Raw genomic sequence first — 71,933 nt, forward strand, 5'->3', positions numbered from 1 at the left:
TTACTGTCCCACTTGTACTGACTTATCTTCTGTGGCGGTCAGCAATATAAATCAATAGTGAGAAGAAGACACATGTCAGTCTTCAGAACTATACATGAGATCACTTTCTCCACAGTTTCCTTGACAAGCACGTGGCTTCTGTAAATACAACTGTGTTCCTACTGAAATCTCATAACCGCTGTCACACAACCCTGCTGTTGGTTCTGCTTCGGGTTTGCGCCACAAACCAACAGCACCACGGTTCTGTTGGAGCCGGATCAAGACCCACCTGTCAAGCGGTGGTTTGGATGACACTAAATGGATGTTCACTAAATGCCTTTAATGCAAGCGACCCAAACGGCTCACACTAGAGTTCCTTTAACGGGTCGTACTTGAACGTGTCAAAAGCTAAACCTGAATAGATCTGATAAAGAAAACGTTGGTTCAGTGAATTTGATGCCGGATTCAAATTCAACGTCCAGATTGAATGTCAAACCACTCTTCATGTGACATGTTGCACAGAACATTGCATTTCTTAACAGGGCATTTTGACTCTTTGGGTCAAGGGGCACACAGAAGAATCTGTTTGCTTCATACTGAAATCCCATCATGCCTACTACTAAGACATCAAACAGCTTTGCAAATGGGGTTTTAGCCTCAGCTTTCCTCCCTCTAACTCCCTTTATGTGTGCGTATAAATATCTTTACCTTTCCCTCTCTGCCCCCCGTCCACCATCTGAATTTATGGCCATGCTGCTGAGGCTCAGGCTCCGTTATGTGCCTGCAGAGAGACGGCAGGGCCGTGCGCGCTGGATCTCTTCCGCCACTCTTCTCGCCAGACAGGACGGATATCTTTCCTATGGGACGCCATAAATCTGTACTTTTATTTCTAAGATGGCTGTGAAAGAGCCCAGAGCAGGAGACGAGCGCTGGTATTGCTTATTTCTCTCCTCGCTCTGTCGCTCTCTCTTAATGTTCACTCTCATCTGAAAGATTTTCCGAGCGCGAAGGTGATGCGGCCGTTAAGCACTTCGCCTCTCTCCGAGCGGACCTGTCGGGATGCCTCCTGAGGTCACTCCGAGTGCAAATGCGGACCGCCTGGAAGTGTTTATCTAATAATGACCAACTGACTGGCTGCACATGTGAGCCTGTCCAGGCCGAAACGGCGTCCATTCTGAAAGAGAGGCCGACCGAACATCTGGGGGGATGATTAGTGGAGAGGTTCTGTTATTATGACGTTAAACATAACCCGCCTCGCTCGCGGTGCTGTTTCATTTCAACAACCTGAAGTGGCTTTCTTGTAGTGTCGGCTTACCAATACATCAGCCCGATACTGACGTTGTAATCGTAATTAACATTTTATCAACAAATTAACATTTCAACTGACGTGATTGCTTTAACCTCTGTCAAGTTTTTTTTTTTTTTTTTAAAGGCTAGTTCTATAAAGAACTTTGTGCTCTCGTAAACAATTTAATCATAAACACATTGGTTTTATAGATATAAGCGGTCATGACGAGACAAAAAAAGTCACATCCACAAAGACTGGGTCCGTGTTTCAAGTCGGGTTGGTTGCTGACAGTCCGCCTGAACCGCGAGTCACCTACACCCCCAGCATTTCAGCGCTTATATACAAAGTGACGATTCAACTGGTCTACAGGGCTAAGAAGTGAAACTAAATTGTTAAATGGCTTTCAAAGATTCCACTTTAACTGCTTTGAGAGATTCCACTTTAACTGCTTTGAGAGATTCCACTTTAACTGCTTTCAGAGATTCCACTTTAACTGCTTTCAGAGATTCCACTTTAACTGCCTCCAGTGCTTGTGTGTCAACTGACGTTTCAGTTGCTTTCTGGGCTTAGGCATCGACTGACATTGTAATTGCTCGCGTCCTTTATACTTGTGCTAAAAGTTCAACTGTTTTCAGCTCTTGCTCTTCAGTTGTTGACTTTCAGCACAAACTGACAACTCAACCGCCTTGAACTTTAAGGTCAAACCTCAACTCCTTTTAACGCTTACACTTAATTGACACTAAGACAGTGAAGCGCGAGTGTTGGGTAGATAAGAAAGACCTGTGATGCCTTCCTATTTCTAGATTTAGAGTTGATTGATTTCTCTCTTATTTGAGTATATTGTTTTCTTACATTTATTCAACTTCTTTATAGTGTTTACACCTTCAGTTTTCTGCATAGGCATGCACCACAGAAGCAATTGAGCTTGTTCTAGTTGTCTGAATGTCTTGTCTGGATGAAGAATGCACACATTTGTTTCTGTTGTCTTGGTTTCTTTGTTAGAGTAACATGGTCTAAATGGTGTTTCAGACAGGAAGAACAGAACAAAAGCTTGGGGCTAGCACTGAATGCCTCCATGTTTTGGCATGAAAATGTCACCACAAAGGCCTTTTGAACATCAGCACAAATTATTGTCAAAAATATTGTTAGTCCTATGGTCTTCAAAACCTGAAAGCGTCACAGTGTAGTTTTCTTAAATGGCTATAGGTTACTTAAGACATATCTGTTTCACCACTTTGTCAAGTTTTGCAGTACGGCGGCAGAGATGGCTTCAATTTTCATTCTGACTGACCTTTGATCCAGTTTCTGGTCTCCTCGCTGTCATTCCTCGAGCCATTCTGCGCTGGTTTATGGTCGCTGTGTGAGTATTTGCAGAAGCAAACTTAAATCAGTTCCCACAGAGTTTTCTAAACAAAGCAGATAGGCCACTCACGGGAAGGTTTGTCCCTGTCTTATAAGATTGATTGGATTTAAAGGGTTATGAATTGCTAATATTTAAAAACTCTTCATCACAGCCAAACTCTGCCGTGTCACTAAACTTTCACCATTTAAGTCTAAATTGCATGATGAAAATCCAAGCTTGCTCTTGAAGTCGACACTCAGCTGGTCTTCCATAGTTTGCTTGAAGTGCAACTTCCTGTTTGACTTTTTGGCTGTGATGGGGAGCAAAAGTAAGTCCTCTTAATGCAGCACTGCATACGCTCACATTCCTCACACCTGCAGCAGCATACTTACTAATCGGCACTCAATGTGAACGGCAAGTAAATACCACTTCTAAGTCCTGCTGTGCACTTTTTAGCTTCCGTACGCGCTTCTTTGTTTATGGGCCTGTTTTACTGTCTGAATAAATCCCACAATCCCCCACAAAGATTAGAGAACAAGAGCAGTGTTGCATCATGGCGGCGACCTGTACGGTCTTGCCCGTCCTTGGCAGTGAATCCTTATTATTGCTAATAACAGGGTGGAAGCTGTCGGGCGGTTGTAGGTCTGATGTCATCCCTGAAGCAGATGAGTCAAAGAAACAAACATTACATGCAAGTCAGACGGCCAGATGGTGGGAGGTGCAGAGGTGATGATGGCAGCTTAACATCATCGGTGATTTGATGCCATTAAAGGTGCTTCGCAGAGCAGTTTGGCATTATGAAACCGTTACTGCACTAGATCTGGTGTAGTTAGAATAGAAGTCACATGTTCATGGACTCTGCTTTCTCTTGAAAACGGTATCTGCTTGAGGGCAGATAATAAATAATAAAAACATCTTATTAGATTAGTATGTGTTAAGTAATGAACAGAATTACTGTTACAAGTAACAGAGAAGATGGTGCATTTAAATGTTTAGAAGTCCAGGCCCCGAGTATACCGGCCCCTTGAGCTTTGAAAAGAGCGTAGTCGCTGAAAGCGTGTGAAGTTTTAGTCATAGGTTTAAGCTCTGTAAACAGCTGAGTCGTCATGTAGCACCCTAAACGAAGAGATGTGCCGTGTAAACAGTCAGTTGGTTTGTACCGTAAGCAGTGACAGCAGAAGAAAAGGTAATAAAATGTTAATCTTGATTAAAAGAAAATGCGGATCTATTGGGAAACTAACATCTCGGAACATTAGTTGAGTTTAAACCTTGGAGGCAGTTGAATGTGATCGCTCAAACTAGTGAACTGAAAGCAGTTAAACTGTTACTTGTTTCCGTTGAAAACTACTCCGACTTGCATTCACCCCCAGATAAATTCAAAATGCTTTTTACTTTATTATCTCATTACTTTATGGAACAGCTGCTGTCAGACTGGCAGTACGTTTGATGAATTACAGTCCGTCTTACTCCTGACGACCTGTGCTGAAAATACCAGAGTTTAATAGTTGTGTGCAGGTAACGCTCTCCCCATCCCCCCAACCCCAGTGTGAATTGACATGTTTGTGATTGTGTGTGTGTGTGTGTGTGTGTGTGTGTGTGTGTGTGTGTGTGTGTGTGTGTGTGTGTGTGTGTGTGTGTGTGTGTGTGTGTGTGTGTGTGTGTGTGTGTGTGTGTGTGTGTCACAAGCTGAGCCAGATGAGCTCATCTCAGAGAAGGGTCCAAACGTCTCAGCTCTACAGTCGGTCGGGCGTCGTCTCGACACACCTGTGCGGCCCTTTTTTGGCCCGTTTACGTGGTTTCGACGAATGTTACGATGTGAAAAGCCTGGTCTGTGACGGTGTGACAGCCTGGCTTACATTTACAGAAGTTTGGAAGAAATGCACTGAGATCCGTGCTTTTCTGAGAATCTCTTCACGGGGGGGAATGGCGTTCTCAGGCTTCCCTGTCTGCGACCACTTCCATGCAGTAGACCTGCTTTGTGTGGACGCCCCACATGCTCGGCGGTGACAGCTTTCTGCCCTGTGTGCTGCAGAAAGATAACACGCCGCTCACTGTTTTATTTTTTCTCTCCGAGCAGCGTCTGTAAAGCGACGCTCGGCTCGGCGCCCGTGCCAAGCCCCCCTCGGCACAACGATAAGCACGTCATCGTCACATTGATGCATAGGTGACGAGTGCCTTTGTCTTGGCGTTCGCTCACAGCGTAATCGCACTAAAACAAACGCACACCGTGACTTGCAGTATGAGTTTGTGTGTGCTTTGAGACGCTTCTGATGAGAGCGTAAAAAGGAGAATCGTGGGACTGTCAATAAATCAACCTCACCGGCTCCCCTTGGGCCTCTGTTCAACTGCTCGAGGAAGAACCGCTGCGTTGAGCGCAATGATGGCATTACACCCAAGTGGACATAAAGCGTTCGCCATCTCTCATGACTGTTTACATGCTCTCTCCGTCTTTCTCTTCCCTAACTTTGTCTCACCATTGCTCTGTTTGTCCCTCCCCCCTCTCAGTCTCTGCATGCTGTTCCTTTTATTTTGTCCCCGCTGAGAGACGACTGGAATGTCTCATCTGGCTGAGAGGGTCATTTTAACTTTCTGCTCTTCCCCTGCTCACTTTTCTTTTCTTTTTTTTCTTTTTTTCTTTCCACTCCCATCCACCCTTGCCTGTGCGCTCTCTTCTCTCCCCTCCTCTTCTGACGCTATGCACCGGTTTCTTTGGCATCCCGCTTGTGTGCGCGAGCCAAAAGCAAGGCAGCGCTCTCCCCGGGACACTCCTAACCGTCTCTTTCTCTCTCTCACTCGCACACACAAATACTCCTCTTCTCTGTGCTTGCGAGGCTCATTCTGAAGCACGCAGGGACCCTTTGCTCCAATCTGTAGCGAAGGGATGGGGCCTAATTTGCTTGCCTCGGCTAATGAGCTTAGCCCGTGCTGAGCAGCTTTCAGCCCCAGGTTGTGGTAGTGGGCACTTGGTTAGCCCTTAGCGCGGCTAGTTAGAGGAACCGGAGCGGTGGGGGGGTGGAGTGGATCTCAGAAGAGCTGCAGCCACAGCTTCACCACTCCTCCGTTTGCCTGCCAGGACCACCTTTACTTGCACCGACACTGCGGCTGGGACCTCTCTCTCTCTCTCTCTCTCTCTCTCTCTCTCTCTCTCTCTCTCTCTCTCTCTCTCTCTCTCTCTCTCTCTCTCTCTCTCTCTCTCTCTCTCTCTGTGTGTCTCTCTGCTCTTTCCCTCCCTCCCTCCCTCCTATGCCTCTATCTCTAACTCTACCTGACTCCCCTCTGTCTCTCCCTCTCTATCTGTCCCGGAACACTGACAAACTGCTTTTGTAGCTGCATCACCTCTTAGGCAGCTGACCCTCTCCCTCTCCCTCACTCTCTCTCCCTCTCTCTCTTTCTATCTCTTTTCCTTCTTTTTTTGGTCTTTCCCTCTCCCCTGACTTTGTTGCCAACATGTATCGGAACCCGTGGATCTCGAATTACCTGACTCATGTCAAGTTTTGCAGCCAAGGTAAGAGCAGAGACTCGGGGCTCTGCAGCTTCGGTGCATGTGCGAGCTCAGGCTGAGCGCTCGGGACAGGGTTACTCCGGTTGCGTAGCTGGGAATCTGTGCTCTGAAGTTGGCAGGCAACAAACTGCAGACTCCCTTCCTCTCTGCTCACTGTCCTGCCTTCTAGCCAGCTGTCCTTTGCACTGCAGCTGTAGCCTCCAAGGACACTACGTAGCAGAGATAAGGGACTCCGGGGGCTGTTCTAGAGAAGAAGCTATTTCTAGGCTTCACAGCCAATTGGACTCATGCGTGCATGATTGTATTATTAGGTTTTACCACTGTGGCTGGATAACAAACCAGATTTACATTCTGAATCTTTTATCAACCTATATTTATTCTCATCACTATTATAAAATACATGAATTGTCTGAATGCCAAATAACTAAACCTCCAATGATATCTAACCAGCCAGTCAGCCCAAAGTCAAAGGACCAAGTGTCATCGGCATTTTAAATGGCAACATTTATCATTTGATGGATTTCAATGAAAGTACATTTATTTTTTTCCTTTTGGCATAGTTTAACTTTGGTGATCTTTGACTTTCAAATTTGGGCGGTTGACCAGCAGCAAGCCATCTTGACCGAGCGCTGACCTTCTGAGGGAACAGAGGGTCCAAAACGCTGAACTTATTGTAGCTTATTAGCCGTGTTGCTCCGTCCACTTCTAATTAACCTACTCTGAGTACAAACCGCTGTGCAGTTTAAGACAGGAATGAGAGAATAATTTGCAGAACCGATGTGTCGCTTGAATAAATTGTAGATTGACGTTAGCTAGCGAGTTGTTAACGAGCTTTTAGCAGTTAGAAAGCTAGCTAGTTTGCAGCAATCCTGGTTAGAGAACAGCTCGGTGCAGAGAATATCAAAAGGTTGGAAAGCTATAGGTTCTGACGAGCGTTAGCATGTTCTATGCTAGCATATTTATAGCTAGCAGTTCGCCAACTACAGTATACTGTCACTTAGGCTGTCCACTAACTAATTTTGTTGGCTAATTGATTAATTGATTTAGTCGACAGATCTGTAAAACTGAGTTTCTCGCCATCTTGGTTTTTGGCCGTCACCATAATAATTTTGTGCGATCATGAAGGGAAGTGACTGTTTGACTATTCATGAAAAAAACACTATTTGACAAATGAAATCGACTGAGACCAAAAATGTACCAGTTGGTCGACTAATGGACTTCGAGTGGGCAGCCCTAGCAGATACTACGACACCAAGCTTCTACGACCACATATTTTGTGAAAACGTGCAGATTAATTTTGCTGTGCCATTTTGTGTTGTGACTGGGCATCAACACAGAAGTCCTGTCAGACTGTAATCAGAACAAACATGAGTCGGCATAAGACGGGAAGTATCATGTTTATATGTTGTGTTTACATTTGACCATTTAGGTACTTTATCACATTATCCAGCCCCATTGTACAATAGTCACGGTGCCTCTCATCCCCACCATTCTCTGTAATATTTTCGGAGGGAGAACAGAGTGCTGAGATCTGGCCTCCAAACCGTCTGGGAATCCACAGCAGGTGGTCCACAGTTTGAAGCCTTCAAACGTGAGACCGAGCTGCTTGTGTGGCCAACTCATTGTTATTAGCGTTAAAGACATAATTGGCTTATCGGCACATCCCTTTGTTAAACCTACCGTTTGCAGCCACAGCCTCACCTAATTTCTGATTCTCCATCTGTTTTTTGTTTTTTTTAATGCCTTACTTCTTAAGCCTCCCTCAGTGAGGCTTTAGCTCAACACGGTGAAGGCAGAGTAGGTGGGCAACTGTTGGGGATGAGGTGGGGGGGGGGGTAACGTTTCTCTTTACAATCAGCACTTGAAATGATGAAGGCACTTGCAAATGACAAGGTAGTACAAAATGTAAACCATACTTTGGTGTTTCATCTTTAGTCTTCATTAAACTTGTATGTACCAAAACACTGACAATGAGGAAGATCTTGGGTAGATAACAGTTATTTGATTGTTAAGACTGAAACATGCAGGCACACTCGTGCCCATGCAGTGTGATGTAATGCAGACAGTTTTAAAGTGTGACACATTTCCTTCAGGGCTCGCTGTAATCCCAGGAATCCAAGTTAATCTCGCCTCTCTACTTGGACACATGCTCAGCCCCCCCGATGCCTCTTTGGTTACCACACTGGGTGTGTTTTGTGTGGATGATGGAGTGAGCATTGCTGTTTGATTGACATCCACGGTACGGTGTGAAACAGTCTTTTTTTTGACATTCTTACACCTTTTGATACCTTCACATAAACCTCTCCACACCTCAGAGCCTGACTGACACTCAGTGAATCATGAAACCTTTTTTATCCCCCATGCTTTATCAGTGTCACGCTGCTTTTTACGGCCTCATCAACAGGCACGGGGCGCTGTGCGGAGGAATTCCTGCTGCGCTTCCTCCCGGCTACAGCGGCCCATAGTGTTTCTGTAGATTACAGCCGGCATCAAAGGCCCTGCCACATGTGTGATCATTGTGGAGGTTTTTTTTGTTGTCTGCGTCTGGAATGACGAATGCTTTGAGGCTCTTGGGGGGGGGGGGGGGGGGGGGGGGGGGTATGAGGGCAGGGAACTCTATATGTTCGACGTGACAATAGCCCCGGAGGGACAAATTCTTTTCTTATTTTCACACTAGCAGTTCATTAACCGTCACTGTGGCATCTGGTTTTGGTTCACACTGTAACTTGAAGGGATATTCTGGTGTTTGTCAACCAACGTTTTTTACCTTTATCACTATCGGTCAACATTGTGCCAACACCTGCCTTATAGAGAGCTGGGAAACGCGCTCATTTTGGTCGGGGCAAAGAGTGTGAGCCTCCTGCAGGGTTTTAACAGAAATCATTTCAAACATGCACCTTAAGTCAGAGCAGAAGTAAACAGAGAGAGTAATCCCATGAGAAGTCCTGTAGTAGCAAACAATTCATCCGCAACTGGATACTTCATTTATGATGTGTGGGAACTTCATCATTTTATTTTTGTAACTTGGATTACAAGAATCATATCATTATATTTGCTACTACGTCACTTGAGAGGGCGAATCAAATGACACCATGATTAATGATCATAATGGCCAAAAATATGAAAAATCCTTTTTGTACTTGAACCAGACTGACAGCTTCAAAACTTTGCACTAATCTGCCAGAATCAGCACGACTTCTGCTTTCCAGTGATTTTATATAAGATGTCAATATAAGATGAATGTCCATAAATCTTATTTCTAAATCTTTAGAAATAATACAAAAAGTATGCTCCTTGTATAACTAAGATCTTGCTTTGTAATCATCTTAAAATGGTATCATCTGTATCAAAAGTGACCCATTTTGTTGTTTTCTGTACGTCCATGGTTACAGTGCAAAACGTGACAGCTAGGACGATTAAATAGTTTACCGAAATGTAAAGAGATATGAACTTCATCAACCTAACCATTTTCAAAAGAAAACACAAATTGCTCAGTTAACCATGATCATCATTCAAGGCTTGCGAGGAATGAGTCGTGTTTTCACCAGCCCCCCCCCCCCCCCCAGCTGAAACAATACCGGACCCTCCCCAAACACAAACACAAGGCACACCGCCCTCTCCAAATAATCCGTCGTTCTTCTCAAATGATGTTTTGCTTAAGTAGGAGGGATTTAAGGCATCAACCCAAACATCCTTAATGAGGACCAACAGATCTGGAGAGGTTAGGGGCTTTCTGGGTGGAGCGGTGGGAGAGTCAGGCGGCCCTGAGGTGAACTCGGAGGGGATGGAAGTGGGACCACATGTTTGTCCCGAATTTACGGGGCTCTGGCTACTCCGAGGTCCGAGGGCAGCCAAAACCACACGTTTTGAGGTCTGAAGTCAATAACTGAAGCAGACATTCCTTTAAGGGATGTTCTGCAGAACTCGAATCACTCACAAGGATTTTGTGTTTATGATGTCTAAAAACCAACTAATGCCCCTTTTTTGTAACAAGGCTCTTTTTCTCTCGAGGCAGGTGGACTTTGGGACATTATTCCAATAGACAACAGACTTTCAGGGGATTTGGACAATATGGTTCTCACCGTCTCTTCCTGCTGTCCCCCATCTGTATTCACGTCGGGTATGAAAGTGGCGCCCAGTGACATTGATGCGTCTCGGCCCCTCCTGGCATCGTCCCAGCGGCACTGCAACCTTGACGTGTGATCAGACTTTCCAGCGCCTGTCTCTGCCTCAGTGTCTCAAGTCACCTCTCTATCCACATAGGCCGATACTACACAGTTCACTTATTATTTGATGTATTCAGTCAGGCAGGCATCACTCGTTTTCTCCGCGGAAGTCCACTTAATGTGTTTTTTTGCCCTTGGCCTTGTTCACCTTGCAACGTGTTTGTGCTCATTAAAAGCTAAAACCGGAGGTTCTGCTGTTCCGAATTGAAATGAATGAGCATTGTGACGTTACTAAATGCTGCACTCTTCTCTTCTGTCCACAGGACTCGGGAGTGAGACCCCCATTAAACTCAGCAACCCCAGATTGCTGCAGAAAAGAGCTTTGAGGTAAGATATGCTAAAATGTGTTGTTATCCAGTCTCATCGGGATTTCATTTAATTTTTGTGTTGGATCACCTTGTTTAAGACCAAGTGAATAAAAACCTTGGTCCGTGTAAGATGTTTGATATCAATAATCACGTTAAAGCATTGACTCTCTGATCCCCAAAACCCGCCAGCGGGATTGAAAAGCATGTTGTCTTTAAACAATCGCCAAAACTACACCGTTAATCGTAGCCAGAAGCTGTAAAAATCATCATCTTTCAGACAGTCCTCGAACACATCATGTGTGACGAACGCTTCCGGCAAGAACAAGCAGCCAAAAAGAAGCTTTAAAATTGTGATCTTCCATCAAAAACATTTAATTCTACATGTCTCATTTTGCATACTGTAAAAAAAAAACCACAAAACTCCGGTACACTACCAGGTCTACACCATTTACAAAAGAGTTTCCTTTACGGCAGCGAGGAGGACATCAGGCCCGGTGGCACCGTGTGTGTGTGTGTGTGTGTGTGTGTGTGTGTGTGTGTGTGTGTGTGTGTGTGTGTGTGTGTGCGTGTGCGTGTGCGCGTGCGCGTGTGTGCGAGTCCCTGGGAAACATTGTGCCTGTAGGAATGAGATGTTGGGAGATTTCAGTCATGGAAACAGATGCTGTTATGATAGAAAATGATCTGTAATGTCTTTGTTTACCAGTGTGTTCACAACTCTGTGGTCCCTGGAACGGACAGAACCGCAAAGTCATGTTTTCCCCAATTCTTGGCGGTTTCCTCACATAAGCAATCCACTGCCGGTTCTGTTACAGCTGCATTGTGACTTTGCGGTTTTGAATCCTATCCATAAATGACTTGAGTGTGTTTCTGAGACATTTGCAGTGTATATGTGTGAATTCAATATTTGTGGATTTTGTGACTTGATGAAATGTACAGGTTGAAATCTAAATTGTATTTAGATGATTGGGTTTGCATTTTTGTAGCTTTATCCATAACCCATTGTCTGATCGACTAGATTCTTGAACCTCATTCAAACAGGCCCTGCTTTCATCAACATGTTTTTTTTTAATGATTTGGACGTACTGTTCTGATCCAATTCAGATTCCTGCAGTTGAGCCCCTCACAACTGCTTCCACTGTCGGTCTATAAACAAACCCCGCAGTTCCCCACAGCTCAGCCCTGTTTCAATAACACGTTTGTATTTTTCCTGCACCCCTCAGCTTCCAGAAAGAATTCTCCCTCGACGAAAAAGACGACCCGACTAAAAGCACCAAGGATATAGATGTTAGTCTCTTGGTCAATCTCCCCAAAGGTGAGTAAGGATTTTTATTGTTTCTGCCTGTTTGAACATTGCCCTCACAATATCAACTTTCCCAGGGTTTTTGAAAATCACTGTTGTGCAACAGCAGCCTCTTTGCCAGGTGGAGTCAGGACAAGATTTGTCTCGAACCAGTTTTTCTACAAGTACAGTCCTCACATATTGTACAACATAAAACGCTGCACTTGACTGGCCCCATTTACTCCCAATGAAGAGAGATGGTCCAAGTGTAAGTGTGTTAAGTCCTCCTCAATGGTGAAATATTAGTTTGATGAGCTGTCATCCTGATTTTGGCAATAAAAAAGAGTCTTTGGATGTGAAATTGTAAAGTAGACCGCATGCTATGGATCAGATGAAAAACGGCAGTCAGTCGTGAAACTTCTATAGTTTTTAACTTTTAAAGGAAGACTTCAGATAATAGGGGTTTGGTTCCAAAAGCTGGTTTTGTTTTGGCATTATTAATACCAGAATTCACTAATCTCATATTCTCCAATGAAACTTGCTTTTTTCTTAATATCAAAGACAAATGTACAAAACATTCAGGTAACATCGCCAACTTCTCGTTGTTAGCCGGTTTAGATAACATACATCACTGGATTAGCAGTAGCTTTTTACCATTAATGCCATAAGTAACTTGACCCCAGGTCACAATGGAACTCTGTCTGGTAAAATCCCTACAATTGGTTTTGTCGACTCTGTAAATGATTTCATCAATTATTTACATGAAAATATTAAGTACAGCCACTTAAAGCTTTTCAAGTTAATAGTTGTGGATCATGACCTCTTTTAATAAGCATTACAAATGTTATTTTCTGCTGCTCATATTCTGTTCCGATTCATTGAGTGGGTTTCCACTCAAAATTGTGTTTCTGACAAGAAAAAACTAAATCAAGAAAAGCTGTCTTTGTGTTTTAGTTACTGTTTGGATACCTTTTTCTTAAAACTTTTTGAAAGTAAGTAAATAACAGACAACATAGCTTCTATTAGGAACATTGCAAACAAAACGTCTGCAGTCCAAATGTAACCAGTAAATACCCGTAGCTGTCTTCAGGAACAGTTTGGTTTGGATGGCACTGCTAAGACGGATGTTTTCCTTTTTATTGAGCCATAACAGTATTGTGTTTCTTTATTCTCTCTTTAGTCTCTGAATTGAGGAAACGATTTGAAGGCATTACCACGAGCACAAGTGACTGGGAAATGAACAGGTGAGAAGCTGGTGATGAGTGTATAAAATGGCTGCTAGAGTTTCTGATAATGACAATGTTGTGGGGATAATTACACGTCTCAGGGTGACTACTGCTTCCTCTCTCTCTCTGTGTGTGTGTGTGTGTGTGTGTGTGTGTGTGTGTGTGTGTGTGTGTGTGTGTGTGTGTGTGTGTGTGTGTGTGTGTGTGTGTGTGTGTGTGTGTGTGTGCGTGCGTGCGTGCGTGCGTGTGCGTGTGCGCGTGTGCAGAAAGGAACGTATAGCTCGGCGGATGGAGGGCATAGAGGGTGAGGTGCATCCGTCTCTGCTGCCGAGTTTGGTGGCCAACCGGCTTCTGGAGGAGGACACGCCACGATACACACGGGCCTCTGATCCCTGTGAGCCCTTTGGTGGTGAGACAGGTGCAGCACCTTGACTCTTTTGTTTGTGCTTCTATGGGGATAGCTGACTCGTGTTCTCTTCGTGCCTCCTAGTTACAGTCCAGCGGTATGGCATAGAGGGATTTGAATGCCCAGAAATGCAGCTGGCGGCTCCGGAGCGACAGTCCAGAGCTCCCTGCAGACCTGACCCTCAGTCCTCCATCCACACGGAGCCTGTCTACACTTCGGCCTCCACCACCGGTGCCCCTGAGCTCGAGTCCAAGGCTGAACGCATCGCCCGCTACAAGGCGGAGCGGCGTAGGCAGCTGGCCGAGCGCTACGGGATCTCTTTAGATCAGGAGCCGGACTCGGACCAACCCCCGCGCCACACCCGCGCCCGGAAGGATTCGGAAGGCTCAGAGAGGCGAATCCGAGGGGAGTCGGTGGGGGAGGACGGGCGGGACATCGCCCTGAGCTCTTACACCGGCACCTCCGCCACCAGCCCGAGGGCGGGACGCTCGGCACCACAGCACGGCCACCCCGACCCGGGTCACGGGATGGGTCGGACCAGGGTGGACTCCTTTACGGAGAGGGAGAGGCTGATGAACCTGGAGAATCAACGCAGAGCTGCTCCGCCCGAGCCTCCGTCCTCTTCCTCATACATGGACGTGACATCGTTGTCGTCGGCTGCCAGGGTTCCTGCCAAGGACTTCTCTGTCACAGGGATGCCACCCAGTTCACCCAAGCTGAGCCGGCACCTTTCCCTCTCCTCACCTAAGCACGGGGTGTCTCCTGGGGACCTATTCATCGAGCAGCAGGCCCACAACATCCTCAGCAGACAGGGGTGAGTGGTCTGATCACGTTTTACCCTTATCGTCTTTGATCCCTGTTTATGTCTAAAGTAGGTTATTGTGCTTGTTTCACAATTTATGAACCAGAGTAGATATTATTCTGTGAATTGGCCTATGCTCTGTGTTTGATATCTCATTAGCAGACCGTTCCCCCCTCTAGGGTCCAGAACCCAGTTCCCCTTCAAATCCACATACACAGGGTTCAATGTTTTCCATGTGGGCCAGAACTCTGCGGTACCTTTCTCTTTAATAGATAGGCGCTGTGACTTTCCCTCCTCTCCATCTCTGTCTCTGTCCCTCTTAGCCACACATGTCCAACGTCGTCTTGTGGTTTCATTCCGGGTCAGGCAACCTGAGCTTGTTCTGGAACAATCTTTGAGACCCAGAGCTGGCCTTGTAAAATATACCAGGCAGACATACAAAATATTTGTTGGTGTTGTGTTTTTATTCCAGACATTTCAAGTGTATCTGTTGAGAAAAGCCAATTAATTCCCAAAGAAACTCTCATTGGCCAACATGTTGCTGTTTTGTTAGGAAGAGCCATTTCTGAGGTTGTTCAGATAAAGTAAGCCTCTGGCTCTGTGGCTGATCCCACTTTCTTAAAGATAACGGACTCTCTTTTACCAGTTCACCAATGCTGATAAAAGCACCAGCTGCTTCCTTAAAGGAAAGTTCCAGTTTATCACAACTTGAGATGAACGAATGGTTACCATCAGCTGTTAATAACCATTGACGTTGACTGATTTTTGTGGTTCAACTTGTTGCACTGTGCTGTATTTGTAGTAGCTGTGCTTGCACCAAGGCTGGATTACCAAGCGGGCAAGCTGCCCTGAGCCCCGAGACCCTCAGGGGCCCCCGAGGGCTCAAGATTGTATTCATGGTAACTTGATTGCCTGCATTTGTTTGGTGATATACCAGACTCAAGGGGGCCCACAGTTCAGGGACGCACAGGGGCCCATAGTTACATTTGGGCCCCTGTTACACACTAGTTGGCCTACCCCAGCCCTGACACACACAGTTTCCTGTGGACTGGAATTACCCATTAATTGTTCTAGCCGATTCTGATAAGCAGCTCCAGTGCTCACTAAATCAGACGGGGGTTTATTCTTCTAGCGTTGGCTTTTCCCAACAGAAAAGCACTCTATCAGCACTTTATCATCTGATTTTAAAGACCTCAGTGTTCCTTTTCCTAGAGGTCAGTCTTTAAAAGTACTCGTGTTTTAATCTGCAGCAGATGGATTCATTGCTGCTGCAGAGTGTTGTGATAGTGTACTGATAGTACAGATAGCATCAGCACACTCCTCATCTGTGATGTAAGAACCAGCTGGCCCAGCCCAGGTCTCGACCAGGTTTGACCTTTCAGTTTGTGTTGCTAACGAAGAGATGAAGATGATTCTACACCCGACCATACGCGGTCATTCCCTATCCCATCGCTTCCTCTCGCTGCTCCTAAATCCCTCTCTCAGGTTTCAACACTGTGTGTGTGTGTGTGTGTGTGTGTGTGTGTGTGTGTGTGTGTGTGTGTGTGTGTGCGCGTGTGCGATGCAGGGAGGGTGTTGAGTTACTGGGCGACACAGTGTGACTCCACGGTCAGAACTGTGACCCACAGCTGGGCTTGATCAAGACCAGGGAGGCCTGACGGGAGAGAAGCACATAGGAGAGCGTCTCCTCTACCCTTTCCCAGGGAATCTGTGGGTCAAAATGAATGGTTACATTTTAGGACTTGGTAGTAAAATGTTATGAACAAAGGTCATCCTTTTTTTCTTTTTTTAACCCCTTGGAGACTGTCTGTTTTACTGGGCACAGTTAAACTGCTGTTTTAAGATGCTGTCAATCATCAATGTTGCCCATTTCTCCTGGGGGTGTCTTAAGGGCCCCTTTCATACCTTTCATATCTCGTTTGGTCGGGACTTTTCAGTTTGGTTTGAACCAAAATTACGGGTGTGAAACCTCCAACTGAACACTGTCCGGGCCTGACAGCCGAACTTTGGGCCGACAAAAAGAGGTGGTCTCGGTCCAGATCGAACCCAACCACGATTCGGTTCATTTGTAGTGGAAAAGTATTTTTTGGATTGCTCAGAGTTCTGGCAGGCTGTCTCCAGAGTCTGGAACAAAACTAAATGAGCTGCCGTAAGACACGGGGAGAGGAAACTGAATAGATAATAGACATTCAAGCCAACGAGTTTATAAAGAGTGAGTTTAAAAAAAAAAAACGAGAGAGAGAGAGAGAGAGAGAGAGAGAGAGAGAGAGAAACTGTAGCATTAAATCCAGGACGTTGCAGTCACAGTATTTGGACTGCTTCTTAACCATTTGTCCTGATGGTGCACCAGGTGAGCAGAGCTGGTACTCGGTGCGCTCTGAGACATATTGCCACACAGACCCGTGGCAGTAATGGTAAGTAGAACACGACTCTACCTGACCTCATTAGACTGGGTATAATTTGTGAGATTACCAACTCGGGTTCAGGTCTCAGTTCCTCAGAACCAAGCGGACCCTCGGAAGCCTCTGCAATAGGCATCTTTCTACTCTTATTTAATTACACTCCCATCAGACCCAGAATCTTGTTCTGATTCTCCTGTTTTTCTGCTTAAATTCCGGTCCTAGTAGTATTAAAAGGAAACGTTTAGTTTCCTCTGAATAGCTGCTTCACTTACACACTCCTTCTCTCCTGATACAGTGATGCATTGATAACATGGATTTTTCCACATAACATAAATGCAGTCTGTGGCCAAATCTGATATAATATAAGCAAAGTGTGTTTTTCTTTCCTGGTCATTTAACAAACATTAAACAGGAGATTTATTGGTCATATTATATGGCGTGTGATGCCTTACCCAAAACCACAATACCAATGAAACGTCTCACTGGGGAGTTGGACTTGTATTCTTAGCAGGATCCTGCTGGTGTCCAAACCCATTCTCACTCTGGTTACGCTCAACGGGAAATCAGTGGTGTGTGTAATGTGGTGGCGTGTCTGTATATGTGCACACTCCAAGAAAAAACAAAAGGCTGACTACTGAACCGAGACTTTTACCCACCCACTCATTCGCTTGTCTCCCACCGGGTTTCCATTTGGAACAGTGCGAGGGCGAAACTGAGCACTGATTGGTTCCTCCAGACTGATGCTGAGGGCGACACCCATTCCCTCATCAACTGGCCCTCGAGGTACTCCCAGGCCGGTCGTGTCTCACCCCAATATCACCTGCCATGTTGCCGTGTTCCCATTCTGCTGGACTTACCAAAACCCATCAACCCTTGCTGTGCGAGCAGCGCTTCTTAAACCGTAGGTCAGCACAGAACCCAGCACCGTTTCCTACAGGACCATACCCTTCCTTTTCTCTTCTCGTAGGGTTAAATCTCATTGACTCAGTGTGGGTCCTGGGCTGATCAGAAGACACTAATGTTTAAGAACCTCTGCTTTGAGCGCCGTCATCCCCATTGCCACAAACTCCTGATCCCTCTGCTTCGGAACATAACTTCATCTCCCGTGCACATGTTGCTGTGTTCAGTTTAATCCTCAAGTGACAACAAATGTATAATCAACATATTAATGAAGGATAAAACGCTGGGTAGTGTTTGTTGCAGTGTTGTTATTTTCCTGGAGTGATACTGACCGCTCATCTGTTTGGGGGCTGTGTTTACAGCTAGCATCTTCCACTCACTTCTCTTCTCTTATCAAGAATCAGGCGAGGTAGGTGCTGTGTCAAATAGGGCTGGGTATCATTTAAAATGTCTGAGCAGTTAAGATGCTACAATATACTTCATTTTATCATCACATACATGTATACATGAAATTCATCCACTGCGTTTAACCCATAAGCATCAGGAGCAGTAGCATGGCAAACTCTTAAAGAACGACCCGCTCTAACATCTGAGTCATTTCAATCAGAGCTGTAACATTTATTGTCGCCTTTAAATCATAACTTCAGATCTTGCATATTCCCACTCCATCACATTTGGAAGTTTTCCTCCCCATCCAATCCAGTGATGGTGGTCTGTGCTGTACCCGTGGATGTACAAATATGAATTGATAATGGCTATTTCAGCATCCCCAGTGGGAACTGTTGTCCCAAAACTAAGAACATGATTTTCTCAAATAGAAGTAATGAAAAGAATAACAACAAGAGTTTATGTACAGACGTTTACCCTGTGTTGAAAACCTTTGGCTATACAGACCCAAAATTGTGCTAGGAGATACATAATACAAGTCACATGCACATTTATGGCATTACTAAGTAGCCCAACCTATTCTGAAACTATTAATATAGGGCATGGCCAACCACTCATGCTTTATTTAACACTGGTGGAAAAAAGGGAACAAAAATCTAGATTCACATCGCTAATCGACAATAGAAACAATCAATACCTTACTTTTTAGGAATAGGAACATTTTCTTTAAATCTACCCAAACACAACTTCTCAGTGCATCAACATTTATTGTTGCTAGAAAATTCTGCTAAATAAAGCACCCGAAATAGTTTGAACTTAACTTGATTTTAAGATTAAGATTTATTTGAGCAAACGGAAGTAAATCTGACCGAGCTTTGAATGTACATTTTTGGTAACTGATTCTATGGACACGTTGTGGTTAGGTACCCAGCCCTAATACTAGACCAGAGAAAGAGTCGGCTCCTCCCTTCATGCTGACGGGTGTAAACGCAGAGAATTACAAACATTAGAGTAGGAGTTCTGTTTGTTTGCTCCTTCTCTCAGACCAAGTCCTCTTTATGCCTTTAAGAGGCATATGCTGTGTCTCAACATGAAGTACAAATGTTAACCGGCCCTTTGTTTCCCTGAAGAATCCGAGTTAGGGAGAGACTTGCCAGGGAGGAGGGCCGCCAGAAGAGCCCAGAGCTGGGAAAAGTTACAGAAGCGCCAGTGTACCGCAGAGCCCAGACCCAACCCTCTACACACCACCACGCAGATCCACCTGGGCCCCATCACGTCTACCCCCATCCCCAGCATCACCCCCAGGCTCAGCTCACCCGACCTGGGCCGCCGGGAGGTCAAGAAGTTGGCGGTTACCCCAGTTACCTGTCCATGGCATCCGGTCCCACGTCCGGTTCTGGGCAGCAAGAGCCACTGGAAGATGATACTGAGGAGTCGGAGGACGTCAAGACAGAGGGCCTCCTGAGGAGCAGGAAGGCAGTGCTGCCCTCAGAGATCCGCCGCAGGGAGAGGAGCACTGAGGACCCACGGAGAGGAAGGGGGGAAGAGGAGCAAGGGATGACCAGGGCGCTGAGTCTGGCAAGGGAGGCAGAGGTGGAGGAACCGGTAAGAGGAAGACACAGAAGCAGAGCCAGGTGGGACGAAACGGAGCATACTTCCAGAGGCCTGCAAGCGTCAGAGAGCAGGGCCAGAGAGCGGGAGAATGCCATCTATATCCACAAAGGGGTGGCCGCCACCCACATCCAGCCCAGAGAGGCGCATGCAGGCGCAGGCCCGAGCCGCTCGGTGTCAGATGCTGGGGATCCACGAGGGTTCAGTCAGAGGAACCCGCAGCAGCACGCCCGCGACCCCCGAGAGGTCAGAGAGGGTGACCAGGACAGCCGGGTGTCTGTGGCCCAGCTCCGGCACTCCTACATGGAGAGCACCACCACCCCTCCGACCGGCCGCAGGAACGAGCTGTAGGTGGCAAAGTAAAACGCTGCACCGCCGCTACTCCCTGGCCGGCTTCTGTAGAACTCCCACTGATGCTTGTTAACCAACGTCGCCCGGCTGCTGAATGACTAACAGGCAACTAAGGCTGGTGTGAAGTCAACATCAAAGCGTAGCGTTCTAATCTGTAGAAATGGCATTCATGCATTAATCGCCTAACACTAAGCTTCCTATGATGAATGTTTTCTTTTGTGTTCTTTTTGGCTGTTTGACTTGTTAGGTTACTGACCAATGGGCCAATGAATGTGTGCATGCGTTAACCGCTAATAAATCTGCATGGTCTTGCATCGCATATTTAGAAACCAGGGGTGTGGCTGAATATTCTAGCCTCTGCTTTTGAAAAGCTACCAGTCCCTCTCTATCGCTCCCTCACCATCCTGTATTTTTCTCTTTCCTTTTGGTACTCTTATCTGTCGGTCCCTGTCCTCGGGTGGCCCCTACAGCGAGGTTGCGAGGGACGTGGTTCTCGCGGGCAACGGGGCCCCGTGGAGAGGGGAGAGGGACAGGGGGCGCAGGCCCCGGCAGTATGTCTATCCCGGGGAGAGTAGAAAGACCTCAGAGAGGTTTAGGACGCAGCCCATCACTTCTGCCGAGCGCCAGGAGACCGATAGGTACTGCTCTGGACTGCTGCATGGCTGAGAGTGAAGAATGCTGGGAAATATCCCTAACATCATGCATGTCAAAGGAATCCGAACATAATGCTGATTTGTATGCACAGACATGTTGATTCCTATCAGGTTTTGGTCATTGAGTACATGCAGTTTACAATACGTGTGTACAATAAGTCATTTATAGTATGTAGTAAGTCAATAATCAGATTAATACCATGAGCTGGATCAACATGTACACACTCCCGTTCTCTTTGATTTCACTCTAACAACATAAGCAAGCGGGGAAGCTTAAAGGCCAAAGGTCCCTCTGATTGGACCTTGGCAGTGGTCGTCACATGTGACCGTACCAAGGAAGCATGAATTGGCCTTTTGTTGGTAATCGCTCCCTGAGGCTGTGGAACCAAGCAGACTTCAGTAATGCCGTCTAATTCTCCCATTCTTAGTCTGCTTTACTTGTTCCCCTTTTTTCATTTCTTCTCCCAACACTCGCCGTCCCAACCAGGACGACTCTCTTTCTCTCTGTCCCGTCTCTAACCACTCACCACCCGTTCATATTACTGACTTGCGCATCGTTGCATGGAAACGACTACTTTTTGCTGATTGTCTTTTTCTTTGTGCACTTTTTTCAAAGGTCCTGTGCGAGTTCAGATCTTGCTCCCTCTGAAGGTAAGACTTTTTTTTGCCCCCCCCCCATAACTTGTCTGAGCTAAGATTTGATGGTTTTTAAAATAGAATGTGATTTTCCGAACACATCTGTAGCAGTAAGAGGAAATATAATGTACTCATTTACACGTCAGAATGCATGCATGCATGTTTGTTGTGATGTACGTGGTTATGGAGGTTTTATTGCTCCCAACTTATTAAAAAAAAAAAAATGCATGATACAGTAAAACCCGTGAGCTACTGTAGCCTCTGTACATATACGTGTTGGTGAGGTAATTGGTTAAGCGTGGCAAGCTTTAGTGGAATTACCATCATGGCTGTACGTGTTTGACCAATTAGATTACCTGGCAGGACTAGCGGTGTCATGGTTTAATTTTGACTTTTGAGGGGATGCAACCAAAATCAAACATTTACACTGTATTCAGGGTTCTTCAGTGGGTTACAATGCCAACAAAAACTACCTCCACAGTTCTCTGAGTAAATTGAATTCCATCGATCTTTTGTCTTTGGATGGGCTCAGTTGATGAGATCATGGTGATGCAAGAAAGCATCTAATCAAGTTTCAGTTGGGTTGCTTTCCGTTTCAGTTGTAATCGGCTCTGAGTCATACTTGCAGTGGTTTCCGTGTGGGACTGGCACTGTTATCTGTCATAACAATATCTAGTCCACGTATACAGCTGCCAATGAAAACTACATGATTATCTGGGGCTTCACACTTACCGCCGGCGGCCACGAATGAATAAAATGTAATTTTCCAAAGGCTTTATGTCAAAGCTTCAAGAGTAGACACGAGGGCGGAGGCCAAATAACTCAAATCTCTCTTGTTTTTTAGTTTTTTTTTAACAAGCTCAACATCTAGAAGTGGGGTTTATTGAGTCGTTACTGTTGCTCACAGTAGCAGAACAGCTCAGCAGAAACCAGCTCATCTGCTTCCTATAAGCACACACTCAGCTGGGACGCTTTTTTCTCCGTGGAGAATCACAGGCAGCAGAACTCTGCTCTGCGGCGTCAGTCAAAGGGAATAGTTGTGTGGTGATGTCGTGTCATATGTCTTGCTGTGTGTGTGTGTGTGTGTGTGTGTGTGTGTGTGTGTGTGTGTGTGTGTGTGTGTGTGTGTGTGTGTGTGTGTGTGTGCGCGTGCGCGTGCGCGTGCGCGCACAGCCTTGCTTCTCACACCTGTCCAGCTCTGCAAAGTCTCCTCAATGACACCATCACAGGTTTATCTTTGCTCCCAGCTTTAAACCCAGATAACGCTGTAGCTGAGTAGCAATGAAGGTGAACATTATAACTTGTTATTATATCACTTGGAATAATTTGACGTAGCCTATTTTTACACTTGTATTGTCTTATAAAAGTCAAGAATAACACAGAGACGTGTATTAAAAAGACTGACGGCCGTCTACAGGGCCGTTTTGTTGCTTTCGTCGCTCGTCGTGTGAACATAGCATAAGAGTGATACATCTGTTAGATGACAGCATAATCTGCGAGGTATTATCGATTTGAAAATGTTTTTTAAATATCATGATCATTTTAAATGAATGAATTTGAAAAACTATTCACTGAGAATCCCTGATCTAGGCCTTAAATGTGACGCGATTCATTTTCCACCATTTTTAAGTTTCTTGAAAATCAGGTTTTATTCATAAAAACGTAAAAAATGCTGCATGTGGCATGCCCTTTGTTACTGGTGCTATGCCTGGCAAGTTTTCCGTTCTGACACAGTATAGATTACAATGATGATGGTGGTAGATTTACCACTTACAATTCCAAGTCATATTTCATAAAATGGCTCCTTGTTTTTGGTCAGATGTAGACTAAAGCAGGCGTTTCATTTCTAGCTGCTAGGTAGCTTATCAGGCTAATGTTAGCTCTGAGAATTAAAAATGCCGTCTTTATAATGTTACAAACCTGGAGAAGGTTTTTCAGTGTTCTACTGTTCGCTACATGCTGCAGTGTAACCGAAGTTTGTAATGTCTTTATGTCCTCTCTCTCTCTCCGTAGCTGATGAAGAGAAGCTAGATGAGCGAGCCAAGCTGAGCGTAGCGGCCAAGCGCTCTCTCTTCAGGGTGAGCTTCAACTATCGCCCGTTTGTCCTCTGATTTCTACGGATTACACGCTGGTTCCAGACACCAGAGAAATGAGCTTCCAATCCAACATTGACATGTTTCTTTTATCTTCCATCCTCCCTTTACTGTGGGGATTTAGAGAAGAACACCTGGAAATAAGATTTGGTTTCAGCACAGGCGTTCCACCGAGAACAAGCATTTTAGTGGCGCACGTTTCGCTCCATATCTGCAAAATAGATATCATTTTAATGTACTCAATCTGTCTTTAATGACTGCTTATTTGATGTCCTTCAGTAGCCAATTCACTTTCACAGCAAACACTCCCTTGTCAAAGAGTCTGAAGCCAATGTTTCTTTTCTCTTCGATTGAATGAACTCTTCTCCCAGATCATCCTGCTCGACTTTAGGTTTGGTGAAATATTCCAGTGATTTAGAATGAGTTTTTGCGTTTACTCCCAACGTTTCCATTCAGGAGTTGGAGAAGAGCATTGATGGCGGAGCTTCCAAACAGCGGTCCAGGAACGCAGCGGTGGACAGGAGACTAAGGCGGACACAAGACCGGTCCAGAACTCAGCCAATCACCACTGAGGAAGTAGTCATAGCCGCCACGTGAGTCTTAACGAGTTACTTTGCTTAATGCTAAATCAAAGGAATTGTTTGACATGTTTGGAATGTCAGGATTTTGTTTAATAAATAACTGCAAAATGTAGAAAAATTCAAGAGCAACAGCTCTTGAATGAGCATACTGCAGCGCGGTGGCCTTAAGCTAGCTAGTGGGCCACGCTAACATGCGCGGATTACAACAAGCATGAAGAGAGTGACCTCGTTCTCTGCACAGGTAGTCATTACTCCGATGTACCTTTACATAGCAAAGACATATTAATGCTCTGAATATCGAATAGAGAACCTTTAATAATGCTCCCATTGCTCTGGACTCATTTTGTAACTTAACACAGCACAAACAGTCCCTATGAAACTGGTCAACAATGGGTCTACGAGGGTCACTGATTCTGGGTAGAATTGTGTACATTTTGTAATGTAATATTCCAGTGCAGTGAGTCAACTCTGATATCTCTATGAAACCCAAACTATCCGCACGGCAAGACTTGACCCGGGGGAAGTGAGGCGGTATGTTGTTTCTGTATTTGGGTGAACCTGCTTCTTCAAGCTCTTCGATGCAGCAAGATTTTTTTGATCTAGACGCGATTCAAACTTTCTTTTGAAACTCGCGACAATGAAATTGTGGTTTAAAGCCTCCGACCATCTTTCTGAACCTCAACATGCTTTATAGTCCTCTACCTCAGCTTGAATGAACATCCGTTAGTTGCAAGTCATCTGGTTCCTCCTGTTTCATTTGTGTTTTCTCTGTCACCTCACTCTCTCTCACGCTCTCTCTCTGTATGTGTGTGTGTGTGTGTGACTTTGTCCCCTTAGCGTCCCCACTCACGTGCCACACACAGTGACCGTTCACAATGCTGTAGCACGCGTCCCTAGCCCCACCCTAGTTTTCAGCACCGTCCCGCCGTACAGGTACATGGCACGGATGTGAACGCCAACCCACAGTGTGCGACTAACACGATGACTGAACAGTGCTTACACACCAAGTGTTCTTTTTCAGAGTGGCGTTCATCACACAGAATGGGAATGATGTGTTCTGACGCGGAATGTTTATTTGAGCTTTGGTGCCCTCTTGTGTGATGGGAGGAAACTACATGGTTTCCTTATTATAATATTATAATACTAAAAAGACTAGATTTTATTTTAATAGTTGTGTTTGTGGTGGGCATGACTCACTATGCGTGTGTAAAAAACACCTTTTTAAAAAATGTTTAGCTTTGTTTATTGGATGTCATTGTCATCGGATGCATACGGCTCCACACCGCTGCCTGCCATGTAGCATGCCACCAGCTAGCTTGCATGAGCTCCTTCCATGCTCACCAGAAGTGTCCCCTTTCTACTTCCTCTTTGTCTCTCTGGTGTCACCCTGCCCTCAGCCTGCAGGCGTCATCGCAGCAGAGCGCCGCCGCCGCCCGGCAGCAGAGGGCCGCCGCCCGGGAGCAGAGCGCCGCCGCCCGGCAGCAGAGCGCCGCCGCCCGGGAGCAGAGCGCAGCCGCCGCCCGGGAGCAGAGCGCAGCCGGCGCCCGGGAGCAGAGCGCTGCCACCCAGGAGAAGAGCGCAGCCGCCCGGGAGCAGGCGCGGAAGGCCCAGCAGATGCAGGATACCCAGGAGGTCCAGGTCTCTAAGCCGGTGTCCACAGTGGAGGGAAAGGACCAGGGTCAGGGTCAGGACGAGCCCGACCTCAGCACCCTCAGCTTGGCGGAAAAGATGGCGCTGTTTAACCGGCTGGCTCAGCCTCCCATCAGGGTCACCCGCACCAGAGGGGACACGCGCCAGCGCAGGGCCAACGCCCGCTACCAGACGCAGCCCATCACGCTGGGAGATATGGAGCAGGTGGGCGAGCAGCAGGATCATTCAGTCATATCTGCCCATATTTCACTGGAAGTCTGCATTTAAACTAAAGTCATTCTAACTCTTTACCTTTTTTATTCTAATGAGAACATTTTCATGTTTCCTTAGATTGTAAGGTTTGAGAAAACAGAGGTGTTCTTTCAACACATGACCATATTTTTTTGTTGGCTGTAAAGTGTCATTTGTATGTTACACACTTACAAATATGTTGTTTTAAAGGAATAGCTTGACATTTGTTTAATCCGTACACAAACTGTCTGAAGTCTTGTTGTCAGTGTGAGAATGTCAGGCAACCAGCAGAGAGTTGAGGAGGCAGCTGCAACCCAAGAGAAATCATTTCTTCCTCTTAACTCCCCGTAAAACCACTGTTTTTGTCAGCATTGTTATGCATTTAACAAAGTTTTTTATTTAGTTAGCAAGAAAGTGAGTTTTAACCAGCGAGGATGCTGGTTAAAAAATAGTGCATGAATTTCATTTATTTAGCTCAAAATCACATATTTCCTTAGAGGGCTTCACAGTCTGTACAACACATGAACTCTTCAGCATGTGCGTGTTTCTGCTCCAGGAGCCTTCAGACATAGACGTGGGGGGAGAACAGGAGCTGTTCGACAGCCTCGTAGAGCCTCTACAAGTAAGCTCCCTCTGAACCGTCGCCACGCCGAGGCTGACTCAGCTTCCCAGAAATGGCCGCGCATGTCACCCCGTGTGGCGCGTCCCGTATCCGCGTTGTGTGATGTCACTGTGAACGTGCAGCGCGTTGCCCGGCTTCTGAGTGAGTTGTGACTCAGCGATGCTCGAGGGCTTGTTAAAGATGCCTCCGTGGTGGAAGAGAGGAGAAGGAGAGCACTTTGACTCTCGCTCACCACCGCATGGGCCGCTATCTTTCATCTGCAAGCTACAGATACATACAAGCTGGAGGAAATTGATTAAGAAAAAAGATTAAGAAGTTTGAAGGTCTCTCTTTTGCAAGGTTTTTGTCCGAGGTTTCGATGGATATTTACTGCTGCTTGTCATTCATTACTCAGCAGAAATGTCAGGTTGGTTCACTAACTTCTGGATTTGGAAAGTGTGTATTCTCGCTCCGGCTGGCATGGCTTTGTGATGCAGATTGCCCTTTGATGCTCAGGAAGTGCCGAGAGTCAGACAGGCGGTGATCAGTCAGCGTGATTCTCTTGACTCTTGCGTGTGTCCAGTTTTCCCGACATGTTTCTAAGCCTCGTTTACGAACACTTCTGTCTCTCTAACTCTTTATTCCTCCCCGTCACACAGCTTCAGAACGGTCCGGGCTCTCGGTTCGGACACCTCCCCGCCTCACCGCCGTCCTCCCCTCTGAGAGGAGGCACCGTCTCCACGGACCACGCCGGAGACATCCACATAACCAGAGCGCCGCCGCCGGCAGCGGGGCCCCGGGTTGATCCCCTCCCCCCCAGCTCTGAGGGCCTCTCTCGGAGGTCCCGGGACTCAGCGGACCAGCAGAGGTGCCAAATGTTGCCGCGGGGAGAAAACGGAGCTGATCTGGGAGGAGGGAAGAGGAAGCTGTCCTCTCCGGAGAAGGCGGTCAAGCAGGCTGCTCTGCCCCAGCCCCAGACTAGAAGAGAGAAGAGGAGGGAGGAGGAGGATGAGGCGATGGAGGAAGGGGGGGAGGAGGAGGAGGAGTGGCTGGCCAGAGGGTGGGGAGACAGAGCCGTGCAGAGCTCAGAGAGTCACATGCTCCAGGAGAGGCAGGCGGCGCTCGCACACTACGCAGACAGCCAGAGGAGCCGGGCCGTCAGCGGAGGTGAGAACAGCAGGACCACTTCTCTCTTTATCATTTCACTTTTTTCTCTCTTGTACTTATGTGAACTTTGAATGAAATAAATGACATTATTCATTATTTATATTGAGCTTTTACACAGCTTATTCAATATCCTGTTTTGCAAAGAAGTTAGAACCATATCCGCGGCTTTGATGCTGAAGAAAACAACACTGGCCAAATGGGTTTTTTCTGTGTACAAATGAAGGTTGCTTTAATAAGTGGCTTTTGGTTATTAGTGTTCTTTAACAGAAACAAATAAAAAGGAAAACAAAGTGATGCTAAATAGTTTAAGGAAGTTAAAGAGACAACTCTGACTAAAATGAATGCAACTGTCAATTTTAGACTGTATGCTAAATCTAAGCATGCTAACACGTAAATGGCGAACATGGTGCACTTCCTGCGACTGCAAATGTGTTTCATTCAGATTGCGGTTTGCAGGCTTCCTCTATGTCCGAGCAGCAGCTCGTCGCCTGTGTCTGCATTGGTGTACAGGTTAGACGGAGCCCAGGGATCAGCGTGGGTTATTTGATTACAGCGCTGGCAGGGCGGTTTAAAGCTGAGAAGACGTTTAAAGCTTTGCTCCCACGCTGCTTTGTGCCGCTGAGTCCGCGCTGTGAGAGCCGTGACTGTACTTTTCATGCAAAAGCCTGTAGTAGTAAAACTTTATTAAATATTGCTATTTAGTGAGGTGTTTCCTAGATAGGGCTGCACGAGTATTCACTTTATCGAGATTGCAACACGGCGTACTGCAATTTTCAAATGGCAGGATGAGCAATATTTATTTTATTATAATTTTACCATTTTAAATGAAGCGTTGTGGTGCTGCAGAAGTGCCCTGATCTACACTTATCTACAGATCCCCACAATAAACACACCATTTGTATGTTTTTAATGAAAATTACAAAAATGAGGAGGGAGTTTGATACATGGATGAACTTGCAGAATGTATTTTGAATCCTGTAGCACACCTTTTTTTCCTCGCGTAAGTCCTTCTTAAGCAGAAAAATGATGCCATTTAAAATCAAATCCGCCGTGTGAACATTTATGTAGTTGCTGTCAAGTTATTGATTTTGCTCTCGCCGTTGTGTGTGTGTGTGTGTGTGTGTGTGTGTGTGTGTGTGTGTGTGTGTGTGTGTGTGTGTGTGCGCGCTTGTTGTGCTCACAGAGCTGCCAGAGTACACAGTGGTCACATCCAGGCTAGGATCCGGCTCTCCCGGCGGCAGCGGTGGTCAGCCTCCAGCAGCGGACGCTCACACGGACGGCCCGCTCCAGCCTGAGGAGGCAGAGGAGCTGAGCGCCATGATGATGGCCAGACAGATGTCCATCAGAGAGAGGTGAGTCATTCCATAATCTTGCTTTACTCCATGTTTGACCACGTGCAGGTACTGTTAAACTTTTCATTCAAGCTTATTTCTGTTTACGTCTTCTTAACCTAAAATATAATCCCCTTTGGGTCAGTAAATAGAGTCAGCAAGGGGATAATGGAAAGAGAAGAGTCCTTTCCTTTTTTTGTTTTAAATGTTTGCTGCTAGTACAACAACACCACCACATTGGATATGGAAGTGATATTCATGGACATTCATGCTGAAGCTCTTCAATGCCACTAAACGTAACGCATGAATCTAATTTAATAAGATAAAGATATATCGTCATTACAGTGAAGAGTTTGCTGGCAATCCTGGCAAGCTGTTTGTTTCATAACAATGATGTAACATCACAAACCAGGCTTCTTATTACAATGCGGTCAGGTCGATAGAGGAGCGATGGTCAGTTCGGTATATTCTGTTTCTGACCTTAATGGACACCGTAGTTTTTAACAACATTACAGGAGGAACAGTTTGACACTATTTTCACCGCGCTTGAAATTTGAAATGCTCATCATGTACATTTGAACTGAACCTCAGTACTCAGGATGACGTGAGTCTAGTTATGTCACGCTGTGTCAGCTGTGTTAACAGCGGCCACGCTCTGAATTGATTGATGACATAATGGAAGTGAACTGGTGTTCCGGTCCACCGGCTCTCTCACTCACTCACTCACTCACTCACTCACTCACTCACTCACTCACTCACTCACTCACTCACTCACTCACTCACTCACTCACTCACTCACTCTCTCACACACACACACCTTGGGTCGTCTTTGAGTCCCTCCTCTTTTCAAAAGGATTTTTCACTGAAGGCAGGATCCGTATCCCAGATGCAGCTGGCGACAGCTAGTCAGAGTTAACTTTCATCCTGTTTTTGGCGTTGTCGTGGAGCCCCTCTGGGCAGAACAGGACGTCCCCCGTTCTGGGTCACAGAGGGCCTGTTGTTAGAGGCCTGACCCCTCCATTATGGCTCCAGTCTGCTCCCCACTCAGAGATGACAGCTCCATAATTGAACCTCTGTTCTTCTCTCACTATACCTCACTTTGTGTTCCATGTGCTTTATACGGAGTCCCAGTTTTTTTTTTTTACAAGTCATTCATGAAGAATGTTCATATATATATATATATATATATATATATATGTATGTATGTATGTATGTATGTATGTATGTATGTATGTATGTATGTATGTATGTATGTATGTATGTATGTATGTATGTATGTATGTATATATATATATATATATATATATATATATATATATATATATATATATATATATATATATATATATATATATATATATATATATATGTATGTGTATATATATGTATATGTATGTGTATATATATGTATATGTATGTGTATATATATGTATGTGTATGTGTATATATATGTATGTGTATATATATGTATATGTATGTGTATATATATGTATATGTATGTGTATATATATATATATATGTATATATATATATATATATGTGTATACATATATATATATATATATATATATATATATATATGTATGTATATATATATATATATATATACATATATATACGTATATATATATGTGATGGTATGATGGTATGGATTGATTACTCCACAGATTTGTATTTTTATTATTATGTATCTCTCATTGGCTAAATATGTGTAGAAGTCCAATGCAAGCGAGTGATCTTAAAGGAATAGTTTGACATTTTTGGGGAAATTTGCAGAGAGTTGGAGGAGTTGGATGTGTGAGTCTCTGCTGGTCGCATGGCTGAACACTCACTGAACATTAGCAGTGCTGTGAGAAGACCTCCGGTCAATTGTCAGAGGTTTTAATAGTAATTTGGCAAATTTAAAAGTTAATTAAATAATTTTTTTTATTTTATCTTGGTAATTGGTTTTCATTTATGACCGACAAGTTCAATGCAAATAACATTTTTAAGAGCGAAAAGGACAAAAAGGAATAAGTTAATGAAAGAAACACACATACAATAACTAATAAATAAATAACAAATGTAAGTGCTTTAAGATATCTCTTAACCATAAATAAAGTATGATTTATTTTAAGTCAATATAGATATTTTTTTCAATATATTTTTGAACCGTATTGTATTTTTTCCCCTCCTTCATCAGAGTGGCCTTGTTGAAGAAGAGCGGCGAGGACGACTGGAGGAGCAGGATCAACAGGAAGCAGGACGCGGTGCAGGCGGCTGCCGGCGAACAACACGCTCAGCTCTGGGAGGCGGAGCAGAGCTTCAAGAAGAAGGTAACCACCTGAACCTGCTCACTCGGACGGGCGGCGTCCGCTCGTGTCTGTCGCGTCTCGTTTGTCCACGGTGCTCCATCCATGTTTAAAGGGTGTGCGGTGTGCTGTTTGAGCTACGCGCTACATGTCAGGAGCATCCAAACTGTGGTTCAAATTCCAATCGCAACACATGAAAACTTCCAGGGGACTTTGATTTAACTCACGGGGTTGCGTTTGCTGTAGAGTCTAGGAGATGTTTTTGATCGTCTTCTGCTGACATGTACCTCTAGAGTCATGAGGACGTCAGAGTAGAGACGTGGTGTTACTTATTCTCCAAACAGAGAGGTTGTGTATTGTCCATGTCTTGTGTCCTTTCATCACTTTGTCTCTTTCCTCTGTTCTGTCTCACACACAGCCGTTGCATGTTTGTTTGTGCTTGGACTGTATCAAGAGTCAGCATGTGTCTGCATGTGTCCGTCATGGCAGTAGAGCAGATTATTTCATGGTGCATGCCGGAAGTGTATGGCTGCCGATATAATGAAATCATCTAATTACATTGAAATGTATTTTTTACTTTGTGCATGCATGATGCATGGTGAATAAATAAGAAAAATAGGAAACGCTTTATATTAAGGTCCCTATAATTAACGTTTAGTTAATAAGTATTAAGGACATTATGAAATGCTTATTAACATTTTGTTTATAAGACTATTAATGTTAACAATGGCAACATAAACATGTGTGCTGTTAGATTATAAGAGATTTATAAGCACTTATAACAAACTTGTACACAGTTTGTAGACTGCTTAAGAACGTTAATATCAGCCTATAATGGGTATATTAACTAAATATAATGTGTTAATAATGCTTTTATAAACTATTATCAGAAACTCATATTGTTGTTAAACCCTTACTAGGCTCTTTTGTTTTATAAATATTAATATATACTTTATTATGCACTTATAAACAGTTATCTGAGCAGCTTTTAGCAGCTACCGGATCCAAAGCAAGAACTTCAACTAAACGTTATTTAGTTGAGGTTGTGTATTGTCTGCGTATTTGAGAATGTCCATTATTCATGTAACTTAATTTACAGTAAAACATCTCTGTCACTGGCGTTTCATTTAAATTATAATTCTAGAAGGTTTTAACCGCTCATTAAAAACAAATAAAACTAAATTGGATTTTAAAATTTGACTTTCGTCATAAATTATTTGTACACACAAGGATAATGAAATTAAAATTTGTTAAAATAATGTTATTTCATGATTTGCAGCCATAGACCTCCCTACAGAGCAGTTTAATTTGTCTCTAGATCATCTTGTGTATTTGTTACAGTTGTTCTATCACAGTACATTCAAATTCATTTGAAGGCCTAATTTTGCCCAAATTACACACATTGAGATATTTTTACTCAAAATTCATGACTTTGTGTAGACTTTAAAAAACAGCTGACAGTAATGACTCTGTATTTCAACCTTTCCTTCTTCTCTTTGTCTCTGTTTGCATGTCCTTTATTAATTAAAGAAATAAACCTCGTTTCATCCTCTGCATGTTGAGTGCGTGTCTCTGTGTTGGCATCCTCTTGTTTGTTTTTGAAGGGAGGGTTGAGGCGGGACGCCACCTCTCTGTTTAGACGCATTGAAACCGTCACCGTCCGCTCCAGCCTCTGCTTTTCTTTCCAGCTGCTTATCAGGGTTTGTTCAGCTTGGCTGCACATATTCAGATTTTGTATGTAGCTCCTTAACCCTCTGAAACCCGAGCAGTTTTGTGGCGTTTTTCTGCTCCCGTCACATTTTACTGCAATATAAAAGTCCTGCACCTCTACGGAAACCGTACAGTCATGGCTAGAAGTAGAGGGAATTCAAAAGTATCTTAGATGCAGTACAACAGTTATAATGCCATAAATTATAAAATATTAAAAACCCAAGTTGAAATCACTGGAATCTATACATCCATCATTTTTCCAAGTGTCCACAAATGTTACCAATGTTGGAAAGAAAAAAATGGAGGCTCTACATGTTGTTTATATATTGAACGAGTTACAACTTCTACTCACTACCTCTCCCCTCTGCTCCGTGTTCAGAAGCTGCCAGTTGAGTTGAATTTCACAGAATTTTTGTCACATAATTGTTTCTCAGGCAAATCAATCAAGATGAGAGGCGCAGAATTTAGTCTTTTGTCCAGAATGTTTGTTAAAGCAAATGGTTTGTTTGGGGCCAGGTTTTAAATGGGACATGTAGAATACAATGTTTTTTTTGGGGGGTTTTTGGAATCAAGCGTCACACATGATGTGTTCAACTACTGTCGGAAAGATGAAAATCTGATGATGATGGCGTTTTTTACAGCTTCTGGCTGTGATAAACTGTGTTGGATTGGCGATTGTTTAAAGAAAACATTCTTTTCAATCCCGCCGGCGGGTTTTGAGGTTCAGAGGGCAGTTCTTAAAGTCCAAGAGGTGTTTCAAAGGACTGTTAGGGAGTCGGTCGCGTGATTCTCCGGGACAACAGAGTCCTTTCAGCAAACATGTCCCTCCCTTGTCTCCTGTGGCCGCTTGTTTGTAGGACGACGAAGCGCTGATGATGATGATGATCGATGATTTCGCCGTGTCCGACGAACTATGGGTAAGGCCCCTGTGTGAGCCCCAAATCTCTCACACACACACACACACACACACACACACACTGCGGTGGTATTTATCAAGTGCACTTCAATTGGGTTAGTGATCAAAACTCAACTGTATCTCCTGGCTGCTAACACACTCTCTTGATAAATCCACCCTGAGTGTAACACACATCAGCTGTGTGTGTGTGTGTGTGTGTGTGTGTGTGTGTGTGTGTGTGTGTGTGTGTGTGTGTGTGTGTGTGTGTGTGTGTGTGTGTGTGTGTGTGTGTGTGCGCGCGCACACATGTGGTGGTGTTGGTAGTGGTGCTGTGTTTGGGTGTTTCCCTTAAAATCATGGTGACGGTGTTCTCCGATTCATCACACCTTCTGCTCGTTGGGTGTCAGAATTATGTCAAAGATGTCTCTCACACACTGTGGACATGCAGTCTGTGTCTAAAGTGGACTTGTCTCTAATCGTCATAACTTTTCCAGAGATAATTTGTTGCTAATGTGAGCTGTGTATGACGGCCAGAGTAGGACTGTAATCCTTTCCCCGTTCCAAACCCTCAAAAGGCCAGACCTGTTGGCTGCATGCCAGCTGCTCAGGGCTGAAGCTGACACTCGGGTCGTGTCCTCCTAGTAATCCTGTGAATGCAGGCGTTTAATGACGCAAAGAAGAGTTGATTTTCCTATAACTCAAATATTATGCATGAGGGATTTTTTGTGTGCGTTTGTTGTCTTATGGTAATATCACACAATACACAAACCTCTATCTATCTATATCTATATCTATATCTATCTATCTATCCATCTATCTATCTATCTATCTATATATATATATATATATATATATATATACACACACACACACACACACACACACACACACACACACACACACACACACACACACACACCAGCCCACATGTGTAAAGACAATGTATAATAATAATCATAATAATAATTATACAAACGTAAAATAGCAAACAAATATATGAATGTATTTAAAAAAAGCAAATAGATAAGATAACACAAAGGCCATAGCACAAATAAAATGCAATATAATTATCAAATTCCAGTTTCCTTAGTTGGCGTCTATAATGTTTGTAGTTGTCTTTTGTTTTTAATATGTCATATATTCTGTATAAGGTATAATTGATATAGATATTACTTATGGAAAATGTGCATTTCAATATGTATCCAACATTTCAAAAGGCACATCACGTTGCAGACTTATTAGTCATATTTGAGATGGCATGATGGATTTTTTTTTAAGGCTGATTATCATGTTCAAGCAGACTCAATTTCTCAAGAGGAAAAAATACAAACATTTAAGCTGGTCTAATCAATACTTTATATGAACAATGGATCAAATGACGTGATGTATTACGTGACAGATGTGTTTTCAACCAGCGCTACGGTTTCCCTCTGATAGACCAACTATGCTGGACTGAAACAACAGCGACTAGCTGGTGATCATAGTGGAGCATTTAGCAGCTTAGAACTGTTTTTAATAATTCAATTTAATAAGTTTAAAGTAAAAGGAATCTTGTATTGTCTACCATAATTACACACCCGGCATATGGAGTATAACGAAACCATTAAGAGGGGCATTACAGTTTAGATTAAATGTAACTAAACAGTGACATGAATGAAAAAAGTGTGATTTGTGTTCTTGTATTTTGTTCAGTGAGTTGGTATTGCATTGTCATACATTTTAGGGACTTGTGGGAAATGAGATTGAGGTATCTTGACTTTTAGTTCCTAGCCTGGGTAAAGCTCCAAGAACACTGCATCCCAGAATGCATTGCCCATCTCTTTCTAACCCCACACCGCTTGCTTATTACACGGTGCTCCTGTTATAAATGTGTGGTCTCCGAGCTCAAGCCGAGACAACTCTGATGTCATCACTGTGACATCACCGGAGGTTTTTAGAATCTTTGGAACGCCCCTTTGTAAATGCTGCGTCCTCTCTCCATGGCTGTGTCTCTATAGGAGACTTTCTGTCCTCCTCCCGAGCCTCCTCCCCGCTCTCCGTCCCCCGATGAGTCGGCCAGCCAGGTAGGAAGCCGCATCAGCTCTTGCTGCACGCAATGCTCGCCCTCCGCTTTGCTTCCCCTAACTAAGCCCTGACTACGCGTCTTCCCTGAAACAGAGAGTGAGGCTTTGCAGAAAAGGTCTTCAGCCATAAGTGTGTGGTCTTTTTTTTTTTTTTTTTTTTTTTGCTCCCTCAGCTGCAACTGTACATTATGCTCACAGTCCTTTCACAGCCACCCTGCTCCTCCACACCTCTAACACATCCCCTTCCCGAAGCTTTGGCACTTTTGCCCGCGGAGTCAGCATGGTGGCCACAGGTGGCGTCCGGCGCTTGTGCAGAGCTTGGACATTTTCTACTATCTCTTCATCCTCCATTCTCTAAACCCCTCATCCTTTACTTTCCTCATCCCCCACGCCTCTGCTTTGTGAAGACCATCAGATCTCCCAGACCCACGCGGGTGGACGAGAGACACCCCTGGAGAAGGAAGGTGACCCCTGTCAATGCCGTGTGAAGTGCTCTCGCAACATAAATCAGTGTTTAGACCAAATGGGTTAAGTTGTAATCAACCACTAAAGGACGCTGACTGCTATTGTTCTTTGTCTTCACTTTGTTCACTAACATTTCTTTTATTTGAACTTTGACAAGTGACACAAAAACATTTCTAAAGAAGACGGGGATTAAGGTGCTTCCTGTGTATTAATCTCCCCCAATGGTGTCCTCGGTGTCCTCGGCTGCTGTCTGTCTGTGAATGTGGCCTGCTGTTAAAGGAATTCATCCACATTCAAACACTTTATCACAACAAACCAATGGCAACGTGAGATGGTTCCATTGTTGGTGTATTATATATTTTTTTTACGGTGATAGCCATGGCCGTAATGTCTTCAGGTCGTCCGTCCGTCTGTCCCTCGGTCCGTCCATTGTGAACGGGATATTTCTTTCAATTTGGTGGACCTGATTAAATTTTGGTGGTCAACAGTCAAGACCTCACAAAATATGCTTTTAGGCCATAACGCAAGAATTCATATTCTAATTATGACAAAGGGACGACATTTTGGATGGACGTGGATGTAAACTGCAGCATGACTGGTTGGCTGAGACACGCGACCAAAAGGCGGTCATTCTAGTTTCCTTTCGCTGTAGCGTAGCGTAGCAACATACTTCCAAGGATGTACTCCTTCTGTCCAAGTCCCAAGTGCCCCAGTCATTCCAGGAAGAATCTAACACAAAGCACTGTTGTGGATACCGACTCCCAAAATGCTTCCCGGAATGCATGGGACACCACAAACTGAAGCGTCAGTACCCTGAGGTGGATTAGTCCTTTAACTTTCGGTCCATCGGGAGTCTTTTTATTGTAACTGACGGTGTCTTCTCTCCCTTCTCAGAGACTAGCTGAGGCGGAGATGGAGTGCCAGGGGATCGAGGCTCAGATGTCCATCCAGGAGAGGAAACGGCTGATCGTAGCCCAAGAGGAGGCCTGGAAGACGAAAGGCCACGGAGCCGCCAACGACTCCACCCAGTTCACTGTGGCCGCACGCATGGTGAAGAAAGGTAAGAGGGGAAACTGAACACACACACATCCTCTACGGTCCTTCTCCGTCTCTCTCAGGGGCGTATGCACACATGCCCGTCTGCACTCGGAGAGTGTCGTCGGCAGTTCAGAGTCTGCTTTCTGCCCCTGCAAAGACCCCGTCCCAGTTATCAGCGGGGGGGAGTAAACGCTGTCCATGAAAAATGAACCCGACTCTGTATAGACCATATCATAGTCAACGTTAATATTCCAAGCACAAGCAGGAAGTAGACAGGAAGTAACAGGCTGTGTTTTAGTCATTCACCTCTAGTCGATTTTGACAAATTGTCGTTCAAACAATCCAAAAAGTTGCAAACATAAAGTCGAGAGAAACAAACTTTTAAAAAAAACTAGCAACTTCAGTCCACATATGACATTATACCATCATGCAACAGTGGTCAACTGGCACGCTGACCGATTAGCCCGCTAGCTCAGCTAGCCCCATCAGTCACGTGTCCCTCAACTTGCAGGTCGTAGCGGTCCTCTTACATCACGACGCAGCGCCTCGTAATGTTCAGTAAATGAAAGCTCCTACATTTAATAATGATTAGAATACAGGGGTCCATCCCACCGATGTTTAGCTGTGTTTACTCCTCTACGTTAGTCAGCACTGAGCAGTGCTAGCGTCTTCAAGTACGACCTGTTCTTTGGTGTACATCGAACCAATGTTCTAGTGACATCGCAATCTTTGTCTCGTAAAATCAAACCACCACAAATATCAGATTTTCTTTTACAAACTGTACTTGTACCAGGTAACCATATCATCGGATGTTCATACTTGTCTGTCTTCATACAACAGGGTTGGCTTCCCCGTCAGCCCTCCAGTCTCCTCTGTCCTCCAAACCCAAGACCAGCAGCCTTGCCATCTCCAAACCTCAAGAAGGTCAGTTTGACTCCAAACACACCGTGCAAAACCAACTGTCCACTCAGTTAAGTAGCTGAAGTGTTGACTTGAACTTAGATGGACATATTCTGAGCTGACAAATGCACAGTGTTAAAAATGATTCTGGGTCGCATCTTATTTGTCTTTGCTTCTCTTTCACAAGACATGGAGGAGATGTCTGATATCAAAGGTCTATTCCTTTTTTATTTTTTTATTTCGATGTTGCACCGAATGCAATGTTCATCATCATCATCATCACCAGAACCACAAAAAATCACCACTTCTATTAGGTTATCAAAGCCTAATAGGACATGGACCATTGGATAATGTTACCATCCACATGCATGAGTGCAGAAAGGGTTCATATTCAGTGGCTGTTTGTTGTTGTTAAAATGCTTGTGACGGCCAATAAATGTGTTCAGATAACGTCATAGTGACTGTGTGCAACTTTTCATTCATGCTCAGTCATTGTTCCAAATCGGCGACACTGAACAACAGAAGCTCAGACTTCCTGCCTGTTTAGAGATACAGTTGGATCTGTGCTACAATCAGAGTCAATTTATGGCTCTAACAGCTGTGTGTGTGTGTGTGTGTGTGTGTGTGTGTGTGTGTGTGTGTGTGTGTGTGTGTGTGTGTGTGTGTGTGTGTGCGTGCGTGCGTGCGTGCGTGCGTGCGTGCGTGCGTGCGTGCGTGCGTGCGTGCGTGCGTGCGTGCGTGCGTGCGTGCGTGCGTGCGTGCGTGCGTGCGTGCGTGCGCGCAGAGATCAAGGCCGTGCCAGATCTGAACCTGGAGTCTGACATGAAGCTGGATAAACTGGAGTCGTTCCTCGGCAAGCTCAACAGCAAAGGTCAGTCTCGTTTGTGTCGCTGTCTCCATGTTCACCACTCCTCTGCTCACTCACTGAGAACATTTTTTTTTCCCACGTTACAACATGCAATCGATTATAGATTATCTCCTGATGGATATCAGTTGTGTAACCGAGACCAAACTTAATGAGTTAAGCGTGGTTTTCACCAGGTCTGCCTTGATTCAAGGCAGACCTGGTTAATGGAAGGCTGCAGTAGCACAAGATTAGATATGTGCAAAGAGTACAAAATAATAATCTATTACATGATTAACTAATATATTTATATTATTGTGTACTTTTTTTATTTTGATGCTTTGGCAACATTGTTCTTTTGAAACGTTCATGCCAATAAAGCCGCATTGAATTAAATGCACTGTAATAAAATGATCTCTTAAGTATCATCACAGTGAATCGGCTAAATAAACCGTGAAACAATGTGAACCACTTTTATTGTTGTTGATATCGTTCTCATCTGAAATCTAGTCATGTCTATAAAATCGATTTTTACCCTCGAAGTGTAAGAACAACTTTTCTACAACCACAACAAACCTTAACTATTTCTATTTTCATGGAGGAATGAATATTTAGCATAACACATTAGCCTGTAAGCACATACAGTAGGGGTTAAAGAACAATAAGCAAAATAAGGTCAAAAAATACTTTAAAATATATATTTTAAGAAAAAACAAATGCAACAAAGAGCAGATCATGTATCGTTTTACAGCACAGCCAAATTAAAATAGTTTGTGTTAATAAACAATCAATAACAACTAATATTTACTGCTTTGTGTGTTTGTAGGTCATTTCAGTTGTGTGCAGAAAATGACAAATTAAGACAAAATTAGTAAAAAAAATAGTTTCACAAAATGCGGTTTGATATAATGAGAACATGGAGGATTTGTGTATAGAAGTACAACCTTTACTACATTACTATAAAGTTTTTCTCACAAATCAAAGTGACAATTTTAGTTTTGAATTCATCCATCAATAAATAAATGAGCACATCTTCCATTAGCAATACATTAGCTCGGTGATGCTTGCACGGGCTTTGGCGAATCGTCTGTAGTAGTAACGTATAACATGATCCTGACCCGGCCTCATCTTGTCCCCCCTCAGTGTCTGGACTGCCAGAAGCAACCATCACAGTCACGCAGAAGAAGGTGAAGGAGGTGATGACCCTCGAAGACGAAACTTTTTCCAAGTTCTACCGCCAAGCGGAGGAGCTCCCCGCCACCACCAACAAGGTGGAGATGGACTTCGACGCCATCTTCGGCCCCCAGGTGCCAAAGTAAGCTCCCGCCCGCTGGAGGTCGTTTTTTGAAGTAAGGAACCCGACATCATTGTGAGCCTCTCTTACTCTTCTCCCTCTGACACCCTCCCCAGGCTGACCTCGGAGATGGAGCAGCACAAGCGGGCGGTGCGCCCGGCGCGTAACGTCCAGTCGTCTAGGAACCCTCTGAAGATGCTGGCTGCCAGGCAGGACATCAGACACGAGTACACGGAGCAGAGGCTCAACATCGGCCTGCTGGAGAGCAAGAGGATGAAGGCTGAGAAGAGTGAGTGAGGGTGGACGAGGGTCTGGGGAAATGCACGAGACCAAAACCACGCATGTGACAGGCTCCTTATTTTTTCTAAATTTGCACAATGAAACCCTCAATATCAGTTTTGAAGCGAATGACCTACATCGGGGACTGGAGTCAGTTTCCTGTTATTGTGCAGGGCTGTCCTCAAAAGCTGGACGAGGTCTGTAGCTGTTTTTGAGAGTAACATTAGATAAGCCACAAAGTCAATGGCATGCCAACTCCCATAACTTCCTCCATCACCTCCTCTGACAGCAATAAAAAATACACTTAAAGTGTCTCTGGAGTGTTCTATATCTGTTACAGTCGTATAGAGACTGGGTTAGTCTGGCATGAAAAAGGTCATTTACTCTCCAGCCGTTGTCTCGTCTGTATAAAGGACAGTAAATGAAACGACTTTGAACGTATTCTTCCGCCTCACGTCCCCTCACTGTGTGTCTCTGTTGTGCTCACTGCAGTGAACAAGAACTCCGGTTTCTCCGACGTGGCTCTGGCCGGTCTGGCCAGCAACGAGAACTTCAGCAACGTCAACCTGCGCAGCGTCAACATCTCCGAGCAGATGTCCAACAACAGCGCCGTGCCTTACAAGAAACTCATGCTGTTACAGGTCAAAGGTCAGTGGAGTGAGCAGGTGGCTCAGTCCATACACAGACAGATGCACCTGCACCCACAACGGGCTCTATTTTTAGTTTACTGCTCAATAATTCCAGTGATGACTCAGAAAAACATGTTGTGGAAAGTTCAGACTCTATTAAATGCAGTTGTAATGGGCACTCACTGAAATCCCCTGGGGTTATAATACCAGTTGCCATCTTGCCCACATTTTCACAGGCCTGTCTTTTCATAAATGTATAACCAATAGTATTTAGTAAAGCCGTTCCCAACAGTGGTTCCTTCCCAACAGTGGTTCCTTCCCAACAGTGGTTCCCAACAGGTCTACATCCAAGTTCACATTTTAGGCTAACTTAACTCCCCTTTAGTTTCATTTCCTTCCATTCTGTGAAGAAGCAGTGCTAACCTCTGTGCTGCCTGTTTCAATATTACTTCACAAAATGAAAACAAAGTAATAAGAAGAATTGCAATAACGACTGCGTAAATTTGCCATCAATGGGCTAGGTGTACCTGAAAGTTGCATGTCATAGGACCTGCTACTCAAGTGACATCTTGTGCATTGCCGTTACCAGAGCAGCACCACTAGCGTTAGCTTGGCTAATGAACATAACAGCACTGTTCAGAATTTGGAGTTCAAATTCAACATACTTCAAAATTAAATTGGAATAACTGTTTTTTTTTTGCTAGCGACTCAGACCCAGAATGCAGAATGCACCCTACTGAATGTGTGGACGCTAGCCCACCACCAGTTGAGAACCAGGGACCAATGGTATAACTAATAGAGTGGTGTAGGATTAAGTCCCTTAACCCAGAAATGAGTGAGCAAGTTCCGGTTCCCTCGTCTCATAGTAAGTGGGTTTGTTAAATGGGTTTTGGTTAAATGCCTGAAATAAGGTTTAAGCTTAAGATATACGGTTTGTTCTACGATAAAGAATACGTCAGTAAATACCCCTCTCATACATTTTGATGCTTTTTTGCGACTGTGGTGTGTGTTTTACTTCTGCCAATTGCATTTACACTATCATAATTATTAAGATTATCCTGTAGAGCAAATGCTTACGTATCTCGTTACCAAGGAGATTTTTGGAGGTTATCATAGAGATATCTCCATCTTCTGTTGAAAGCACAACCCGTACAAAAGTCAAATTGAGGGCAACCTCTTTAAATGGACATGCTTGAGGATGCAACATGTTTACTGAACCAACGAGCCAGACGAGCAGAAAGGGATCCAAAATATCTGCCTACATTTTCCTGATCTTTTTAAATGCGAGGCGGCAGCGACCAGCGATTCCATCCGGCTGTTTAAGAGGATAGAAAAACAAATGGCTGCTGTCTCGCACAAAGCTTTTGGAGGATGCTGCTTCGAGAGCGTCCTTTCCAGAGGATATCTAAAATAGGAGTTGGGTCTATTTCGGTGTCTTTGCACCTCCTCCTCACGTCTGCCGGTGACAGCTGTGGCTTTAAATCACCCCCCCCAGGTCACCTCACACTATCCTGGGCTGATCCGCTCCTTAAAACGCCGCTGTCTGTAATCCAGAGCAAGTGTATGGGGGGCGGGGGAGGACCCGCTTTGTTAGAAGACTAGCCGTCCTGACCTGTCTGTTGAGAGTGGTCCTTTTTAGATCACCTGAAGAGCCAATGGGATCATGAGTCACTGAGGCCCCTAAAAAACCCTTAGAGTTTATAATAAACAACATTTATGATTTAATGTAGTTAACAAACCGTCCTGGCTACAGCTGGAAAGAGAATTCATAGAGGTGGGTACTTGACAAGGCAGATACACGTCCATACATGTACAGGGCCAAATGTCGACACCCCCAATATGATAATCCAGGCATGCTTATTCAGAGCTGTCACTGATAAGCCACCTGTCCTGTGTGTCGTTGTCTCGTCCCCCGTCCCCCCTGCCCATGTAACACCAGGCCGACGGCACGTCCAGACCAGGCTGGTGGAGCCCAGAGCGTCCTCCCTGAACAGCGGCGACTGCTTCCTACTCGTCACGCCTCACCTCTGCTTCATCTGGACCGGGGAGTTCGCCAACGTCATCGAGAAGAACAAGGCGAGTTCCGGCTCTTGAGCGCTGCCAAATGACAGGAAGCTAGCTCGGATAGACGCGAGTTTCGTTCAGATGGACACTGGTGGAGTGAGGGTGGGGGGGTTATGTGCGGCGGGCTTAACGTGCAGGATTTGAACACCCAGCGCTGGGAGGAAGCAACAGTGGCGCAGCAGCAGCAGCAGCAGCAGAAGAAGTGTGTGTGTGTGTGTGTGTGTGTGTGTGTGTGTGTGTGTGTGTGTGTGTGTGTGTGTGTGTGTGTGTGTGTGTGTGTGTGTGTGTGTGTGTTGCAGGAAACAGACTCAAAACAAGGCTATTGTTCATAGACTGCTCTGCTGACCTGTGATTGGCTGAACAGAGCGCTGACCTCATTTGTTATAAGGGGTCGTTTGAGTTTAGGTCATTAAAGTCTTCCTGAGTAGTGAACTTGAACTCAAATTGATATTAAAAAGGTTTATTAAAAAGCAAAGAACCTCTGTGTTTTTGGAATCAACCAAACTCATCCGCATTAATGTAATACCAGTTGTTCTTTTTTGTTTTTTTTCAGGCTTCAGAGTTAGCAAACTTCATCCAGAGAAAGAGAGACTTGGGTTGCCGAGCCAACTACGTCCAGGACATCGAGGAGGGCGTTGGCACGCACAGTCACGCTGCCAAGGACTTCTGGAAGATTCTGGGGGGGCAGTCGAGTTACCAGTGTAAGGATTCTTATCTGGCGTAATGAACCCAACCTCGAGGAAAACGGTCCCCAGAGCACCGGAACTCAAGTCGACGCCTTGTCTTTTTCTTCTTGCAGCTGCAGGAACACCAGATGAAGACGAGCTGTACGAGGGGGCCATTGTGGAGACGAACTGCATCTACCGCCTGATGGACGACAAACTGGTCCCAGATGACGATTTTTGGGCCAAAGTGCCTCGCTGTTCCCTGCTCAACCCTAAGGAGGTCAGATCACCTGCCTGGAGTCTAAATGCATGTTGACTGGGTTAAACTGTAAATCAGTCGGGGATCTAAAGGCCTCAGTGTAGGATTGGGTTGTACTTTGGCGCCACCCAATGGTGATTTAACAACACAATACACTGTGGGAGATGGCTAAGACTGCTGCTACTGTTGGATTGGAAAAATAAAGAACACTATCTCTGTCTGTGTTTCTGCGCAGGTTTTGGTGTTTGACTTTGGCAGCGAGATGTACATATGGCACGGAAAGGAAGTGACGCTGGCACAGAGGAAGGTGGCCTTCCAGCTGGCAAAGCACCTGTGGAACGGCACCTTCGACTACACAAACTGTGACATCAACCCGCTCGACCCGGGGGAGTGCAACCCTCTCATACCCAAGTACGAAAACATATACTTTTTACATATACATTGCCTGTGGCTGAGCAGATTTCACCAACACTAAAAGGGTAGTTTGGATCTCTTGATGTGGGGTTGTATGAGATACTACTCCATAGTCAGTGTTTTATCTACTGTAGATGGAGTTTGGACCAACAGACAGGAGTACCAGCATGGAAGCAAACCAATGTACTACTGTAGCAAAACGCATTTTAGATTCTTAAAAAAATCAATATCAGTTTAAGTGTTCTAAACTATATTTAGAATATTTTCACTGCTTTACCTTGCCGTCAGACAGCGCTTTGCACCAGGGAACTGGAGCAGTGACATCCATCTTTCTACACTCCTTTTGACAAAAACAGTAATTGTACCTCACAGAACACAGGAGGTGCTGGTCTACCGCTGCCTGCATCGGTTAGTTTGTGTTATTGAGTGATTTTGGTGATGCGGAACTAACCCTTTTAAAATACTGAAGTCATACAACAACACAAACTAACTAACAGATCCAGGAAGCGGTAGACCAGCTGCTACTGTGTTCTGCGAGGTGAAATTACTGTTTTTGTCAAAGGAGCATTGTGGCTTGAAGAGAGCATAGATGGATAGAAGTCACAGCTTCAGTACAAGTGAATGACACAGCTACTGCTACAACAGTGTATAGAGAACCTTTGACTGAAGCACTGACGGACTGCATCCTCTTCCCCCAAAGGAAAGGTCAGGGCCGACCTGACTGGGCCGTGTTCGGCAGGCTGACTCAGCACAACGAAACCACCCTGTTCAAAGAAAAGTTCCTGGACTGGAGCGACTCCAGGAAAACACCGAGCCCCGCCAAAAACAACGACCACATCGCCGATCAGAAGGTATCAAAAAGTACTTCAGGATCTGTAAAGGAGTATGAAATGCTTCCCTTTATTTCCATCCATCTTTTGACCCCAGGAGCAGTCCACCTCCGATCACCCCCGTGCGTACGACGCCTCCCTGATGCTGCCCATCCATCAGGCGCCCGTCTGCACCAGACTGGACGGGTTCAACGTGGGGCGGGGCTACGGCCTGGTGGAGGCCGAGGATTGGCGCAGCTACGAGATCAGCACGCTGGAGGTGGAGGTGTGGCACATCCTGGAGTTCGACTACAGCCGCCTGCCGCGCCAGAGCATCGGCCAGTTTCACGAGGGCGACACGTACGTGATGAAGTGGAAGTACATGGTCAGCGCTGCGGGTCAGTGTCTTCTACTTTCACTTTTACACACACACACACACACACACACACACACACACACACACACACACACCTGAGGATCTTGGGTTCCATTTCAGTAGTTAATAGTATTACAATTTAAATTATTTAATTTAAGTGCTTCTTAATTAACTCAAGTCGGGTACTTTCAACCCATCTGTAACTTCTGTAATGTTCAGACTGACTTCACTGATGAGATCATTTGCTTTAGAAACACTATATGATCCTAGTTTTTTGTTCCAGCTGCTCATCATGTCCTTCTTATTATTGCACAGAATCTTATGTTCGAGCAAATGTATCAAGGAGTGAAAGTTCTTTGGTTTCCCAGTTGAAAACAGGAATCCTTCCTCTGGCCCTTGATGTTGGCCGAACTTCCAGGAGGACACGAATCATGCGAATTAGGAGAAGTTGAGAATTAATTAAATTTGCTCTTGTATCGTCCTTATTAAGATGATTTAAGTCTATATGAAATAAAAACTTCTGTCTGAAATGTTTTGGTGCACTGACAGAACAGAACGACTTTTAAATCAGCTGCTTTTAGTCTCTGAATCCTGGAAACCCGTCAGGATGATTTATTTGTCTACTTTGTGTCGCTACTCTGGTTTCTGGTCTCTTTTTCTAAATGATGCTGTCTTGTAAGCCTGTTCGGACATTTTGCATGACATATTAATGAAGAAAAAAACCTCCCTCTGATACATCCATCTTTGATTTAGATGCCAGTGTTCTTTATTTACAGACATTTACAGATGTGCTGGAATTTCCTCTGTTTCTATATTCTCTACTATATTGAAGGCTTCTAAAGTGTCAGATTACCCAGGAAGTTAATACATTTTATTATTTATCTCTTCTTTATATGAAGATATTCCATCATTAGCTACAAAAACAATGTGTCTGAACTTGATTCCAAAAATATAAATGTTGGCAAACTGTACAAAGGTTTCTTGCGATGCTACATGCAGCATTTAGTCAAGCTGACACTCTCTTGCCGTCAGTGGGGAGGAGACAGAACCCGGAGCAGCAGAAGACGGCGGGGGCCGGGAAGGAGAAGTGCTGCTACTTCTTCTGGCAGGGCCGCAACTCCACCGTCAGCGAGAAGGGAACCTCGGCGCTGATGACGGTGGAGCTGGACGAGGAGCGGGGAGCACAGGTGTGTGTGTGTGTGTGTGTGTGTGTGTGTGAGTGTGAGTGTGAGTGTGTGTGTGTGTGTGTGTGTGTGTGAGCCAGGCGAAATCAAAGTGAATTCCATTATTTTGTACGGATAATTGTGTGATCTTTACTCCACCTCCCGTTTCGTTTCCTCCAGGTTCAGGTCCAGCAGGGTAAGGAACCTCCGTGTTTCCTGCAGTGCTTCAAAGGAGGGATGGTGGTCCACTCGGGGAAGAGAGAAGAGGAGGAGGAGAACTCACAGAGTGAGCCTGCATTACTGACAAACACACTCTGCTCCAAAATCTTCAATAAAACTCACTAATTCCCACTAACAACTGAGCTTTTGTTCTAAGCTACATTTCAGCCAAGAATTTTTCTTTAAAAAATATGTTTTACTAATGTACGTCCCCCTGTCCCCCCCAGGTGACTGGCGTCTGTACTGCGTACGGGGGGAGGCGGAGGCGGAGGGCCACCTGCTGGAGGTGGCCTGTCACTGCAGCAGCCTGCGCTCCAGGGTTTCGATGGTGCTGCTGAGCGCGAGCCAGGCCCTCATCTACCTGTGGCACGGCTGCAAGTCTCAGACGCACACGCGGGAGGTGGCGCGCACCGCCGCCAACCAGATCAAACAGCAGTGAGTGGAACCTCGATTGCCTCCCCCCTTAAAGGGACGCCAGAGGTTAAATTCCAACTAGTGGGATCTGCTCAATTTGACTTCTGACGACAAATAACCATAGCACTTTCTGACACCTTTGTTGCCGAGATGAGTCCACTTCTGATTTGTTCTCGTGCTGTCCTTATCAGCCAGTCTGACGCGTTTGTCCTTGTGCAGTTGTCCTCTGGAAACCGGCCTCCACAGCAGCAGCAAGGTGACCATCCGGGAGTGCGACGAGGGAGCAGAGCCCGCGGGATTCTGGGAGCCCCTCGGGAGGAGGGACAGGAAAGCGTACGACTGCATGCTGCAAGGTGGGGAGGGCCGATGTGCACGACGCCCAATCCCGTTTCCCCCTACCGTAAACGGCTGGTGTGATTAACTGCTTTGGTTGACCTTTGACCCTCAGACCCAGGGAGGTTTAACTTCTCACCACGTCTGTACCAGCTGAGCAGCAGCTCAGGGGAGTTCGCAGCAGTGGAGTTTCTTTACCCCGCCAGAGACCCCAAGGAGGTGAACTCCATGCCCTTCCTGCAGGAGGACCTTTACACGGCTTCCCAGCCAGGTACGCGAGAGCATTTGTCCTACTGACCATGTGAAGGTAATTACTGTACATTTCATTTAGACAGTGCTTTTCAACATAATCAAAGATGATTCACATCTTCAGCTGACCACAGCCATTTCTTCCACTCATTCAATGGACTGTACTGGATCTGAATAGAATATCTGATAGAAACATTCCCTTGAATCTGGTTATTTAACAACAAATGAGTGAGACATTTTCTTCCATTAACACGAGCAAATCATCCAACACTTAAGGTTTTTTTTTCTTGGGAATCTAAATTTAACAAATGATGAGCTGCCACTTTACGAAATCGTCCTCACCTTGTTTTCTTTCCCCGATGCTCAGCCCTGTTCCTGGTGGACAACCACCACGAGGTGTATCTGTGGCAGGGCTGGTGGCCGCAGGACAGCGAAAGCCCTGGCTCAGCCCGAATCCGCTGGGACTCGGACAGGAAGTGTGCCATGGAGACAGTGCTGCAGTACTGCAGAGGTACTGCACTTCATTGTCTTTATTATTAAACACAGAAAACACATTTACCTACGACTGCGTAGTAGTGCTATTGAAGGTGAAAGAAATACATAAATACGGAGCCGGGAAAGGGAGGCAAAGGTCCTGAAAGATGCATATACGCGTTTTCTTTCATGTATCTTTCTGTGTTATTTTACAAACATAATGCAGACATCAGTATGCATTGCACTTTGTCCTCATGTTGGACATGTTTTATTTCCACACGTCCTCTCTGATGGACAGCTTATTGTTTCGTCTCCACAGAAAAGAATGAGAAGAAGCCTCCCAAAGCGTACCTGATCCACGCCGGTCTGGAGCCGCTCACCTTCACCAACATGTTCCCCAGCTGGGAGCACAGAGAGGACATCGCTGAGATCACTGAGAGGGTGTGGATCAAATCACGTTATCGGATGACTCCCGGCTACATCGTCTGATGTGAACCAGTGCTGCTCACATTGTCTGCCTGTAGCCATTAGTTATATACTGTACTGAACACGCATGCACTTACTGTACAAAAAGAGACTTGTATGAATACAGGTCAGTCCAGGTGTAAGACATGATCCATCATTTGCGTTGAAAGGTAATGTATTTAGTGTGTGTGTTGTCAGGAGGCTGAGGTGTGTAACCAGATTATCCTCGTGGAGGACGTGTTGGCTCGGCTGTGTAAGACCACCTACCCACTGGCAGATCTTCTGGCTCGGCCGCTGCCTGAGGGCGTTGACCCTCTTCGCCTGGAGGTCTACCTGTCTGAAGAGGACTTTGAGGTGAGAACCTGCGGTCTACAGACCGCCTCCGATGTTACTTTAGAGGTGCCACGTGTTTCTTGCCACCTAATTTCTTAGCCTCAGCGGGTGGCTGAGAAAAAGCTCTAATAAACTCACTGTACACCACCTGACAACCAGAAATAGTTTCCTACCAGCAGTTGAACAAAGTGGAGCCTTTAGCAGCTAAAGAGTCCGATATTTGTTGGTGGAGACCAAAAATGGAGCTAAAAGAGAGAGAATGAAGGACTTCCATCCATCAGATGGAACAAAACAGGACTTCAAATGAATGCTAATGTTGCTCTGTGTTTGCTGGATCTGCAAATAAGTAACTGTTGCAAACACAGCAGCCGTATAAACTGTATATGTCTTTAATAGGTGTGATTTACAGTTCGTCATGAACCCGAGTGGCCAAAAAAGCTGATTAGTACTGCTTTAAAGTACAGAGTGATGTACTGTTATGTATTTTGCACCTTTGAATAATAAGACTGGTGTTGTTTAACAATTATATTATTGCCAGTAAATCCTCATGGAAACAGAGCAATAAGACTTACCAAGCAACACATTTGTCGTTGGGTTTGGTATTTCATTGGATTTATTGACGATAAGGAGAATATGGAGTAAGACTTTATGCTTTAACTTTGAGCTTTCATTGTGTTTACTCAAATATCAGTTCCAGGAAGATTCTTGTTTAGAAATACTTGAGGTTTTCAGAATATTATGGATCACTTTCTGGGAATATTTGATGTTCCTGGTGTCTTATTTATGGCTTTATGCATCATTCAGCTTTCACCTTATGTTCATGGCTTTCTTCCTCTTTCTTTTCCCAATCTTGTCTTTCATCATGTTCATCTTCTTGTCTTTCTGTAAACTTATCTATTCATTCATTCCACCCTCCAGGGTGTGGGGGCTTATGGGAAGGTGAGTCCTCTGGCTTGAGCATGGATGACCTGGACTAGTGTTCCTGTTGCACAGCATCCTCACTCGACTCAACCATAAACCATTTTCTATCCAATTCTTCCTCATTGCCGTTTTTATTTTCTCTCTGATAAAATATCTAACTCCTAATTTGTTCATTAGCATGCTGTTCACTCACGTGTTGACACCATAGTGAATCCTGGAGATCTGAGATCTTTGACCGTGTTTTACTGGAGATGTCGACTGAGGAATGACTGCTGTTTTCTCCATCTCACTGACGCATTAGTGTGTTCTCAGATGTTACTGGAATGTGATTTAAAAGGGCGTTCCCGTGTCATCTAGTGCAGTCTCTAAAAGTGTGATCAATCCGTGGTTCGGCTGTGACGTGTGCTCCCACAGAAAGCCCTGGAGGCGACCAGAGAGGAGTACGGCGCTTTGCCTGGCTGGAAGCAGGTGAAGCTGAAGAAAGTCAAAGGACTTTTTTAAAGGAGACCTGACCTGAAGACAGCGGGACGTCCGGACACAAACGGAGGCTCGGGAGCTCTGGTTACGGAGGAGGTGATCACGTTTCCCGCCAGCTTTGCGTTGGTGTTTCGGTCGTATTAAGCAGGAGAAAAAAAGCACCTTACGAGAAGTTTATTGAATTTATTGTTAATGTACATATGTACCATACGCAGAACAGCCCAGTGCCCTTACATTGTCATCCGTGCAGCCGTCTGTGAAGAGTGGGAGCAGGCCTGTCAGCCTGTTCAGCACTCTCCACTTCAGACGCTCTGCTATTCCTTTATGTATGTTTGTCCATTACAAATCATTTATATTTATCAAATCCATATGGGATTTATTTTATTTTTAAAGCTCCATTAATATTCACTGAGCTAGAAGTGATGAATGATATTGAGGTCTGTCTCATATGTTGATAAATACTGGAAGTCACAGAACTCTCTCGCTGTACAGCTCACCGCTTGCCATTTACAAATCCAACAATGCAGCTTTGTTATTGAGTCATTACTGTGTCAGATAGAAGAAAAGGATGATGTAATGTTTGATTCTTTTAGTGTAAGTCCTTCAGTGTATAGTGCCTTGCTTTGTGTACAGTTTCTATACAGATCCTAGTCTGCATTTTGGAGACTTTTTGTGATATAAATAAATATTAGAGAAATAAACTCTGAAAGTTAGAAAGTCTGAGCCTGTTTTCTCTCTATGGTGATGCCACAACTCAAGCATAAAGTATATACTGCATATACTCATTAATATACTGCATTATACATATTCTGTTCTTAGATTCGTAGCGTGAACCTATGTATGCAACCGACAGTATTTAGTATGTTCCAGTAGAGGGCAGTGTAATACTAAGTTCTGTGGATTCGAGACGTGAGCGGTGCGGACGATCAGTTGGATTCATGGTGAGTCACATTGAAGTCATGTGATATTACTTACATATTAGTGCTATTAGTAACACTGAACACACTGTATTTCTGTCAGTATTCTAAAGTCAAATGTACCTGCTGCACATCAGCTTCTTCTGTGGTAAACTGATGGTTATTGACTAAATGGGAATTATAGAACCCAGAAAGACGAGACGGGTTAGAATATAAATCTGAACATGATTATCAATATAAGAAAGCAGAAAGAAAAACACCAGTTTATCTTTTATTTTCAACCTTTCCTTCTTATGGCGTACTGGAGGGATTTCACCTCTGTAATTACCTCAAGCTATAACTTATTCATGTCTCCTATTCAAATGAAATATAGGTCGCTGAGGGACGCTGCATTGTTTTCGGGGCCTTCGTTGGGAGGCGGCGCAGTAGATGAGATGGAAAGAAGCTGAATGATTCACAGCAGACGTGTTGAGAAACGGGTGAAACTGAAGCAGCTGAAGTTCTATTATGTTCACCTGTCTCACAGGTTCATGGAGCAAACATGTCAAAGTCTCACAGTCAGTGTATTATATCTTAAATATGTAAAAAAAAAAAAAAACCTGTGGTAAATATAATATATATTTGAGGTACCTGTACCTCAAACTTGAATATTTCCCTTTCATACCACTTTATACTTCCACTGCTCTACATTTCAGAGGGAAATATGGATGGAAAAATGAATTGTACACCGTTTAATACAACCTGTGGTGTTCTGCCAAACTGCACAAGATAAGTTAAAAGTGTCTCCATCTTGACCAACTTCAACCGTAAAATAATACATCAATTTAACATGAACATGAATACATCAGCAGTATTAATCTAATAATTAGAGGGGCACTTTTCTGTATTGATTACTCTCAATTTTGATAATTCAAGGACATTTTGCTAATACCTTTGCTTACTGTGTGTTGTTGCGTTTTCCCCCACAACTATTTAATGTGTTCTTCTTTCATGACATACAGCATCATGGAGGGGAGTGCTGCTCCTTCATTATTACTTTTGTATTTGTTTCCAAAGAGGGAATGAGAGAAAAGAGTTTCTTAGATTCCTGGTGACTTTAGAGCATGAGGCCTGTCTGTAAAAATAGCGTGTTATCAGTGCATTAATGTTAGTAATACTGTAGTAGTAAATACTGAGAAAGTCACACATGGCAGCTTTATGGATTCTGTTAAAAGCTCGATTACCTACGCGGAGCCACAGGTGAACGCTCCGATCGGCCTTCCAACCCGTCAAACCTCGTAGCCTCATTTTCCAGGCTGTCGTCCAACTCTCTCTCTCCACACAGAAACGCGCGCACGCACACAAAACACACGCGCGTGCATGGAAAAGCTGTCAGATGTTCTCAATATCAGCCGTTGGCCCGCGCTGAGGAACAAGAGCAATTAGAGGGGAATTTCATGCAATCACACTAGAACAATATACACAGCGGCTTTCTGTTCATCCGACTGTTGCTCAACAGTTCCAACGGCCTCACTGATGACGGCCTGCCCGAGAACGGCAACACCAGAGCGGGAGGAGAAGATGAAGCCTTTTCCAAAAAAAAAAAAAAAGGTTGGCAAGGTGCGCGCTTCCTCGTGCGCTCGCTCTCTTTCTCGCATGCTCAAGTTGTTGGACGCAAAGTGTGCAGGATTACTCCGTAGCGCATGCCTCCTCCTGAACTCCTCTGGCCCGCGAGAGAGAGAGAGTTTGATACGCGACACGGAGCGCATCCGCTCCTCCACACCCACTCGGTGCAACATGCTCCAGCCCCCCCCCCCCCCCGTACACACACACACACACACACACACACACACACACACACACACAGCCAGGTGTGTGGAGCATCTCTGAGCCCGTTTTGACTCCGAGCCCAGTTTTTTATTTTTTGTGCTGAGCTCCAACCAGCTTTTTCTTTTCATCCAATCCTTTTTACAGGATGCAGAACATGAATGCAGAAACACCATGACACACACACACACACACACACACACACACACACACACACACACACACACACACAGAATCTAGCAGGAGGATCGACAACACTGCCTGGAAAGATGCAAAGTAAAGGGTTCATTGACAAGTACATTCAAAAAACATGTCTGCCTGGTTATTCTGGATAGTCCATGGATCAATCAATAGTTTCCAAAGGGACTATTTCTATTGGTGGGGAATATTTCCATTTTGCCATTGTTTCGTGCGAGATGTGACATTTTATTACTTGGTTCAAACGATGTTCAAAATCCCCTCTTGTGAACTGTTTATGTGTCGCATAGAGCACAGTAAAACACTCCTGCAGTTAACTTCAGGGCTTCCTGTAACCGTTTATGACACACCTCTAGTTCCCTTAACTTCTCCATTAATCAAGTAAGGCAAATAGGACACATAACATTACGAGTAAAGTCGTGTGTGTAAGCAGCTACACTTTAGACATACAGATCCACATCCACCCCACTAACAGGATCAGATCCTGAAACATAAACCTGAGGAGATGGAAAAGTTTTGAGTTGGAATGTCGGTAGTCTGACTGGATTAAGTGAGAAACATCAGAAATAGAGCCGAACCATCAAGTGCTTGACCTAATATTATATTAAAGCCTGCATTGTTAGCCTCCATGTTTGCTCTCTAGCAGCCTTCTTCTTCACTGCCCTTTATTAGCCCATCGCTTCGTTCTCTGGCACTCTACTGCCACCGTCGACCGGTGGGACGGCGTAAAAACTGACGGCAGGATGCACGAAGATCTTCATGCGCAAGAACTAGCAAAACTGGGACCCACTCCAGGGGGTTGAGCGGTGTCCTCCTTAGAATTCCCCGGGAGCTTTACAACAGCCCACAGGTCAAATTACATGTATGCACCTGTAGGTTTATGAAAATTGTAATCAGGTTTACGTTTTTTTTAAAATTGGCAGAGTGCACCTTTAAGACCAGAGTGCAAAATGATTCTACTTTTTCATCCAAAATCCACAATCCTGTAAATAAAATATAAGTGTTGCCTATCTAACAGCATATAATATGTATTCCACTTCAGCAGGTGCAATATGAAAATCCTGCTCAAACATAATATTATAATACATATCAGGAGTGCATTTTGCACCATGACTACTAATGCAGGGCTTCATCTGTAATGTATAGTGTGTATATATTGTGGTATCGGCCTTCTTAATGGATCTGAATACTACATCAAAAGTAAATGGGGGTTGGACGTTAACCTCCGCGTCCTTGTTTAGTGTGTGACAGCACTGAGCCTCCACAGCAGCAGCGCTGCGGAAAGGTGAAACTGTAATGTTTGTGATTAATTATTAGATTATGCAAAGGGTAATTAAAATATCAGTCAATATTTACCGGGCCATATGCCACGGGCGCTTTTGCCGCCACGGCTCGCCTTTGAATTTTAATATCCCAAACGGGGGTGCGAGCCGCCCTTTGGCAGGTATCTCCCTAATGCTCTTAACCATCTGTCGACGCTCAGCCCACTTCCACACCAACATAATGTTTTGTTGACGATAGCGGCGTTAATTCAACACGGGCTTAGGTGCAAAGTGGCACAGTTGAGCTTTAGCACCATTTATTCCACAATATTTGCATTTGGCGGCGTGCCTGCCCAGCGGCACTCCTCCCCTCTCCTCCTCTCCTCCATCCACAGGAGATGACGAGCGGCGAACAATGGGAGTCCAAATAAGGCTTAGCACGTATTCTTCGGCATGCTGTGTTCCCTTTCTGCTCACAGTTTCTATTTATGTGTGGATTATCAGTTGCTCTCTGCATCACAATGGGGCTATGGGTTCCTCTCCTCTCCTGATTCCACCTCTCTCCTCTCCTCTCTCCTCTCCTCTCCTGATTCCACCTCTCTCCTCTCCTCTCTCCTCTCCTCTCCTGATTCCACCTCTCTCCTCTCCTCTCTCCTCTCCTCTCCTGATTCCACTTCTCTCCTCTCCTCTCTCCTCTCCTGATTCCACCTCTCTCCTCTTCTCTCTCCTCCTCTTCTCCTAATTCCACCTGTCTCCTCTCCTCTCTCCTCCTCTCTTCTCCTAATTCCACCTCTCTCCTACAACATGAGGAAGTGGACTTGGCCGGGCTGACGCCATTCTACGGCTCTGTTCTGCAGGCGTGGCAGATCTTTACCACTTCACGTAAAGCTGAGGAGACTCCAGGCGTGTGGCTGCTGGAGGAACCTCTGTTCTTCAACAGATTCATCGGGGCTCAAACGCTGCAGTCTGCCAGCCTGCGAACACATCTTAGACAAGCCGGCTGTACTAAACTGGGGCATTTGCTGAAGATGTCAGCGACGGCAGCATCCAGGGTCACCTTCAGGCAGAAGGCCAGCATCACGTCTGTCAGGCTGACCAACAGAATGGTGGAGGAGGTCTGTGCCGCCCTGCCACAACACCTGAGAACGTTTGCAGGAAACTGTACTCTGTCTGACCAGTGGGATGAAGAGAGTGAGTACACTCCCCCCACTCTGCTCATTGCCCCGGCTGTGGGCGACTGGCAGGGGGGAGGAAACAAGCTGCTGACGTTCACAACCCCTCGCCTGGACAAGTTTCAGGTGGCAGAAAAGAAAGCAATTCATGAAATCTGTGTAAAGGTTGTGAACTTGCGCTCTCTGGCAGGGTTGAAGGAGTCGAGGTGGACCGAGTTTTTTGGCCCAGAGTTTTCCCCGAAAGGCAGCTGGAGGTGCATGTACAAGCTGCCCGTTGAGAAGCGGACAGCAGACCTCCAGTGGAGGGTTGTACATGGAGCTGTAGCCACGAACAGATACCGGGCACACCTGGATCCACACATTGGTGAGGAGTGTGATTTCTGCTCTCGGACCGAGACCCTGGAGCACCCGTTTGTTCAATGTCCTCGGCTCTCGGCACTATTTGAACGTTTAAAGAGGTGGTTTCAGGGTCTCGGAGAAGACTTTCCTTTCACTTTATTCATCTTTGGTCCAAAATACTGTGTAAAAAAGAAGGCTGTCCACACTCTCATGAACTTTTTATCTGGTTCTGCCAAGTTGGCCATCTGGCTAACACGCAAGAATCGGGTTAGGGGTGCCGGCAGTGAGGATCCAGTAAGAGTTCTGGAGGGTCTGTTGAAGGCCCGGCTCAGGGTGGAACACACCTACTACCAGACGGTGGACAATTTAAAGGCTTTCAGGGACAGATGGACGACTGGGAGCATTTTGTGCTCAGTGGTGCTGCTGGAGAGCTGGTGGTGAACTTCTGAACGTATTGATCATTGACATAGATTGTTTATTTGTTCTTTGGTGTTTTAACTTAAAAACTTTATTTTATTTGTTTTGATTTATTTTAAGTTTTTATTTTTTTCCCCATTTTTTGCTTTTTAAAATGATGTTTTAGAATGTTTCTGGTTTCACTGAAATAGTGAAATAAAGGAACTTTAAAACCCAAACCCTGATTCCACCTCTCTTCTCTCCTCTCTCCTCTCCTGATTCCACCTCTCTCCTCTCCTCACTCCTCCTCTCTTCTCCTAATTCCACCTCTCTCCTCTCCTAATTCCACCTCTCTCTTCCTCTCCTAATTCCACTTCTCTCATCTCTCCTCCTCACCTCTCCTAATTCCACCTCTCTCCTCTCCTCACTCCTCCTGATTCCACCTCTCTCCTCTCCTCTCTCCTCCTCTCCTCTCCTGAATCCACCTCTTCTCTTGATTCCATCTCTCCTCTGTCCTCTCCTCTCTTCTCCTTTCCTCTCCTGATTCCATCTCTCTCCTTGTCCTCTCATCTCTTCTTATTATTCCATTTCTCTCCTTCCTTATCGCCTTTGCTCTTATCTCCTATTCTGATCCCTCTAATTTCCTCTCCTCTCCTAACTTCCTCTCCTCCCTGCCTCTCCTCTCTTCTCTTCTACTCTCCTTGCCCTTCCTCTCTTTTCCTCTCCTCTACTCACCTCTTCTCTCCTTGCCCTTCCTCTCCTTACCTTTTGTCTCCTCTCCTCTCCCTCTTTGGGTTGGAAAAAAGCTCTAATCCCCACACTTCCTGTCCAGAGTCTAAGAAAGCCACTTCAAAGACTGCGGCCTGAGATGATTTATGGGAAATGAATTTCAGAAACAGGACTTTTCTTCTCTTTTCTGGTGCCCTGGGCTGTTAGTGGTAAGCTCTGCTTGTTAACCCAGATTTAGATCTCTATCCTGATGGAGCCCATAAAAGCTGTGTGGATTTATATAATGTGGAGCGCAGCCACGTGCCTCAGGTCCCCTCGCTCGCTGCGTCTCTCCTCCGTCTCTTGTCCAATTTAGACCTGGACGGTCCCTTTGAGAGCTGGACGGAGGCTGTGCGGCACCTGGGGCCCATCATCTCCGGCGGACCACACACCACATATGAGCTCTCCAGACGTTCAGGTTTTAGTCCTCAGGCTTATGATGGAATTAACCTACAGATGGAAACAAAATAAAGTGAGAGTAAGTTGGGGGTAGGGGCTGCGACTGAGGATTCATTTTTGACAAAATAATCTTTAAACTCAAGGTCCACTTGGTAGATTTTTCCGGAGCTTTCAAATGCATCTCAACCTTGCCAGCTTCTACTAAATATATGGATAATCTCTATAGAAACACCTTCCCATGGCCTGTCAGCAGCTTTAACAGAATGAAAATACTGAAAGCCCATCTAACGGACATTAATGGTGTCATAGTGAGGTCCATTATTAAAGGCATGGAGTCAATATCAGCCACTTTAATGTTGACTGGTAGATTCACTGGTCTGTAATGTCCCAATATTTCATTTTCAATTCCTTTGACTTTTCTGAGAAAGAACTTTGTAAACTTGTACTGAAGGGGAAGACGTCACTGAAGGTACTGCTTCATTCCAACCAGTAAACACTCACGGTTCATTTATTATTGGAAACTTTGTTCTTCTTGTTGCTCTCATTTAGACAGATGATCAGTTCACCAGCTGTGCACTGATTAAAATACTCTGCTGTCAACTCATTGTAATTAATTAACTGCAAGTTTACCAACTGAGTACTGAGGTCCCTATTTTCACATATAATTTATATCAAATTACAGACCTTTTGAGATGAATTTAGAAGTAACAATACATTTAATTGATCTTATAAATCACTTGCTAAATATTTTCATTATTAATCTGGAAAAAAAAGCAAAACTTTATGTTTTATCAAAATCCTCAAATGTCTCATTTTATTTAACCGGCAGTCCAAAAGATATTCCAGTATGATTTAAATGTTTTGACTAAAAAGATTGTTTGACTATCAAAGTTTAGTTTTCTAAAATAAGAGATCCATTTTCAACACTAAACAAGGGTTGACTTTAACTCTCTGTAAAGAATTGAGAAAGTCTGGTAGCCTCTATGTTGGCATTAACCTCTCATTTTGTGGTTCCTGTGAGCACACGTCCTCTAGACATGGTTGGGATGAGTTGCTTCTTCATGCGGGTGGAAGTTGAGAGCAAAAGTCTGGGTCACATTATTCCCTCCATCCAGGATGAAGAACTTTTAACTGCTGCACTTGAACATTCTGCCAATCACTGAATCAGTCAAAAGCATCTTAGCCTTTTTTAGAGGAGCTCCCCTACTACGCACTTCACCATTAGGTATGTGTGTGTGTGTGTGTGTGTGTGTGTGTGTGTGTGTGTGTGTGTGTGTGTGTGTGCCTCCAAATTGAAGCCTTTGGACCGGAGTCGAGAGACTGCCCTCCCACCGCCACCTGGCATCATTAGAGGCTCTGATCCTCTAATCAACACCAACAAACACTCCTCCTTCCTCCTGCTCCAGCATCCATCCATCCTCCACCCCCCCCCCCAATCTTGCAGCCCAGCCCCGGGCCTGGCCGCCTGCTGTGGAGAGTAGACTAGAGGATGGTTTTTTTTCGAGTGGTGGGGCTGCTGCTAACCAGGTGGGTGATGATGAGAGGCGACCCGGCGGACAGCATGCTGCGCTGGGCAGTGGAGGGATTTAAGAGAAGATTTAGAGAATTGCAATGTAGTGCCTAAACGCGATACTCGTGGCTGCTTAGGTCGGCCAGAGGTGGTGGATCTTTGGATTTGTGGAGCAGGAAGAGGTTGCTTGTGTAGTCTAGAAAACACGCGCCGGTCAGAGCTTAAAGGAGCTCGACGTCCAACGTTTTTCGGTGTGTGTGTGTGTGTGTGTGTGTGTGTGTGTGTGTGTGTGTGTGTGTGTGTGTGTGTGTGTGTGTGTGTGTGTGTGTGTGTGTGCGTGCGCGCGTGCGCGTGCGCGTGTGTGCGCGTGTGTGCGCGTGTGTGTGTGCGTGCGCGCGCTTGCGGTGAAAAAGACGAGGGTCAGGTGTATAATTTGAGACACGCAGGGATAGAAAACAAAAACACAAAAAGCCGTAACCAAGAGGAGAGAGTGACTCAGCCTCGGGACTCGCTGTTGTGCTCTCCAAACCCCCAAAAGCCAAAGGGAAACAAAAACACCGGCTGCTCTCTTTAGTTCGAGTCCAAATGGCCGTGTTATCCTGTTCCAACTGCTCAGCCTGGCTGTAGAGAGTGATGAGGAGACAACATGAGAACTCCGGGGGCCCCTAACAGCACATTTCCATCACTGTTATGGCAGTAGTTCACCCTCGGGTGACTAACGGGCTCATTTACCCGACCCTCGCACATCAACACGCCCTGATGCTAACAGGAGGGAAAAAGCTGCAGCGTGCAAACAGCTGGCTGCTGTCTGAAGCATAATTAGCGGTTAATAAAAGAGGCTAACAAGGATTTACTTCCAATAGTCTGTAGCTAAATGAAATTAGTCAGAGAGGAGAAGAGGATCAGAGTCTGGTCGAATGATTGGACTGATCAAAGGTGTGACCTACACCTAAACTTTTTCTGTCGAGGGAAATAAGAAAAGTCACACAGTTGATCTGTAATGTACAGCTACACATAGTGATTTGGTTGGTCCACCTCTTTGACTTTAGAATGGAATATCTCAGCAACTGTTGGATTGACCACCATTAACGTCTGTACGGATATTCATGGTCGCCAGAGGATGAATCCTAATGACTTCAGTAATCCCCTGACTGTTCCTCTACCTTGAGGTTGTGTGAGTAAAAGCTAGGATGGGTCATTTTGCTGAGGACCCAATGGAGTGCTTTGCTGAATTTGGTGTAATTTGGACATGCGACACTTTCAATATTGATAAACTTTGAATTCACAAGCAAACAGTGCTCCGGTCCGCAGCGGGGGCGGGGCTTCAGGGCTCTGTCGTCTTGAGCATGTCGTCTGCTCAGTGACAGCAGTTCACTTTTGCTGCTGGATGCTGGATATGCTGAAGTTACAACCAAGCTCTTCTTCACTTCCCTGCAGTACAACAGGACTGGGTGCCTCAGTAAACATTGTAAACATGAGTTTATGGTCTCAGTCTCTAGTTTCATGTCTTCTTCAATACAGCATGATGTTTATTTAGTACATTATGGTCCATTTAGAGTCAAATATATTCTTTAAAGCAGGGCTATCTTGTGATTGACAGGTCGCTGCCGCTACCAGAGTCGTATACGCCGTCCGAGTGTGGTCACTTCCCTTCACTGGTTACAATAAAGCCAAGAATTCAAGGCTTCATAACATCAGTCCACAAACCAATGGGTGACGTCACGACGTCCACTTCTTATACACAGCCAATGATTGTAAGTACATACCACAGCTGTTACAAGCAGAAATATTACCTCACAAATAGAACACTGACTTTTTAACACATGCAGAATTGCTTTCCAGTGTTTATTACATCACACTCTGATTAGAATAACACTCATGGACAATATGCTACCATGATGCCTGTCTATAAACAGTGACTGTGAGGATATCAAATGACACCTCATCTGCACCCATTGCAGTTCTCTGAAAGGTACACTCACTTAAACCTGATCCTGTCCACTCTCGAGTTGTCCTCGTTGACCTCATCTGGACCACACCTCTTTTTTACTCTGTGTTCTGCTCTGCATACACAACCCCCCCCCCGGGCCCAATGTAGCTCCCTGAGGCCTAATCAACTGCTGAATACTGCTGTGAAATATCCTTGGTACCTGAGTGCCAGAACCCATAAATATATATTTACAATCTGTTAACACCTACAATCCATAAAGTCCCTGTTTCGGTTAAGTCCGTGTCCTCCCAAAACAACTGGGTTTGATTTGTCAGTGTAAACCAGATGCAGGTGATGTTCTGAGATGCAGTAAATCAAAACCAGGAAAGGACTGAATCTGATGAGCTATGCGACGAACCCGATACCTACTCGGGTCTCGGCCAGGACCCGTGAACATACCTACGGGCTTAGGGCTGAAGTTCCCCCAGGGGTCCTCCTCGCTGTGCTGTCTTCACCCTGAACTCAATGTTACAGCTCCCAGTTGTTTTATTACCACCTAGTAAGCACTACTTCAGCCAGCAAAATGATGCAAGCCAAAGCAATCCGCTGAGTGTGGGTAGCTTTCAGCGCATTTCCATTTACCAGATAGCTGTGATCCTGCGCTGTCAGCTTTAAAAAAAAAAAAAAAAAAAAGCGTTTCAGCCGGGGGAGGCACAGGAGCAGTGTTGGGCCTGTGACACGAAAAATGAAGATGTTACTCATAGCTCATTTTAATAGTGCTAAAGGTTCCTCCTGGGAGCAGATCATTTGCCTTTAGCAATCCTTACAGTCTAATTAGGCGGGGCAGTGAACAAGCACCGCCTGGTGTTCACGTGGTAAGCTGCGTTTTTCCTTTGGAGGGAAAAAGGAAAAGGAAAATGTAAAAGGCGGTCGTTCCATACAGTCTATGGGTCGTTCATATCAACAATGGAGGATAAGCTGAAAACAACAGTGTCAGTTATCCAATTCTTTATGATGCTTCTCTGAGAGAAACGGGGCAGGGTGAGAAGTAGCAGCCATTGTTGGAGTTTCTCGTTGGTTTAATTTCAGTTAATAAATCATAATTGTTGAATTATTAACCACTGGCAGTCGATCAAGGCTGTTGTTCGTGATCTTCAGCCAATCAGGGAAGGAAACATCGTGACTGCTAAGACAAAATCAAGTAGCGAACGCTGTGTCTACGTCATCGTTTCCAAACGTATGCGTTTACACTCGTCCACACTACGAGGCAACCCCACAGTTTTCAAATCTCTCCTTGGGAGCCTTTTCAAACGTCTCCGTTTACATTGCTTTAAAACTCCGGCCTCGTGTGGACGCTCAGTGTAAACGTACCAAAAGATATGCATTTCAAAATGGAATGTGGGCATGGCCTAAGAAGAGATCCTCAGGAGTTGGAGGAGACTAAATCAGAGCAAAAAAGAGAGGAAATATTGGACTTGCATTCTGGACAGAAACCCGACACCAAATAAATGTTATATAGCTCTGTGTTTGTGAAAACATGCAACTGTTTGCTAACACGTTAGCCATATCACCTTCATGGCGTGATATGTAAAAGGTGTGTCGTGTCAAGATGTTTTTGCGGCCCCCAAGAGGTAAAAAATCCATGAATGCAGCTTTGAAATCATTCTTCAGTCTCACGCTGACATGATAATGCCATCATCAGGTTTTATCAGTCACAACAGAAATCCATTAGAGAGAGAAGAAGCATTCAAATCTAGGAGCTGCTAAGATCTTAGCTTTAAGGTCCCCCCTCCTCTCAAAAGTGTTTAGCTTATTGTTACCTCACTTTAATGTCCGACCTTACAAAACTGTTTTCACATTCATCTGAAGGGACGTTTCATATCTGAGTTTAAGACCAACCATGATCCGGTAGGCAACTAATATGAATGTAGTTTGGAAAGTTATTTGAGTACTCACACACACACACACACACACACACACACACACACACCAGCACCATATCAGACAAATTATAATTCAAAGCAGATTATTTTTATGTTTTAATACATGTCTGGAGGGCATCTTTAATATGAGCTGCTCACCTTCCATTGTGAGTCAGTCTAAATGGAGACATCCTGTTTCACAGGAAGGTGTCACTCGCAAATCACACTGCTCACAGGAACCAGGGATTTGGCAACATTCAACATCCAACCTTACTGATGTTACCAAAAAAAAAAATCTTCTCTGTGAAAGGAAACCACTGTGGTTTAAGTGTTTTCCTAATTCATGCATTTGTTATCATAACCGTCTGCTAAGGTGTAATTAGAGAGAGATCTGATGATACATATACTGTCAATACTATACGCTGTCATGTTATAATGGGAATAAGGCACAGGGATTCGTTTCCACAAACATGTCAGTCGGTAGAGAAACTGTTTAATGAAAAGTGACAGAAAGAACTCCTCAGGCGATAGAAGCAATGGCGTACCCAAATTACCATTAAGCATCATTCCAGTTGTCAAGCACGTTCTCTACTTTATTAGTATTTTTTCAGGATAAACCTGAGGAATGGAACAACCATTAAAACAAACAATGATCCCCGTTTTCTCTGGCAGGGAGCTGCTTTTCGGGAGGAAAGGAGAAGAAGAAAAAAAAGAGAGGGGGAAAGAAAACAACCGCGACTGCTTTTCTGGCAGGCGGCGCGAGATGCGGCGGTAGGGAGCCGAGAGCGCTGCTCGTGCCAGCACATCCACATGTCATCTCTGTTTAGACACACCTTGGAGAACGTGACCTCTTTCCGAGCCCGGCCTGGCAAGGGGTCCTCGGCGGAGGGAGGGGAAAAAAGTCCCGGATCGCGGCCAACCTGCGCCAGGAAGCTGCCTCCCACTGGGTGCATGCGTGCATATATGTTCGCTCATGACTCATGGATGGTGCGTTAGCGTGCGGGTCCGCAGATTAATGACGTGGGCCTCTGGCACGCCAAGCGCTCGCTGGCACCGCTGCTTTACCTGAGCTGTTGGTGGGCCTCGTCACAGCTTTGCTGCACAACACCCCCCCCCCCCCCCCCCCCCCTTCTGCCAACCTAGACGTATGTTTTTCAGCGCCCGTGACTGGGAACAGAGGTGAGCCATGAGTGAACACACCCTGCCGGTAAAATTCCTGAGGGGAGACCGTGTCAGAAATGACCCGTCACAATGGTGGATTCGAGATGGCAGCTTAGCAGCGAGGGTGGCACACACGGTGTTACTGAGGTAGTGGGAAGACAGTGGGGGATGAGGCGTGGAGTAAACAGGCACGAGGAAAAGGCATTCACCTGTGCACGAGAGGGATAACCGAACCGCCAGCCACACAAAGTACAAACACAGCAGAATCCTGCTCCCTGCCCGCCGTTTGGCCTCCGGCGGCGAGGGATAACTGAGTTACAGCAGCAGCAAAAAGCTAATCTCGCTTCCTCTGTGGGGGTCGCATGCGCGCGTGTGTACACTTGTGCGCCTGTCCGCGGGGCGTTGTGAGTGTTGGTTCGAGGCCGTGAGCATTTGTTCAGGCTCAGCGTGGATTTTGAAAAAGCATGTTGTCCTGACGGTGAAAGTGTGTGTTTACTAGATGAAGAGGAAGGCTCCCATCCAACTGTCCTGTGGAGTCCAGAAGGTGTGGAGTAAAAGAGGTGAGGAGCATGCGTGTGTGTGTGTGTGTGTGTGTCTGTGTGTGTGTGTGTCTGTGTGTGTGTGTATGCAAAGAGAGTCAGAGAGTGTGTGCCGCTTGTTTACATATTCTGTGCATGTGTCCGCCTGTTAAAAGCACACCCACTGCCGTCACTCCACTTGACGAGCTGTCATCTAGCATTTGAAAAGCCTCCGTCGATTTCCAAGAAACAGATGGAAAACGCCGCCAAACTGCAAGGAAAAGCAATACAATCAAGAAGATTCTGATTTTGAACGGTTTATCTGCATGTTTAGTCTCGTTCTCTGTGCGTCTCTGTCATCGATCTGACTTTCGTACACAGTTTACCAGCCGCAACCGCGAACGCCGGCCTTGACCACAGTGAACGGTATGCAACAAAGTGTCACAGTTCATCGCTGTGAAGTCCAGTGGTGTACACAATGTCAGGAAGGAACATAAGCCTTAGACTGAGTAAAAACACCGCTATAACACCCTGAACCAGCGGAGCTCCGGTAGATGACCAAGATCTGCAAATCCCACGAGAATGCCAATCGTTCATGTTCTGTTCATGTGCCACAACAAGCCAGCGCCAACCAGCCGCTTTCACTGTTTAAATGCAGTGCAATTTGCAGAGGAGTTTGAGTTGAGATCCTGCTCCGTGCCTTTAAACCTTGCTTTCCTGGTTGGTTCAACGCTGTGACGATTGTGGCCCAGCTTCTTTCTTTTTCGGTCCGGTTGTGAGAGTTCATCAATATAATGTTGCAGAGGAACACCTTTTCCTCCGTTTCGGTTATCCAGTGCACTCTCGGGCCTTTTCTCTTCTTCTGTTTACCTGACCCAGATCGAGATGGTTGGACGAACGAATCTTCGGTCCTTGACATGTTTTAGGTCGGTCACAGTCCGATCCCAATTGTTGTTTGTGGTGTGGCAGGATATGCGTGTTACGGTAACATCGTCAGTCAGAAAGTGAAAGGGGTGAAAAGCTGTGTTGTGTGTCAGAATTGTAGTTCAGCAGTTCCTCAATAAACAGAAAGAAATGTAGTGCCACACAATGACCATCCCCCGTAATATTACGGTAAGACCTCCTTTTAACATGCCCCTAGATGGTCCCTCTGGTGTCACATCCGGGAAAGAGGACTGGAAGTGTTTTAATTTGGCCAGAGGCATATCCTGGTTGAATAACGATTTCAGCATTTACCATTGTTGCAGCGATTAATTTGGAGGAAGTTGCATTTTGGAACTGTAAGAAACAAGCACACCTTTCATCACCCTCCCTGGACATCCAGTCTTACCTTGGAAGCCCGAGCCGGCGTTGCCGTTTCCCATCTGCTCCGAACTGGCCAGAACCGGCTGACTGGGTTAGGCTGGAGCCCAGGTTCTCCTCCAAACCTCTGCGAAGCGTCGAGTGAGTGTGTGTTGTTCCGCCACAGTCTCGCTGGCGTTTTACCGCGGTTTCAGCGTGTGATGTGGTTTTGCTACAGAGGTAGTTCTCCCACACAGAGAACTTGGCTGTGTGAGATCCGAGTGTTTGTCTACGTGCGAACGCTTTCTTGTGTGTTTACATTTGTGTGAACGCTGTGAGCTGTGATGTTTGCCGCTAAATGTCAGCAGCTGGCAGTTCGCGGACGTGAGTGATCGGCAGTGAGCGCCTCCTGCATTCCAAACCGTTTGGTTGGCAAAGATACAGTTGGCCGCTGATTTGACCACCTGACTTCTGGAATGTTCAGATATGATTAGACGAGGGTGAAACACTGGAAATTACACTATTGTAGCAAACATTTGCGACGTTAAAAGAAGTATAAGCAAATGTCTTTTAAAACTCTGGAGGAGCTTTGTCAAGTCTGAGATAATGACTTGGGTGACACTCGGGTATCTGTGCTTGGGCTTTGAGACTGCAAATTTATAACATGACCCAGTTAGTAGCCAGTGTGCCAACCTGGTGACGTGAGATTTACCAGGGAGGTTAAATACCCTCTGCAGTATAGCCAAATTTAGTTTGTCAGTCTACTTAGTCCAAATTATAAAAATGGTCTTGGAGAGTAGAAATACGCTCCCATACAAGAAACCAAAAGCCAGGACATATCAATCTCTGCAGCATCGGCTTTGACTACTCTTTCCAATTTGTGTGCGCAATACAGCCGTAGTACTAGCAATGTAAAAGGGAGAATGTTTTTGAAGCACTAGATACTACCAATATCACATACCGTGTTTTTCGGACTATAAGGCGCACTTAAAATCCTTAAATTTTCTAAAAAATTGACAGTGCGCCTTATAATCCAGCGCGCCTTATGTATGGTTACTTGTTGTGCTTATTGATCGATTTTATGTGGTACAATGCGCTCAAAAATCTGTCAAAATGTGTAAGTACGACTTTGGTAAGCAACGAAGCCGCTCCGCTCAATGGATATTCGGAGCATTACGATACGCTGTGTCACTACCTGATCGGCCCCGTAACAGGAATGTAATGTCTAAACTAAAAGTCAAAATCGATCAATAAGCACAACAAGTAACCATCGGTCGCAACTGTCGTCCGAGCTTTCACGAAAGCTGAAATCATCACTGAACAGCCGATAACGGCCGATAACGGTAACAAGTACCGATAACGGCAACAAGACTGACTCGGAAAATGACGAGAGGGATTCGGGCATTCTTGATGCCGAAATCGCACAGCTGTTTCACTCAGACACTGAAGATGAAGAATTCGATGGATTTGTGGAAGAGGAATGAATCGATAAGTGAGTGTATTTTTCTGTACCGGTATTTGTTGTTACAACTGAGTTGAATAAAGTTTGATTTACCAGACTGTGTTGTTTTGCTTAATGCGCCTTATAATCCGGTGCGGTTTATGTGTGAACATAGACACGTTAATTCACAGTGCGCTTTATAATCCGGTGCGCCTTATAGTCCGAAAAATACGGTACTTGCTTTTTCAATTATCAAGAGTTTTTGTAAATTGTACAGTGAAAATGTCTCTAGTTCCGGGTGTCCAAGAGGACAAGTGGTTAAGGTACATGGGCATTCTGCATGGCATGCACCAAATGAACATTCACTATCAATTAAGACTACAAACGCCAATGAAGAAGTCCCTTACTTCAGCTGTAAGGATGGGGCTATCTGATATTGACATTGACATTGCAAACACTTTCCACTAGTCTCTGCCATGGCTGCTGTCAAAATTTGCAATCCTATTAATCACTAGGAGTGTTAACATTTTTGGCTAAAGCGACGAATAAACAGCATGATGTACTTAAAACTTTGCCTGAGGCAGCTGTAATTCAGTCAGGTCACAGAATCCAGCTGTAACACTAAACCCTTATGACGGATTTTCTTACTAAAGCAGGCTGCAGTTGTATTGGGCTGCTCCAGGGGGGAAAAAATGCTAACGTGAAAAATGCTAACGTGGTGTCAGCGCCGACGGCCTATAAACAGCCACGTTCACTTACTGCAGACGTGACGCTTCCTGTCCCTGCGTTTTCAATGACAACATTTTCTTACACAGCTTTTCAAGCACACACACACAAATAATTTGACCTCCACTTTCCTCATCAGTGGGATCAGACTGTTTATCATAAGGTCCTATCTGAGTCACACTTGTTTGCACTGCTGGTCATGTTGGCCGCCGCAACAGAGATCCAATCTGTTCAGCCCGTTCTCAAGCCAGGAGGTGAAAAGAAAATGTCTCCAGGTCGACGTTTATTGCTCTAAAGGTACAACCCGTAAAATTTGGTGTCTTTCTAAACTAACAGCTTTAGTATCAAATGATATGTGAGAAGCTAGCCCGGGGGTGAGATAATGCAATTACACAATTTGGCAAAGAATTAATGCAAATACATACATTAAATAAAAACAATATCCCTAAATTCACCTAATAGTCATGACCTGTGACGCTTCCATTCCTTTCAACCAGGCCACCAACTACAAACTCAAGGCGGATACGCTCCCTTTCATTCGCATCATAGAGAAAATTGGTTCTTTGGTTTTCAAGCCACATCTTTGTAATCTAATTTTATTCATTTATTTCTCTTTGGATTGAAACAGTTTATACGTCCATGGCTGCCTCCTCACAGGCTGATAGCGGGCAAAGAGTGTGGCTCAGAAAGGCCCTCTGTGTATTTCAGAACAGCCAGACTGAAGGCAAAGAAACCACCAGAGGAAGGAGAGAGCTAAACCCCGCGCGATAACAAAGAAAAAGAAGAAAAAACCCGTCCTCTTAATCTTACCTTGAAAGCCACGACAGAGGGGAGCCTCCCCTCGGAGAGAGAAACAGGCGGATTATTTCCATTTGAAAGAACATGCCAAATTACACAACCGTGTTTTCAGACGCTCTTTTCAAAAGTGGCAACAGATGGAGGCCGGCCGGCGTTGTGAGCAGGTTGGAGTTGACGGTCCGCCGCCGCTGTGTTTCCTGTGTCTGCTGGTGTTTATCAGCACACACAGGTAGCCCAAGAATCCATTATACAGAGCACAGATCTCATTGAACCGTTGTCAAAGAGAGATGCCCGCCCAGGTGTGCGCTGTCTTTCACACATTCTTTTTTTGTTTTGTATTTTCCTGTTTTGAATACAGACTACGGACTTTAAACGTAGCAGCTGCTGCATAACTTATCTCAACGGGAGTTTGGAACCAATCGCGGCGAGTGATTAGGAAACGGAGAGAGGAAGTTGGGAGCTGAGTGAGTGTTGGTGGAGATAAATGAAGGCTGGAGGTTTATGTTAGTTGCTGTCAGATGGCCAAAACATGCGTTTTACTGACTGAGAGGACTTTATTTTAACCATTAATCCTCAATAACTTTTATCACACATGCATGTTCTTTGGACACCTGGTTTAGTTTTAGTCTTTTGATTATTGTTAGTTTTAGCTGATAAAAAGTCCAGTTTGAGTCACATTCAGAATCTGCAATGTTAGCCAACATATGACGTTACAGCATGCAGGATTCTGCTTATTAGGAGAAGAGTTTAAAGTTGAATGATACCTACTACATTGAACACAGCTAAATTAAAACAGTAATTCATTAATCATTTTGAAAATTGCGATACCCTTTGTCATTGTTTTCCTTTTCAAATGTTGCTTATTATTTTGTTTTTTTTGCTACTTAGGGAGGCCAGTCATGAGGCTCCTCCTGGTTTTAATTATTCCAGAAAGGCACCTTTTCCCTCTTCTTTGCCCTCCATCCATTTTCCTCACTGGCTCGGATGAAGAGTAGTAATCAAGAGCTGGCAGCAGACAAGAGGCCATTTACTCAGGTGAGGAGCAGGGAGACGGGGGCCACTTCAGGAGATGCAAAGCCGAGCCCCGAGGGTGCCACTCAATCATCTCCAATCAGGAACCTCCCCCCTCCAAGAGGTCTCAGAGCAACATATTGCAGCCCGACTTTTTTCTCTGATATGATGTTTCTTTGATTTTTCCCAGAAAAGGTGAACTGTGCCCTTTTCAGGTACAAGAATCTTATTCACGAAATGTAATATTCTCTGGACTCGCATGTAAAAAGCAAGTAAGGGCTGCCCAGAGCTGCAGCAGCAGCACCACCGGGCCGAGCTGATGAAGATACAATCCAGAAGAGGCTCCTCTTCTCCCTCCTCCTCCTGCTTCTTCGCTGTGGCATTTGCCAGGAGAGGAAAGAAGAAGAAGGAAAGGAAAATAAGACGGGCATTGAAGTCGATCCCTCTGTGAATAAAGCAGCCTCTGAATCCAATTTCAGTGAAAAGAGACAGAGTCAGCACGAGGGTGCTGCCGTAAAAGGGGCAGGTACCGGCAGATGAATTAGGAACAGGAGAGGCCTTGGGTTGGAGAGATCAAAGATAGTGTGGAAAAGAGGAGAAGAAAACGAAGAAGGAGAGACTGCTGAATTATTTTGGAGGTGTTTGAGGGTTATTTTCCATCTAGCGTGTCTAACCTCGGAGGGGCAATGTTCTGCCAGTTCTTGGTGCATGCGAGCCGCACTCACACACGTTAACGGAGGAACACACGCTCACACTGAAGGGCTTTAGCTTCTGAGGCTTATTCGCCTCGCTCTTCTAGGAGACTTTACCTTTCTCTTTGCGGAAAGTCAAATTCCCTGGCGAACAGGAACGAAGGCTTTTCGAGCCTCTAGGAAAGCCATTTGGACATACGCTCCTCCCCAGTTAGTCACTGATTGTTACAGTAAATAGTCAAATCAAAAGCAGGCTGTGTACACTGTGGGGTGTCAGGGTGGGCTGTGTGTGGTTAAATCCTGTTAAATGTGTCTAATCTAATGTCAATGAGAAATGAGGCACCTCTGAACCCTGAGTGGAGGTGGTGACCCAGAACGACCATATGGCTCCACAGCACCTATGGCCCTGGAGAGAATCCACCCAGCCGTCATGAGTTCCTGTGTGTGTGTGTGTGTGTGTGTGTGTGTGTGTGTGTGTGTGTGTGTGTGTGTGGACAGACTATCTGTAACAGCTGTCTCCTGCAGATCTCTCTGGGGAATGACTGACCTTATGCCTCTCAGGTGATTTTTTTTCAAAGTCAACAAATGCAATATTTGTCATCAGTCCCGTTTTAGATGTGAAATACTTGATTTAAACTATTGCACTGTCCAATTGTTGGCCTTCATTTTTTTCTCTGCACCATAACAATTT

General features: G+C 45.1%; 1 protein-coding gene across 5 annotated transcripts; it reads left to right on the plus strand.

Moving 5' to 3' along the window:
- Window positions 1-5,057: 5,057 nt before the first annotated feature.
- svila (supervillin a) lies at window positions 5,058-51,715 on the plus strand. 5 transcript variants are annotated; one of them, XM_068709548.1, is made up of 43 exons: window positions 5,058-6,114; window positions 10,601-10,664; window positions 11,866-11,957; window positions 13,105-13,168; window positions 13,417-13,559; window positions 13,641-14,370; window positions 17,460-17,543; window positions 19,178-20,005; window positions 20,480-20,647; window positions 21,279-21,313; window positions 23,312-23,376; window positions 23,848-23,984; window positions 24,810-24,905; window positions 25,370-25,826; window positions 27,114-27,621; window positions 28,805-28,973; window positions 31,135-31,267; window positions 33,811-33,870; window positions 35,846-35,911; window positions 36,319-36,375; window positions 37,271-37,436; window positions 38,255-38,338; window positions 38,502-38,528; window positions 39,099-39,185; window positions 40,302-40,473; window positions 40,569-40,741; window positions 41,224-41,379; window positions 43,300-43,436; window positions 43,978-44,125; window positions 44,224-44,369; window positions 44,584-44,759; window positions 45,463-45,613; window positions 45,690-45,969; window positions 46,980-47,134; window positions 47,291-47,396; window positions 47,557-47,764; window positions 47,963-48,096; window positions 48,192-48,347; window positions 48,693-48,836; window positions 49,119-49,240; window positions 49,463-49,618; window positions 50,516-50,536; window positions 50,933-51,715. In XM_068709548.1, exons 1-43 carry the CDS (start codon window positions 6,057-6,059, stop codon window positions 51,017-51,019), a joined length of 7,206 nt encoding a protein of 2,401 aa, XP_068565649.1. In that variant the 5' UTR covers window positions 5,058-6,056; the 3' UTR covers window positions 51,020-51,715. The 5 variants fall into 5 exon arrangements, with proteins under 5 accessions (XP_068565649.1, XP_068565650.1, XP_068565651.1 ...); XM_068709549.1 differs by lacking the exon at window positions 38,502-38,528; XM_068709550.1 differs by lacking the exons at window positions 33,811-33,870; window positions 35,846-35,911; window positions 36,319-36,375; window positions 38,502-38,528 and having other exon boundaries at window positions 5,060-6,114.
- The last annotated feature ends 20,218 nt before the right edge of the window (window positions 51,716-71,933 follow it).

This window comes from Cebidichthys violaceus, unplaced genomic scaffold, assembly GCF_023349555.1.
Source record: "Cebidichthys violaceus isolate CVI_PGR_0920_01 unplaced genomic scaffold, fCebVio1.0.p SCAF_15, whole genome shotgun sequence".
Taxonomy (NCBI): domain Eukaryota; kingdom Metazoa; phylum Chordata; class Actinopteri; order Perciformes; family Stichaeidae; genus Cebidichthys; species Cebidichthys violaceus.

Bases quoted from the DNA above. Each gene is read 5' to 3' on its own strand.
- svila (XM_068709548.1), top strand. From the start codon at position 6,057: ATGTATCGGAACCCGTGGATCTCGAATTACCTGACTCATGTCAAGTTT. The intron at 43,437-43,977 runs GCGAGTTCCGGC...GTTTTTTTTCAG, and splicing joins ACGTCATCGAGAAGAACAAG to GCTTCAGAGTTAGCAAACTT. The intron at 48,097-48,191 runs GTGGGGAGGGCC...TTTGACCCTCAG, and splicing joins GTACGACTGCATGCTGCAAG to ACCCAGGGAGGTTTAACTTC.